The 70,924-nt window shown below is 49.2% G+C and overlaps 1 protein-coding gene and 2 long non-coding RNA genes across 7 annotated transcripts in view; 2 read left to right on the forward strand and 1 right to left on the reverse strand.

Annotated features, from left to right (window-relative positions):
* Positions 1-338: 338 nt before the first annotated feature.
* Positions 339-60,663, reverse strand: ST6GAL2 (ST6 beta-galactoside alpha-2,6-sialyltransferase 2). 5 transcript variants are annotated; one of them, XR_004324770.1, is made up of 7 exons: positions 59,465-59,683; positions 32,104-33,087; positions 23,574-23,671; positions 22,516-22,617; positions 19,683-19,857; positions 10,142-13,165; positions 339-348 (listed from the first exon to the last, which is right to left on the reverse strand). XR_004324770.1 is itself a non-coding variant. In XM_032493654.1 (6 exons), exons 2-6 carry the CDS (start codon positions 33,029-33,031, stop codon positions 12,912-12,914), a joined length of 1,557 nt encoding a protein of 518 aa, XP_032349545.1. In that variant the 5' UTR covers positions 33,032-33,087; positions 60,373-60,663; the 3' UTR covers positions 8,466-12,911. The 5 variants fall into 5 exon arrangements, 4 of the variants coding, with proteins under 4 accessions (XP_032349545.1, XP_032349544.1, XP_032349543.1 ...); XM_032493654.1 differs by lacking the exons at positions 339-348; positions 59,465-59,683 and adding an exon at positions 60,373-60,663 and having other exon boundaries at positions 8,466-13,165; XM_032493653.1 differs by lacking the exons at positions 339-348; positions 59,465-59,683 and adding an exon at positions 59,961-60,281 and having other exon boundaries at positions 8,466-13,165.
* Positions 13,056-17,774, forward strand: LOC116667747. Its single transcript, XR_004324771.1, has 3 exons — positions 13,056-13,187; positions 15,629-15,717; positions 16,592-17,774. It is a non-coding gene; the product is annotated as an uncharacterized LOC116667747 (long non-coding RNA).
* Positions 60,664-69,455: 8,792 nt separating the features above from the next.
* Positions 69,456-70,924, forward strand: part of LOC116667812 — a 2,101-nt gene continuing 632 nt past the window's right edge. Inside the window, exons 1-2 of the long non-coding RNA XR_004324890.1 lie at positions 69,456-69,594; positions 70,890-70,924. The exon at positions 70,890-70,924 is cut by the window's right edge and continues 38 nt beyond it. This is a non-coding gene — a long non-coding RNA (uncharacterized LOC116667812). The remainder of the gene's footprint in view (positions 69,595-70,889) is intronic.

Consider the following 70,924-nt stretch of genomic DNA (forward strand, 5'->3'; position numbering starts at 1 on the left):
ACGGCGGGGCGGCCGGCTCAGGTCCCGAGGGCTCGGGCGGGCGGGGAGGGTGCTTCTGAGCCTGCGGGACAGAATCTGGGCCTTTCCAAAGAGAATGGGAGTCAGAGAGGAATGACAGCCAGATCACCTGTCCTGAGCGGGTGCGAACACGTCCGCAGAGCACACCGCCGCTGAGTAGATCGCTGTGACCTCGGAAGCAGGAGGCGGCCAGTGAGAACGCAATCTCTGTTTTCCTGGAGTCTGCAGAAGTGTCAACGGCTAGTGAACTTTTAAGTAATGCTTATGTTTCTTAGAGGAAATGGGGCCTGTTTTTACTGTGAATGAAAACACATTATCTGCTTTCCCTCCCTGGGCTTTGCGTTTAGTGTTGTAGCTAAAGGTCTTTGCCAAGTCCGAGGTCACCCACGTGCTTTTCTAGGAGTCGTATCATTTTGCATTTTTATTTCGACCTGTGATCCTCTTTGAGTTAAATTCTGTGAAAGGTGTAAGGTCTGTATCTAGAATTATTTTATTATTAGGTTTTTGATCCGTGGATGTCCGGTTGCCCCAGCACATTTGTGGAGAAGACCCCTTCCTCTGTTCCTTTGCCTTTGCTTCTGGTCAAGGGTCAGCTGACTACTGACTGTCTCTGGGCCAGGGTCCCGGCTCCCTGTTCTGTCCCATCCATCTGCCCATCTTGTTCACCAGCACACAACTGCTTTGACTATGTGGCTTCACGGTAAGTCGTGAGGCCGGGTCCCGTTGGTCCTTTATTCCTTGTGTGTAGCTCTTATTTCATTCTTTAAAAAAATCTGAGATGGCCACAGGGTGCTTGGTGCAGCCTCTTTCTTCTTAGTTTATTTTCTACTTTTTATTCCGTAATAAATTCCTAGCAGATACATTGTTGAAATTTTAAAGGCGAGCCTGTCCCCCACCTTTCTTGTATGGTTATCTCCTCATGTTGAGGTAGGAAGGCTTAAGCATTGTCAGAATGGACATGTCAGAATAATCTTGGACGGCCTCAAACAATTTCCTGTATTTGCAAAGGGCAGCTTGAAAGTGGCCATTTACCATAACCAAGTGTAAATCGGCCGGTTTCCGCAGGTCAGCTACACTGTACACTATTTCCTCTTGGATGGTTGTATTTCACAAATATGTGATACTAGTATTATTTAAATGCCATTGTGCATGTTCAGAAAATACTATTATATACCTAATGTTAATGCAGACAAAAACCAATGATGCATTAAAACCTTAAAGGGGTGGGACATGGATATAATTTCTGGGGCAGTGACAAGGTGGGTTGATGAAAAGTTCCCATGACGGCATCACTTCATTGAAATACTCCATATTACTCAGAGTAAGTCCTGCAGCATCTGACATGCAGATGCAGGTGCTAGACAAGACCTGCTGAGATTTGCATTTTAATATCTCCCAGAGACTCAAGCACCTCCAGCCAGAGGGGCAGGAGGAGACTTCCGTTTGAGCTGTGATTTATCGGATGAGCTATGGGCCTCTGGTGTTGATAATTGTTTTAAGTCCCGCTGTTCTCGCCGATGCTGCCTTTTAATCAGCATCTTACAGCTGCATCACCACAGCCATCCATCTACCGTTCTCTTAGCTTGGAACATTTCAGCCTCTTTCTATTTTATTTTTTAGAGTTGGCTTTGTGTTTGCAGTGTCACGTCTACATTTTAAAGAGACAGGCAGGGAAAGGAGAGAAAGTAAAACCCGGATTCTCAGAGACCGCTCATTTTCTTCGTGATGAATTTCACAGTGGAAAGCATGTCGGGCACTGGTCCTTTTCACTTGCGGAAGAGTTCAAAGGCCTGATTTTACAATATCCTGTTTTTCTTATATTCTTCCCCCACCTTTTTTGTACGTATATATATTTTTTATTGAAGTATAGTCAGTTTACAATGTTGTGTCAGTTTCTGGTGTACAGCACAATGCTTCAGTGATACATGAACATACGTGTATTCATTTTCATATTCTTTTTCAGCATAAGTTACTACAAGATATTGAATACACGGCATGAACTTGTTATTTATCCTTTTTTTTTTTTAAACATGAAAGCAGTCTGACAGTGGGTTAATTATTTGTCTCTGCCAAGTAAACGTTCAGAGCCAACGCCTGGCTAACATGCTGCAGGACATCTTAAGCCCTCTGTATTTCAGTCCATCAGGGTGACCAGGTATGCTTTGCTGAATGCTGGTGATGCTTCTGAGGAATGCCATTCATATCACTGACAGCATGGATTCTTATTTTTATGACAAGAGTTTTCCAGCTGGTGGAGGTTGTGTCTTGTCTTTATAAAATTAATTTGTCATGAAAAATTTCCAATGATGGGAATAAAGTGTCTCACAGAAGGGGCATCTGTTTTTTAACTTAAATCGACTAAGGGGATGATTCTGTTTACCAAGGTGAGGCTCCCTGGAGGCAGAACACATTTGTAAAAGAGTTCTTGGGTCTAGTTTTTGATCTGTTAAAGCTGTACAGTGGCAAAGCCAAGAAGGCAATTGAATATATTGAGTGTATTGAATAAGGCAAAAAGGGGTTTAGGCTAGAGATGAAGACAGGAAGAAATACCCCCGAGACAATGGCGATGATGTGGGAGTGGGTAAAATCACCCAGGTACGGAGTGTGGAGTTGCGAGAGAAGTCCAGCATTAGAGGAATCCGGTGTTAAAACAGAGACATGGAGGAACCAGCCAGCAGACTAAGGAGGGGCAACCAGACAGTCAGGAAGGAAGGTGCAGCCCTGTGATTCCAGAAGCCAGGGGAAGAGAGAGCTTCCAGAAGGAAGGAGGCATCGTGAGTGTGAAAGTCGCTGAGCATACAGCTTGGATGAGACTGGCAAAGGGTCCCCGGGATTCAGGAGCAGTGGTGAAAGTCAAGATGCAATGGCGTGGGGAGTGACTGCATGGTGACAAGTGGGAACTCTTGGGGGCACGCAGCTGCAGAAGGAAGGAGAGTGAAGGGCAGTGACCGAAGGAGACAGGGTGTCAAGGGAATGTCTTTTAAGTGATGAGTAAGATATAAGTGGGTATTGGGAGAGACCCCTTCCTGGGTCTGTTTCTCACACCTTGCAAGAGGAGGCGTGGACGGCCATTGCTCTGGACTGTCTGGTGGTGAACGCCTCTGCAAGGTGCAAGGTTTCCCTCTGAGCCAAGCACGGATTTGTCCACATCCAGCAAACAAGATAATGCCTCCCTCGGGGGCAAAGCTCAGCCGGGTTCACGCCCAACATCAAGGATCTGGATCCCGGAATGCACCTGTGTCCCCGGAATGCACCTGTTCCGAGCGCAGGTATTTCCTGGGCTACCTCTGCCCGAGTCCCTCCCCAGAAGGACAGGCAGGCGGTCCTGCCCCCTCTCTACCGGCCTGTGTCCTCAGTGCTTCCCTTAAACAGGTCAGAGCCCTCTAACACAGTCTGTGGCCTTTATCGAGTTTCATGGTGTGGAATTTTGCTGTGTTACTAAAAATCCATTTCCAATTTATAAGAGCCAGAGATGAAACAGCTGTTACTCAGCCTTTCTTTATTGAAGGAGGAAGCTAAAAAAAAAAGCCTTCAGAAAACAGAGGAGAAATGGAGGAAACTGCATGAATTCCTCAAACTGTATGTTGCCGGTCCCCGCAGGGAAACCCCTTTCCCCTCTCTGTTTCCCAAGCACTTGGTGGCTGGTTTGGGACGTGAGGTTTGCTCTGTTTGACTCAGATGTTCCAGGTGGGCTGAGCGGCTGATTTATGCTCGGGAGAACATGAAAAAGACCTCAAGTAGCTCATTTCATTCCTTCTCCGAAAAAACCCAGCCGTTAATTAGAACGGGCTGGCGACTTTGATGCGAGGCTGGGAAATCTGAAGGCGTTCGGGGCTTTTCAAGACAGAATTTTTCAGCATGAGATCTAGTTAGCAGCTGTGTTGTCAGTGAGTCTGAACAGCAAAATTAGCTGCACCATCAGGGCGCTGGGTCAGAGAAGTGCAGAATTAGATGCGGACGTGCCCGAGTTCTCACCCCTGGGCCCCTCCATCTCCAAACTCCTCACCTGCACCGTCAGGGCCAGACTGTGGCCAGGGCAGGCCAGCAGTGGGGACAGGCCAGCAGCTAGGGCAGGACAGAGCACAGGGGCCGGGCTTCAGCCGGGGACCCCTGGATGAGAGCCCACAGGTGGGATCTGTTCTAGCTCTTCTGGGCCTGGAGGGCTGGAGGGGCGACCGAGGAGCCTGGGTCCCAGGTGGGGGCTTCTCCCCCAGGGGCTGGAATAACCTGAAATGTAGGGGGTAAAGGAGTGACAGCAACGAGACAACAAAGAGTAACAGGAGTAGTCAAGGGGGTGTGATTAGGTCAAAAGGGAAATTTCTCGAGCTAAGACGCATGGTTTTTTAAATTTAAAGAATTTATTTCATAAAATGCAGGAGAGAATAGTCATATGTCAAAACAAAGCAAAAACACAAAGACATGGAAACTGTGAGCAAAAAGGTAGGTGACTGGAAGGACCTGGCTGGAAGTCTGACGCGAGGACGTGAGCGTTCCAGGAGAGGAAAGGGAGATTTGGGTCTGCATGTGGAGAGGGCTTAGCAAGTCCCAGGAAGGATGAATTTCTTTGGGAAATCCTGAATCGCAAAGAAAAGTCTTACGAAAGCAAGCTCTGGACACAAAGACGTCTCCTACAGGGAAATGGCTGTAGGGAGGCACCTGCTGGACCAGAAGCCGACGGTGGTGGGTTCACACCTGCAGGCGTCACCCCCCTGCCCTGACGGGCGTGGAAAGGGCGGATGTGAAAGGGTTCCAAGAGCATCTCACGCCCTAGTTACCTCAGGAATACATTTCGGAAGGTATGTGAATCATACCAACTCACTATCTCAGATTGATGAGAAACTAGAAATTATGAAGGGTGTGAGTTTAAACTAGCAATAGGAAGTAAACGAATTGAAAATCGCTAGAAACGCCTGTTGATCAGTTAAAGGGAAACAAAGTGGAAAATTCAGGACTGTGCTGAGACTTTTTACAGCCTCTTCCGTTGAGGTGTCCTACCTGAGTCAGCGGGGCCACTTCTTGGGATGCTCAGACGAGAATGCCTGGGACCCCCTGTGCCAGGTGTTCAAACAGGAAAAAAGAGCTCATCCCCTGTCCCTCCAGCCCGAGGGGGGACAGAACCCTGGCTTGCCTTACTAGCCACTCTTCAGGCTCTCAGTCCTTTTACCTCCTGCGTAACTGCTGCATTGAGTTCAGTTCCTCCCCGTCAATAACCCAGAGTGGCTTCTGTCTTCCGGGTTGACCCCTGGCTGACTCACCTGTGTGGTCTCCTCTCCCCTCCCCCTCCATTCAGATGTACTTCCCTCTCTGCTCACTGGCAGGTGACCTGCCATCATGCTGCAATACTGAGTTTAGCAGCAGCTATGGGCCCAGTAGAAGGGGGGTGGATGAGGGACCGACTAAGAGACTGGACTTCAGAAGAAGGGACTTCCCCAACCCTGTTTGATATTCCACATAGTGGCTCGAGACCGTGTCCCCAAACAATGTCTGGAGTGTCCCCAGTGAAAGTCTCCTCCTGAAGACACAGCACTGCCCCTTCTGGCTGCTGGCCCAGGCAGTCTGGATTGGTAGGGAATGTTCTAAATTAAAAGAGCTAATGAAAATCTAGAATGTGCTGGGGAAAAGGACTTATTTTTCCTGTAATTGACCCCGATTTCACAACTTCTTGGAGGAATGACAGAGCAGTGGGGACCGCGGTGCCTGCTCAAAACTGGAAACAGACTTCTCCCCTGTCTCCCTCCTCTACCCCCTCCACTCACTCCATCACAGCTGGAAAGCTTCCGAGTGGCTCAGGGATTGGCCGAGACGGTCTTTGAGTCCATCTGGAGACTTTCACTCTGGGTAAGGCCACAGAAAGGATGATAACCTCCTTCTGGTATCTTCTTTGCTTCTCGGTCTCCACCGGCTTCCCATTGTGTGAAGACAACCTTTTAGTGCGCTCTGAGGCACGTCGAATTTTAGCCAGTAACGGATAGAACTGTGGTTTCTAAACCTCTCTCGTCTCTGAGGGATGAAGTTGGCAATGCCCGCTGACTTTTGTTTTGGGACACTGAGTAGTTCTGGCCACCTCAGCTTTGAGAACAATCACTCTTACCTGTAAATCCTCTTTTAACGTGATTGTTCTCCACACAAGAGTCAGTTTTTTGTTTTTCGTTTTAGGAAGAGCATTTCTCACTTAATCGAACTTTCCTTTTCACACTCATCCCCCCCACCCCTTTTACGATTGTTTTTAATTGAAGTATAGTCGGTTTACGACGCTGTGTCAATTTCTATTTCACACTCATTTTGGTAAATTCCTTTGGGATTTAGAGCCAGTTCCCTTTGGGAATTTGAATCTGTGGGGAGCAGCCTGTAAGAGCAGCTGCCACTTTCTCTCTTCTGTTCTTTTTCTCCTTGTTGACTGAACATTAAAATATTGACCTATATCATCAGCTGTTTTGAAATGCTACCTAAATGCAGGAATCCTTAACTTGAAGGAAAAAGAAAGGAAGAAAACAAAGAATACATGTACTTCCTCTGGTCTCTGAATAAACAAACCTGTCCCAGGTGAATAATTTCTATTTCTTTCTTGACTGAGGAATCCAACTGGTTCTCTATGTCACGCAGTGACTTTGTTGTCTTCGTGACTCCAGGCATTTTTGTCTATCTCTGCATCATATTAACTCACGGAATCTGCTTCGTGCTGTGCTTTTGTTAGAAGAACAGGCTGTCTTTCTGAGCAGGTGTTAGACTGGTCCTTCTTTCATGTTGTTGCTTTGTGAAGGTGTTAAAAATGCCACTGTAAAAGGCTGGGCTGGAAATTGTTTGGTTAAACTGTGTGCGGCGGATGCCTGTGCAATTTTCACACCCCTGACAGTTTCCCCGTTAAGTGCCGTCACCCTGAAGAGATTACACTTTAGAAGTTTGAGGTGTTTATCCAAGATGATGCAGCAACGTTCTGTGGTACACTTGGAAACATCCTCCCATCACCCCCGGCAACGGCTCGTGGAGAATGACCACATGCTTCCCGCACCCCCTGGCTGATCCGCCCCTCCTGCCCAAGGACTAGACGTGGGGTTTGAGGGACACAGTCTTTATTCAGGTCTAGACACTGAATGAGTGTCACAGAGCCACTGATTAATGGTCACTCCACTTTGTGTGCAGGGATATTAAATATTGTTGAGAGGAAATAAGTATTTAAGAGCAAACCCCTAAGGCAGCTGGCCTTCCTCCTGTGAGTCTGATCCCGTCTGGGTGGTCTCCTGGGGGCAGAGCCTTGTCCTCCTCAGACAGAAGAAATGAACAAACAAAACCCAAAACACCCTCGGTGCTCTGCAGACCCTTTCTGTAAGGGACTGGGTAAGAGACAGTTCAGGCGTGGTGGGCTATAATCTCTCTGTCGCAAATTCTCCACTTTCACACGTTGTAGCATGGACAGGATGTAGACAAATGAGTGTGCCTGAGGGCCAATAAAACTTTACTGACAAAAGCAGGCTGTGAGCTGCAGTTGGCCACCCCCTGCTCTGATGAAGGGGCAGCAGATCTTTGGTGCCGGAGGGCCGTCCTCCTGCTGGATTCTGTGTACCTGGGGTTTCGTGAGCACAGCACGGAGTGCCCAGGGCTGCCCCTCCGTGTGCCTCCAGTCCTCACGAGTCCCGTCTCCCCTGTTCTTCGCCCACCTTCTCCCTCACTCCTGCTTCTCCCTGGGTACGCACCTGGGTTCCCAGCAGCCACATCCCAGCATCCTTCGAGGGCTCCACCCCTGGTCCTTCCAAATCAGGGCCCTGAGAACCAGGCGTGCATTTTAATTGTCTGGAAGCAGGCAGTCATCTTGCAGGGAAAGGAAAACCATGGCCAAGGTGTGCGAGCCCCGTCTGATTCAGCACAACCGTCAAAGGGGACCACGTCCTCAGCCACCCACACCAGTCCTGACATCAAACTTGGACGCTGCCCTTCGAGGACCCCTTCACATTCTAACCAGAAAGTACACACGTTTGGAAGTTTCTTTCCAGGACCCTAATTGACTTCCCCTGACGTGGTCAGTATGGAAACACCATGCTAACGTGAGCTGGCCGTGGGTGAGGTGGATTCCCTGTCCCCAGGCTCCTCTCTGATTACTTACTTGTGTTCTCCAAGACTGAAAGCACTGTCACACTGGAAGTACCCCCCAAGGAATCAGCTAATAAAAGCGCTGGGCTGCTGAGCCAGCACCAGGACCTGGAGCCTAAATATGTCTTTCCTGTTGGATTTCAGCCAGGCCGCTCCCCTGCGTCCGACGGCCCCCGAGTGCGGAACACCGACCCCATCTCTGTTCCAGGCCCCGTGTGTCCACATCAGCGTCTGAAGGAGTCACTCCTTCTGCAGCTTCCATTAGATCTCAGCTTTGCACCAGGTTTTTCCAGGAAAGACTCATTATTACGCCCCAGGCTGCTTTGTTTGTGCAAATTCTACACATTCAGAGAAACTTCTAGACAAATGAAAACATGTTTTATTTACAGGAAAAAAAAATCTGTACACTGTGTACACATAAAAATATACAAAACCAAAATAGAAAAGGTCAAAGTGTTAAAATGTGTACAAACACTTTTAAAAGGTGACTTCTGGAAAACCTCAAGCCATAATTTATTTGACGCGTAGACACTGCATTTTAAAAACTAGCATACAAAAAAATTCCCAAAGCTGTTAAAAAAGTTCACTGGTTTCCACTGGAAAAATTTCATAAGTATTTTATCAAGAGTGAAACAGGACAGTGTGGGATCGTAAGCATTAGGCTTTACCAGTTCCAACGCAGGTAATTTGTGTGAAATCTACCTACTAAGAAGACTATCTCCCATAGAACCAAATAAATGTTTCTTTCCCTAATCTTGCAAAAGCTGTGAGGTCTAGGATAACTTCCCCCCAAAGTTCAGAGTTCAGTCAGGCTTCTGATGAGGATACGATCTTCATGTAGTGTTTCCACGCTCCGAGTGTCTTGTAAATATTTCCGACATACTTTCTAAGGTAGCCAGAATGTGTGAAATATGTGTGTGTGGGAAGACTAGATTTATTTTTTTTGTAACAGAAGGACATATAACATTTGCTTACTTCTCTGGAAAAAATCGGTGTTTGCATAATTAAAACAAACTTTATTGTAAAGTTTTCAGAAGTAAAGTTTGTTGAAAAAAGACACTATAAAAGCAGCCATGTGTGTAGATACGTATATATACACAGAACTATATCTACATGCACGCTTTAGAGCAAGAGTAAGAATTCTATCAATACCTTTAAGTCTTTAGATTCCATTAGCCCAAGCTTGTAGAGAAACTGATAGATTTTTTTCTTCTTACTAAAAGGCTTCATTCATCTAATAAAACAAGAACCAGAACTTAACAATTTATTTCCTTGACAGAGAAATACCCTTCATGAACCACTGGTGTAAATACTGTCTGAGAGACAGAAACATGGGACAATTTCACAAAATACCCAGAGCATCAACAGCAAGTCTGAACTCAGGCACAACTGGCCCAAGCACTGAACTTCTAAATGCAGCTGTGGAACCGCTCTTGTCCTCCGTCTCTTGTCCTTCTGCTGCTTAGCTGTGGGACCAGGTCACTTTGGCCACCAGTCTCGACCCCGCCCTGTGCGTTGATCTCTGAGAAAAAAGGCTGAAGAGAGAGCTTTAGTCGTGTCATCTGTGCAGTGAGAGTCTTACATCACCGACCATTACTCACAAGAGCCTGACTCCACCTCATGCAGCCAAACAGACCCAGTCAATTCAGTAGCTCTCAGCATCCCTGTCCGGAAGGGTCAGCCCACAGCATCAGATATTAATCTGTCCCACCAGAATGGACTGGCTCGTGAACCTGCCACAGGATGACCTGTGGCAGCTTTAAACAGTTAATTTTATTTCTCAGTTTTGAAAATGCTAACAATTGCTTCGGCCTGGCTTTGTCCAGATGCTTCAATGGCAGGAGAGGACTGGAGAGTCCAGAACTGATGAAGTGTCTGGCTGACCGGCCGAGGGCCTGGGACACGTGGGGTGGGCTGTGACTGAGAGTTTTGAGCTCTGCGTCCAGCAGATGAGGACAGTCCCCCTGAACCTGAAAGGGGGAAAAAGTCGCTTGCTCACCCATCTCGGTTCTCAGCCCTGAAGTTGCACGAGGCTTACACACAGCTCTGAGCTGCCCCCTGTAAGGACGCAGGGGAGGTGAGACACGGGGCCAGCACTAGTGTTCCCCGGGGACCGTGAGGACCTGTCAGACCTCACCCTGTACCTGGTGGAAGGAGCTGGGGAACCGAGCTGGATGAACCTGGTTGCAGGTGAGTTGTCACTCCTGGTCAACACTGTTGTATTGTAACAACAACAACAGCAAGAAAAGATGAAGTGACGTTATCTTGAGATGTAAAGCAATGTGACCTCTGTCCGTCCTGAGAGTGAAAAAAGGGACACTGAATAGCTTCAGTTTACGAGCATCTGGTCCCGGAACAGGGTGGAGGGTTTGGAAGGGGCGGAGCTGGGAAGAATGCAGTGGGCACCGCTTTCTGTTAACATCTCTGCGCAAGGGCTGTGTGTTTATTCAGCAAACATAGCATCTGAGGATTTAGTCGACATCTGGCAAAACTCTGCCACATAGGACCTACCTGACTCAAACTAGAAGCGGTCATCATGTCCACTACATCTGCCTGCTACTTCTGAGCAGCTGAACAATGGAAACTTTCAAACAGAAGCACACCCAGCCCACACGAATATTAATGTGTACCACATTTTCCTCAATGTTTAACAGACCCCGATTCCCAAGAGTCTTTAAGGCTGTGATAAATCCAAAAGTTTTCATTAAATTTTCTTTAAGCTTTTCAGTCTTTCTTATAACGTCAATGAGACTGAAAGTCCTTTCTAAAAGTCCATGTGTTACAACAAAGTGTATTTTAAAATCCTTGAAATATTTTCTAGGGCTTTTGAACTTGAATATTTACATCGACCCCCGGCACATTTTCCTCTACTCACAGTTCTCATGAGGGGGCTGTCCTGGAAATAAGGACGCAGGGAGAGAAATCCAGAAGGAGGCTACTAAAGAAACATCAGTGACATGGGCATCTGAAGGTCAGAGCTTGGAGGCTCTGGGGAGGAACAGAGCGGCTGGAGGACTGCTCACCCCACAGCAATGCTGCTGAACTCATTACTCACTCAGCACTGGAAGAGATTATGTTCTTTCAGGGAATTAGGAAGAAAAGTGTCTTGGCCACGTCTGCTCAGACATAAGCCAATGTGCTAGACAAAATTACCCATCCCTTCTCACAGATCTGGAAGCAAAACTCTCAAAGTGGGATACTGTCACGATGGAAACTCTTCATTCTTCCCACATCACTCTTCCAAGAAGCCACAGGAGATGCCTGTGACCCGACCCTATTTCTGTGGAGTAGACTAACGGTACAGAAGCTGCCAGTTTCTGTAAACCATCCTTGCTCAGGAAAAGAAACCAATCCTGGAACAAAAAACTAAACTCTCCTGACGTTCACACCCTTGCAAAGGAGAACACATTTAATTAAGTTGCTATTGTCACTGCCAAGAAGTCTTCACTATACCACTGAGATACGTTTTGATTTTGATTATAGATTGAAGTTGCCTGTTTAACGAAGGTATTCCAAAACGTTTCTGTTTCGCTGCATTCATGGCAAAAACATTTTGTTTTCACTGTATCAGTGACAAGGCTGAGATTACAACAGAACAAACTGAATGTAGCTCACTCACTGCCACGACCGTCTTCCCTCCCACTGCCTTTCCCTCTGAAGCACGTGTTATTTTCCTTGCTGTTCAAGGGCGATACTTTCACACAACTATACCTAATCATATGGCTTTGTCAAGTTGCTCATGTAAAACACATCTGTGAAAACAAGGGCGGGGGTCCGAAACATCCGCCCGTAGGAAGAATTAGTGAAAATCGGTGCATCACTGTCAGGATCCCAATAGCTGACACTAACCAGAAAGACACATGAAAGACACAGGTGTGCACCCTCGGAATCACAAGGTGCCAGCCCCCCAGTCTCCCTTCTAGACTGGAAGGAGCCCTCCCCCAGGGGGATGTCCTAATTGTCGGCGCCTATGGCTTCCGGGCTGTGGGGAGGGCTGGCGGGCGAGGAGGTACAGACCAGAAGGGCCGGCGTGGAGGACGGTCTGTCCAGGGCCGCCTGCAGACCCCGGGTCTGCATTCACCTGCCGGGGAAGTTCCTGTTGGCCAGGGATTCCTGGTCAAGTAAGGAAATAGTGCAGGAAAACAAAGTGCATCGTCTGTACTGCTACCCTGGGTGGGCTTTTTCTTGGACTGCTCAGGGGGGATGCTTTGTGGCCTGACCCACGAAGACCAAAGCATTTGGCGGGCAACAGGGACCAGAGAGGGGGCTGCCCGCGGCTGGAAACACCTCATAGGATATGGGGGGGGGGTTGCTGTCGCCATAGACACGTCTGGGGGATAATCCAGACGTTCGTCATCGACTCTGGGATGCTTCACGATCAGTGCACAGTCAAGGGACTCACCGGCTGTGACGGGTACTGCCCCTCCGCGTGAGCGCTCCCAGCTATAAGCCACGCCCTCCTGGCAGGTGTACCTCGGAGCCCTGTGGCTGGAACCCTCCCTGACTGATGGGGGGCGGGGTAAAGAAAAGACGTTTTGGAGGTATTGACCATTTGATATACATTTTTTTTCCTCGCTATCCTTTTAAAAATTGTTTCTTGCATCTTTCTTGGTTTTTGTTTTTTCCCCCTTTGAATTCCATTTCTATATTCAAAGCCGTCGTGAGTTCCCAGAGGCTTAGGAGGGGAAGAACTCTCCGGCCGAGGCTGAGTTACCGGTGGCGGCGGTCGCCCCGCCCCGCCCCCTGGGGCCAGCGCCCCGCCCCCCCCGGGACCAGCGCCCCGCCCCCGGGACCAGCGCCCCGGGGCCTCAGGCGCGCGGCGGGCAGCGCGCGGCGCGGAGCCCGGGCAGCACCACCTTGCCCTTGCGGCGCAGGTCGCCGCGCGCGCCCGTGTTCAGCCGCTGCACCAGCAGCTTCTCGTAGAGCAGCGGGTGGTAGGCGCCCAGCGTGCAGGCCGCGTCGCGGTACAGCTCGTGGTAGTGGCACAGCTCCGTCTGCCGCACCGACGGGATGTACTCGTACACGTGCACCTCGCGGCAGAGCGTCATCATGAGCAGGATGCCTGCGCGACAGAAGACCGAGCGGTGAGCGACGCGGACGGGGGTGGGGAGGCCCCGGCGCTGCTCCCCCTTCCTGTCCTCTGTACTCTGCGGCTTCCAGTGAGGGGCGTGTGTGCGGCCTGGGGGTGCGGGGGCGTGTCGGACCTGACGCGATTGTACACGCATTCTTTCGGTCCACTCCTGAGAAGACAAAGCGCTCGAACTCAGGAGAGGACAGTTGGTGACAGACTGCATCCCCAAGTTTGACTGTCACTCACCCAGGTCTACACACGGGCGCACCCGGTCTACACGCAGGTGCCCCTATCTACACGCAGGTCCACTCCGTTCTACACACGGGTCCACTGGATTTGCAACAGGACTGTGATGTCCCCATGAAACGCATGTAAATAGCAGCTTAAAAGGAAAGAGATGGAGACACAGAGTCTCAGGTTCATTTTCAAATTATTTTTCTCCAGGGAGGGTATAGCTCAGTGGTTTAGCTTGTGCTGCAAGAGGTCCTGGGTTCAATCCCCAGTACCTCCAATCAGTCAATCAATCAAATTACTTCCCCCACCCCAAAATTATTTTCCTCACTGGAACTATCAACATTAAAGTTGCTTTAATTCCTCATTTTTTTTCCCTCTCTCCTCATACCAGGGTGATTGTGGCTTTCCCTAGGAATTTTCTGCACCCCTGTCATTAATAGATGTGATTGTCATTTCAAGTAAAGGACGAGAAAGTAAATCATTTGGTGCTTCGATTCATTAGTAACAAATCACTGCAGAGCCTCATACTATTCTTTTTAAATGATAAGTTGTGAAAATTTGGCAAGAAAGTCCACTTCTAAGAATGTAAATAAAATGTAAGCCCACAGTAAAAAATTTCCAACTGAAATGCTTGTCAGCATAATACAATTCCATCTTGCCTTTCTGAAGCCATTGTTGACAATCTTGGGCTTATTTATAATTTCTCAGCAATGCTAGACTCAAGGTTCATAATCTATTATTTGTTTGGTGGTAATTCCTCATTTAAAAAGTGTTTATATAAATCTTATTGAAGTATAGTTGATTTACAATATTGTGTAAGTTTCAGATGTACAGCAAAGTGATTCAGGTATATGCATATGTTATGTGTAAATATATATACATATAATAGATATAATATTATATATATATAATACACCTTTCTAGATTCTTTTTCAATTATAGGTTATTACAAGACATTGAATATAGTTCCCTGTGCTATACAGTAAATTCTTGTTTTTTAAGTCTGTTTTATATATGGTAGTATGTATCTGTTCATCCCATACTCCTAGTGTATCCTTTCCTCCACCCTGCCCTTTCTTCTTTGGTAACCATATGTTTGTTTTCTATGTCTCTGAGTCTGCTTCTGGTTTATAAATAAGTTCATTTGTGTCTCTCTCTCTCTCTTTTTTTTTTTTTGGTTTAGATTCCACATATGAGTGACATCATACAGTTTTTTTTTTTCTCTTTCTGGCTTACTTCACTTAGTATGATAAATTCTAGGTCCATCTGTGTTGCTGCAAATGGCAATGTTTCATTATTTTTTATGGCTGAGTAGTATTCCATTGTACATATACACCACATCTTCTTTATCCATTCATCTGGTGATGGACATTTAGGTTGCTTCCATGTCTTGGCTATTGTAAACAGTACTGCTGTGAACATTGGGGTGCATGTATCTTTTCAAATTAGGGCTTCCTCTGGATATATGTGCAGGAGTGGGATTGCTGGATCATATGGTAACTCTGTTTTTAGTTTTTAAGGAACCATACTGTTCTCCATAGTGGATGCACCAATTTACATTCCCACCAGCAGTGCAGGAGGGCTCCCTTTTCTCCACACCCTCTCCAGCATTTATCATTTGTGGACTTTTTGATGATGGCCATTCTGATCGGTATGAGGTGATTTAAAAATAACTTCTAGAGCTTCAGAAATACAAAAGCTTGCCACGGAGTTCATGACAGTCCCAACTGAAGGCCAACAGAGGTTCGGGAAGTGTGGTCCTTATCTTGAATTATCTGCATAATTCCTCCTGTTTTCTGCATTTCGTTTCGTGTTCCCTTATGAACTTGTGGGTTCTGCAATCATGAGCCTTGGCCTGGCACATCCCAAAATCTCAGTTAGAGCCAAATCTACTCTAAGCGTTTAAATGACAGCCAGCTGTCGTTTGGATATCGAACTGGTGCCGCAGCGCTTTCAAACGGATGGAAAATCAATGTACAACTCGTCGGAGACGTGTGAAAAGTGGACAAGATTTGTGAAACCAAATGTGGAGAATATTTTATTATTTTAAATTTTTTCTGACAGCATGGTCGTTTCCTTTGGCATCTGTACACTCTGCTTTTTAATTTGTTAAGGCTGATATACATATATTTGCATTTAGATTTACACCCTGTCATATAATAAACACTGAAAATCATTATAATTAAACGTGGTTAAATCTACATGTCAGTTTTCCTACAGGTTCACAGTATGGAGCCATACACAAAATCCCGAAGGTGGAATTTCTTCACGGGCTGCACACAGGAACCAGTGGACGTCAGTGTCTGCAGGTGTGTAACGGCTCCCACGCGGTTGGGAGTGTGCATTAGAGAATGGGATGTGGGGAGTATATCCCGCAGGGAGGCAGGGTTGGAGCAGAGCTGGGACAGACCAAGAGCCTTCAAGTCCTCTTGGAGGCCTCTTCACTTAAATGCAACGTGTCTTGAACAGGATACAGTTCTGATTGACTGGGGATTTAGGGAAAATTTCTCTAAGGAAAAAAAGTACGTTAAACGAAAGAACTAAGCTTGAAACGTAAAAATGGGGGCCAAGCCCACAAGCTGCAATCTTAGGATGATGTGAGGAAGGCATGTTTAACGACTGGACTGAGAAAAAGGTTTGAGCCCTGCCGCTGGCATCTCCTCTGAAGCGCTGTGACGCTGAGCCCCGCCAGCCACAAACAGCGCAAACGCCAACCACACATTTCTCAGATGCTCTGTGAATCATACTGACAAGGTACTGGGTCCCCAGCCTACCTCTGGGTTTGATGATTTGCCAGAAGGACCCATGGGACCCAACATATAGTCAATGATACAGCAAAAGGGTACGAGGCAGAGTCAGCAAAGGGAAAAGCACACAGGGTGAAGCCCAGGGGAGACGGGCATAAACTTCCAGAACCTTCTCCCCGTGGGCTAATTCCTCCAGCAACACACTGTGATTCACCGTCAGGGGAGCTCTGCAGAGACTCTGGGAGCCAACTCTTGATGGGGAGCCCAGACTCTCAGATGCCAGCCTTCCTAATCAGCCGTCCGCACAGACACGACACACGTGTAAACTCACAATATTCCAGTCCTTCCTCAACACTTCCCTAAGCCCCGGCCGACGGGGAGTTCACATCTGGTTATGCTAAAACTGTTTTGTTTCTTTTTTCATTTCCTTTCTTAGGACTACTCAGGATTATCTAAAAACAAAAAGAATACAAAGCATCGAATGCCCTGGTATTCAGTAAAATAATTTGTAAAAGAAATCACTGAAGAAACTTTTATGTTACGTAATTTTGTTTATGGACTACTGAAAAGTAACTGCTTTCATCACTAAGAAAATTTTCTGCTTTCAACATGGAGCCAGCCTTTTTGAAAGGCAGATCAATATTTAGACACTTTGTAATATATTTCTCCAGCCAGTCAAAGGGCATGTGGCCAGGTTTTAAAAATCTTTGACTATAACTCAATTAATGGTAAGTTTTTTTGGCCAGTTTTTACAAATGAGTATCTACTAGGGAGTCATTTGAAGGGAAAAAAAGTGCAAAGTTTTCTGGGAAAATATGACCCAAGAGGCATTCATTTGCCAAATTTCACGTTTTAAATATTGTATAATTCAGTATCATTATCAAACCAATTCAAAAGCATTCCCACTGGATCTTAATAAAACGACGCGTTACACAGCTCAGCATTAACAAGAACCATCTACGCTTATTTGCCCAAAACCTGGATGAAAAGCAAGCCTCAACCCTTGATCAGATCATCGCAAACCCGGAATGAATGAGGCTCCCCTGTAAAACGCTACTTTGCACACGCAGGTGTGTGTTGGAGGCCAGCAGAGGGTAATCATTTAGCCTTTACTTTCATTGTGATTACACTAGAATTGTCTTAACTTTTCACCTGGCAAAATATTTAAAGTGGGATCAAAATCATTAATAATAACAGAATTTTCTCCGTGATGAGCACACCCTCTCCACATGTGGCAGTAAGGTATGGACATAAACAGAACAAGATGCGAGTGACAGAAAACACCAGCTTTCGTCAGTTCCAGGTCACACTTGAACTCAAGCCACACGTGAGGTCTATCAGACGTTTATGAGAACCACCACAGAACTCTGCGGACACGTGTCTGACCGAGGGGGGCGGGCAGCAGGCTGGGGAACACGCTGCACCAGGGAAACCTAGCAGCTCTTGTGCGGGGGCCCCATAAATTCATCGTGAGATGCAAAATTATGAGAACTACACTTAAGATTACTTAAGGAGCAAAAACGACTTATAAAGTGATATTTCCAGAAAATATGTGCAATTCAAAGGTGATTTGGAAATGTATATTTCATGTAAGAAAATAATAATTTTTATAATTATAATAATGCGTCTTAGCATTTATTATATTAAATAAAATCATATAAATCAAGAATGATTACCATATGGTAATCTAAATCTAATAATCTAATAATAATCTAAAAAAAAGTCAAGTGAACTTATTTAGAAACCAGACTGACAGACCCAGAAAACAAACACATGGTTACCAAAGGGGAAGGGAGGTGGGAAGGGATAAATGGGAAGTTTGAGATTTGCAGATACTAACTACTATATGCAAAATAGAGGAACAACAACTTCCTACTGTAGAGCGCAGGGAACTATATTCAACCTCTTGTAATAACCTAGAATGAAAAAGAATATGAAAAGAACATAGATGTAACAGAATTACTATGCTGTGCACCAGAAACTAACACAACATTGTAAATCGACTATGCTTCAATTTTAAAAAGATAAACAAACAAAAAACACATGGGGAAACATCATTCTCCAGCGATGACTATGTAAGTGGAAAATTTCAAACTGCTTGTTGACAGCAAGCACACCTGAGGCCCCCGCCCTTGGGCCCCCAAACTTGAGCTCTAATCAGATATTAGCCTCATGAATTCACAGGGAGGCACCCACACGGAAAATGCTTGATAGGACTTCTGGTCGTAGCATCATTCCATCCTCCTGACCCTTTGCTCACACACTAGATTCCACTTTCTTCCCTAAGTCAACAGGATTCTGTGACTCTGTACAAAAGATACAGGACTGAGGATTTCAAAAAGTGACTCGGAAACAAAGAATGTCAAAGGCATGGCTTTAAAAGGGGTGGAGGGAGCTATGCTTAAGGGAAATAACCTGCAGCCTCGGAAATTTTGGCTCGAATTCTGTGTAAAATGTTTGACGCTGTTAAAGTACACCAAACCCGCTTCAAAACCCACAAGCCTCAATCCAGATCCTCCTGCGCCCTGCACCCCTCACCCAAACCAGCATCAGCTTCCCCAAATGCTCTTTTGTTCACGGGGACCTACTGTGCAGCCCGAGCTAAGGTGCAGGGTTGCAAATTCATTGAAATTAGGGTCGAGAACATTATCAATGTTTTATGGACAAAATTAATATCCTTTGTTTCTACTGCAGCCTTCACATCGCCAAGGGCACTTAAAATACTCTGCAATATTATCCTACTCAGATAAAATCAAGAAAAAATGGGGCAATAAGCTGAAACAGAGGTGAAGAAATGAGGTAAGACCACAGACTCTGAGGATCAAAGCCTGGCCGCAAAAACCACACTATGCCAGGTGTCAGGCCCTCGTTACGTGGAGTCCATTTTTGGGTTGGAGCCAGTCACCTCTGGAGCAGAGAGCACAACACGGCCCTAGAATTTGACTCCTGAAAGCCCAGAGGTACCAGTAAGCTTGCAACCCGCGGCGTGGTCCTGTGGCCACAAAGCCCACTCCTCGGCCCCGCCCCACGTCCGCACCGTGCACTCGGGTGGGTGGTGGTTCATGGGTGGCCCTGGGGTCTCCACCCCTCGAATCTGGCGGGTCTTTGACCCACAGAAAGTCCCCGGGCCTCAGCCCTGAGAAACTGCACCTTCTACTTCCTGTGATTGGAACACGTCCAGGAGCCCTGAGCTTCCACTGAGAGTCCACATAGCGCGAGGCCACCCCAGGGGGCAGCTGAATACCAGCCAGTGACCCCGTGATGCCTGTGGAACGAAGGTCACCCAGCCAAGCACGTCCTGACCCCCTCCCCATCACCAGAGGAAATACAACAGTTCTCAAAATTCGGGGGTAGTTTGTTACGTGCCCCTAGGTAGCTGGAACACTGTGTTTCTATCTCTTCCAGTTAATCCCCCTCCAAAGCCGCCTTGAATGGCTCTAACTATATAACACGAACGTGTGTTTATTAAGCATTAAGCCCCACCCTGCCCGCCTGCCCAGGGACCCCGGAGCCTCACATTCACCCACCGATGAAGCCAGACGACGGGGGGTTGGGCTGGATCTTCTCCTCCGTGTTCTCCTGGATGATGTCCCAGAGCTGCCAGATGAACTTGGGGTGGAGAATGTAAAACGGCTGGTCCGGGTTTCTCCGCCGGTACTGCACGTACGGCGTGAACAGGTTGTAGTCTGGCTTCTTGTACCACTAGGAGAAGAGGAGCAGAATGCCGCCGTCAGGGACGGAGGGCCGCGCTGCGGGAGGGAAGCAGGGCGCACCCAGGCCAGGGGGCACCTGGAGGCCGAGGGGCCGGGCCGGGCTGGCAGGGTGCGGGCACCACCCCGCAGGCGCCGCCTCGCTGGAGGAGGGGCCGGGGGGCAGAGCCGGTCTAGCCTGCGGCCGATGCTTTACTCCCGGGTTACACGCGGGGAGAAGGGCCCAGGGCGGGTCAGCGGACTTTCCTGTAAAGGGCCGATGGCAAACACAGAAAGCTCTGGGGACCAGAGAGGCGCTGCTGCCACCGCTGGGCTCTGCTGTGGGCCTGGAAACAGCGGGGACGGGACGAGTGTGCGTGGCTGTGTTCCTGTAAAACTTTATCTGCACACACACGGGGCCAGACTTGGGCCACGGCTGCAGCCTGCTGACCCCCGGGGCAATCACTGTACTTCAAAAATACCTTCTCCAAATCTATTGTTTAGAAAGTTCTCAGTCAGTGCCTGGGTTTGGGGGTGGGTCTGGGAAGACAGATGAGGGGGCCCAAGGGAGCTCTCAGCAGCGATGGGAAGATTCTATTTCCTTTTTTTTCTAATCAAAAACATTTTTTTTAAAGTTTATTTATTTATTTATTTTTAATGGCAGTACCAGGGACTGAACCTAGGACCCCGTGCAAGTTAAGCTAGCACACGCTCCACCCTGAGCGCTATCCTTCTCCCCCAGTTCTGTCTTTTCATTGTGGTGGGGGCTATGTGGCTTCTACACGTGTTAACATCCATCAAATGGGCACACACTGATTATGCATAAATCATGGTAAGGAAAACATGAACAATAAGGTTGATTTTTTTTTTTAAAGTCTTCATAAGTGTCTGAGGTGCGGCCAAGAAACGGGATTTGGAGGTGTTGGGGGAGGGGCTCTGACGGTCCCTGCAAACAGATACCTCGGGCAGAGTGGGTGTCCATTAAGATCCCACAGAACAGTCCATGGTTGAATGTGGTCTGTGCCTTTAAAAATTCTGAGGACTGGCCAGAGCATCTTCAGTGAACTGTGCCCCCAAACTCCAAGGTGGTGAGAGGAAGGCAAGAGAACATGGGGGTCTTTTATTCCCCACCTCCCCTGGAGCCTCATATGAGACCCACAGAAAGCAGCCCACAGCCTTTGGCTTGGACAGCTCTGTGCCCTGGGCTGGGATGCTCCCAACACAAGCAGAAACAAGGCCCGACAGCTGGAGGCTCTCGTTGGTCCACAAACAGCAAGAAAACTGCCAGAACTTCAACTACAGAACCTCAGGCTGGAAGGAAGCTGACAAGTTCGAACGTCCATTGGAAGCTGATTCTCACTAGACGGCGTGTCTGAGAATCGACCAGACAGCGTCTCAGAAATGCACATCGAGGCTGTATGTGCCCAGATCCCTGGGAACAGGGCTTTGACAGGTACACCTGAAAACCATTCCAGGTGACTCTGCGGTGCGCTCCTGGTGGGGCACCAGTCACAGCTGTGCTTGGTACCCGTCCAGCCTCAGTCTCAGGGTCAGTGGGGACAGAACGCTCCTTCCAGAGGGACCACCAACCTTGGGCGGCTCTCTTAGAAAGTCGCCCCTTGGTGGTAAGACCTGTTTCATCTTAGGAAGCCGGCAGAGCAAGTCCCGAGACTCTGGTACAGCTGCTGACAGCATTGCTCACGAGGCTAAATTATAACCTATCTTCCCAGCCCTCTTTAAGAACAAGTTCACTGACTCACAGACATAGAAAACAAACTTAACGGTTATTGGTGGAAACGGAGTGGGGAAGGATAAATTGGGAGTTCAGGACTTGCAGATACAAACTACTACATATAAAACAGATAAACAACAAGGTCCTACTGTACAGCACAGGGCACTATATTCAATATCTTGTAGTAACCTACAATGATAACGAATATGAAAACCAATATATATGCATACAGAATCACTATGCTGTACACCAGAGACTAACGCAACATATTATGTCGACTATATTTCAATTAAAAACAGTGAAGTGTCCTTACAGCTCAAAAAAACCCAAAAAAGAAAAAACACAAGTACATTGACTCTTCATGCCAGATTTCACCAAAAGTAAATCGGCCATGAATGTAACTTACTTGTATTTTGGTGGTTAGTAATAATCTTGTTTATACTAAATCATATCAGATTAAAAATACTTGGGGGCAGAAGCCAAGGCATGGCACACTCAAGGAAAGCTTGTAACAGATTCCATTTAAATAACAATGTGCTGTTGATTCACAAAGTTTAAACTGCCCTGCCAAGAACTTCCGATTTATTTCCAAAGATCTTATAACTACTTGGATGGTGATGTAACCCTCTCACAATGGAAAAGTTCTGAGTTTAATCAGCCCAGCCTCTGGAGTAACTAGGCATTTGTCGACATTTAGACATTTGTTTTTGTGTTTTAAATCCTTCAGGACAAAAACACTTCAGCACTAGATGGATTACGCTCACCACAAATGCTACTGAAACTGGGACTCAAACGGTGGGAACGTACATGAATTAAGTCAGCACCCAGGATTGGTTTCACTCTGCCTGTCGCAGTTTAATCCCTGACTAGCTTCTGTTATTTATCAGTCAAAGGCACTGTCTGACCCAGCAGGGCAGGGACACCAAAGGCAACACTTACCAGGTTAAGGTTTGCAGAATAAGGAGCTGGGTCCCAGGCCACCAGGATGACGTCTTTATACAACGAACTGTCAATGAAGTGATGGCTGGGGTTGGTCAGAATCTGCAGATACACAGAAAAATACTCAAACAAGTGATGGGTTCTTCAGGAGACCTGGGCCTGCCGGTGTGACTGTCCTCCCCCTGTGGGCTCGCTGGTCCTGGGTGAGTCCCTCAATCTCACCTGCCAATCATCTTTTTAAAGTACAGTTTGGGGAGAAAATGATGCCCTGATTTGCCTCAGTTTTAAGGTGTAATTTTCCCGCAGTGTTTAAGATGCACTTTTTTCCTTCACATGTTAATATTTATGAAGTCAGGACAGATCTCACAAATGACATGAGTTTTAATTGGCTGGGACTTAGCTCTTCCTCTCTGAGAAACTGTCATCAGACCGAGGAGGAATCTTCAATCATCAGCGTCTCTGAATTCAGGAAACAGGGGCCGGTTTTTTACCTGTCTGCAGGCTGCAAGCCTTGGGACCTAGGATAATGCTAATATTTGTTCTGCAAGAAACCCCCATACATCGCTCATCACCCCATTTTTCCGATATAGTTTGAAATTATAGAAATTGTTTTGGTTTGTTCTGAGAACCACTTGGCTATGAATTTTGGAAAATACTCTTATTAGGAACAACTGAGAAGATATATTTTCATTTTAAAAATTTTCAAAGTTCCTGAGGTGCCTTGCTGACCCTTGAATTTTTGTTCCTTTGTTTTTCTCCCCTTCACCCCATGATTTCCTCCAACTTTCTTCTCTTCAGGTCACAAAATGCGGTACACTACATAGGTATTTGCCCACATCTACCCCGACTTTTCCTTTTGATCTTATGTACTTATTTTTCTACTCACACGCATCACCCATGTTTCTCTGCATTTTTCCTCGTTAATTCTTTATAACTGCAAGACCCATAGAAATAAGCAAGTTCATGGTCATGGAAAACTGGGTGATTCCTCTTCATGCAGCCAGTTAAACTACTTCCCCATAAAACGTACACCCTTGAAAACCCTCCGTCCATCTCACCTGGGAATTAATGATGCGGACGGTGGTTTTATTTCCAACATCCTTCTCATAACCACGCGTAGGAGCAGAGTTAAATCTCAAAACTGCGTCGTGGGAATCTAAGGGCACATAAGTGAAAAATTCAAAATTTTTTTTTCTCTGCAGAATCAGCATAATCTAGGAACACACCTTAAAGCAGATCTCTGGACACCTGAAGCTAACTGGGCGCCCATGAAGTTCAAATACCATACATATGTTTTTCTGTTCACTGTTTATTTAGAATGAGATCTTGGCTAGGGGGCAAACAAGCTTGAAAACATATACATCCGTTACAAGTGGTCCTGTATCGCCTAAGGGACATGTAGATACTTGGCTCACATTCTTTAAAGCATCCGTTAGATGCAGCCTTTCTCCGGAAGGTTCTATCTGGAAGGTGGAATCTATGGGAACTGGGCTGGCTGCTGCTCGTTCCCCTGTGCCGAGCATGGGGGCGCTCATGGTGCGTGTAAAGCCACCACCTGCCCCAAGATCCGGTGTGTCTCATTCAATGGGATCAACAGCCTTCAGCGCAGCTTTACCCCTTCTGGGTGCTGGTTTGTGCCTAAGATGAAACCAGCCCTGATTTCTGTGCACTGTTACATTCTGCTAAGCCAAGAAGACCCTGCATCTCAGCAATGTCAAGGTCTGACCACCTGCAGCAGCCCTGGAGCGGGGCAGGGCCACCGATGGCGCGGGCTCCCAGTAAGGGCCCTCGAGGTTCACCAAGCTGCAGCTACAACAGGCGTCTGCGTCTCTCGTCATCTGACTTGATGGTCAGACCCATGTTCTCTCAGCTCCCGGGGGAAAGCCAGCCTCCCATTTCACGGAGACAAAGAGGACAGGTGGAGGACAGCGGGCTTGTGATTAAGGGGTGGGGTGGGGACACACTCCCTTTCCACAAAGCAGTCGAGACACATACATATGTTCCGAAATTTCTAGAGCCACCTCATGTGTTTCCCAAACCCTGGCTGAAACCAGAGTTAACCAGCAATAGGGAATTTCTATGGGCTTTCTTTAGCTTCAAAAATCCCACGCACATTTCTAGTTTAACTTGGAGCAACCACAGTGCCTGTTTGTGAGAGACTGAGGGGTGAGATCAGGTATTTCTGACTTGCCAAACAGCCTGCAGGTGCTGTGACCATACCCCACACAAGCCCCAGAGCAGCTGGCCTTCCTCCCATGAGTCTGATCCCCTCTGGGTGGTCTCCTGGGGACAGAGCCTCATCCTCCCCAGACAGCAGAAACTCAGTGTGCGCGCCATCACGAAAACCACGTTACCAAACAGTGTGCCTTTCTCCAAAGCCCAGAACTCAGAAGATTAAATTGAATTTTTAATTTTTAATTTTTTTTTGTGGGGAGGAGGTAACTAGGTTTATTTACTTACTTTTTAATGGAGGCACTGGGGAGTGAACCTAGGACTTTGTGCATGCTAAGCACGCGCTCTGCCACTAAGCTGTGCCCTCCTCCCCAGAAGGATTTGGATTCCAGTTTTGAGCACTCACATTACTACACTTTTGGAAGACAGCGCATAAAGGGTGCCTGGCTATACCATCTGGAAACCCTACAGTGTTCTTTTAGGGGAAACTTTGCAGGAGCCGGCAAGCTACAGTGTGTTTTAGGGAGCAACCCTGCACCCCCGCAGCGCAGACTCACCCCTGCATTAATCTGTCGTCTGTAACAGCAGAGCTGAGTTGTGACGGAGGCCCTGAGGCTCACGCTGCCTAAAATATTTACTACCCGGCTCTTAAAAAGAAAGTTTGCCAATCCCCAGATTTTAGGTGATCTATGCTTTGTGTAAATGATGCCCCAAACTCAAACGTTTACAATTTTCTTTCCTTCACAATTTAGGCACTCTTTTGCATTTTTGGGGTGTAACTATTTGCCATATGATTTATTATTATTGAAGAGTGTTTCATCATAAAATTTCAAGTGATATTTGAGCTAGAAAAATCAGACCTCCCAAAACAGTGGTTCTTATTTCTTGATCTCAGGGTCCCTTTACATCCTTGGAAATAACTGACAACCCAGGGACCTTTCGTTTGTTTAGATTCTATCTTTCAAGATAAATCACATTAGTAAGTAAAAAAAAGAAAGAAAAATTTAAAATATTTATCATTATACAATATTATCTTTAAAATAACCCATTTTAGTAAAAAAAAATGCTTCAAAAATCAGGGAGCAGATTGGCACTGTTTTAAGTGTTCCCAAATCTCCTTAACGCCTGGCTCTTTGGAAGACAGTGGGTTTCACGAATCTGCTTCTGCACTTAATCTGCTACAATATATTGCTTTAGTTGAAATAAATGGAGATGCAGAGACATCACTGAAAATGGAGGGAATGTCGGAAGAGTCTTTCCAGGTTACTGGGAAAATTTTCCTCTGATGCATCACCAAAACTCGACAAGAGTTTCTGAGAGGTTGGTGGCAATGTGGCATGTGACACGATGTCAATGACCTTTCACGCCCTGCTGCGTTAAAAATCCGTTTATTAGTCTCGCTCTTAAAATGGGTGATTCACTCATGAATATTTACATAACACCGCACAGCAGTCATTTGGAAACTATCAGTTCAATAAGTTGATCTTCAAGTACTGATGTATTTCATTATGAAGTGTCCAATGTCCTCAGTATCGCCACAGAGCTCATCACTCGTTGCGCCTGGGAAGCTTCCAAGCTCGTGGTTGAAAGCTTTAACCTGATCACTGGCTACAGACTCTTAGTTATTTCCCTAAAAGTGACAGGCTGGCTTCCTTCCTTTTTGAGAAAATGTCTGTCAAATATTCAAGTCTAAACAAAGTATGTCTGTTGGCCATTTGTTTCAAGTATAGTTGTGTCTCGTGACAAAAGCGGCTAGTTCCACTCACAACGCAGTCACACAAGCGCGTTTCCATGTGGGCTGGCCCCATGGACAAGCTCTCATGTTATTTCACACTTCGTCTTAAAAGCACATGCACTCAAAGACTGAAATCTAATAAAACTGACCGCGTTTACTGCCTCCTCAAGGACATCCTTACAAGGAACTGGAACCTTTCCTTCCACTGCGAAGCTTGGCAGCAAGATGCTCCCTCAGGACTAGTGAAGCTGGGTACCATTGCCCTGATCTACTCTAAGACGCGGTTTTATCCACAATGGCTTCTGCATCATCAGTTCAGATGCCAACAGTTAAAGACCTCTGGGTACTAGTGGAAAAACAGTTCTCACCTCATGAACCCCCCGAAAGGGTCTGGAGGGCCCTTGGGGGAGTGTACCATGTGAGCTGCTGGCCTGGGGCAACCCTCCCACGGGCAGGGAGTGAGGGGGGCTCAGATGATGGGGTGGCCTCCAGGCACTCAGAGGGAATCAGGACCACTCCAGGGCAGGAGGCGTGATGCTGGCTCTGCTGGACCAGTCCTACCACCAAGCACGCTGCCCTGGGACACAGCCTCCGTCTGGAGGCAACGTGAACAAACCAAGGATGCTAGGTAGCGGGTGCATTTCTAATCAGTTATGTAGAAACTCCAAATTACGTACAGTCTTCTAAATGCCAGTGTTCTACACTGAGGTGTGTTTTAAGCCTTAGAACAACTTCACAAGGCACAGGGCGCAGAAAGGTAACCTAGCTTCACTCCTTTGGAAGTGGTAGGAAGCTGGAGAGTTAAAAGGCCAATTTCCTGGAGGAGGCAGAGAGGTGGGGCTGCCATGAATGGAGCGGAATGGACCAGGGTGGGAGGACCAGCTGCGTGTGTCCGTCACTCAGACGTGTTTGTAAATGTGAGCTTGGCTGGGCCTCCCCAGATGACGTGCCTTCAAAATGAAGCTGTCCATTCATATTCAGAGAAGAAGGAACGGATCAGACAGTAAGCGCGGGGAAGAAAGTCAGGCGTCGTTTCTGCAGCCATTTCACGTTGACCTTGAGAACAGAGCCGGGCTAAGTGCATCCACTGAGGAAGATTAAAAGCCCGCCAGGAGCTCCCAGACAGGAGGGGCATTGGCACCAGATCCATGGCCAGCCCAGGGCCCCACTTCCCACCCCCGCCCTCCTTTCCCGAGCTCAGCCAGAAAGCGGAATCCACACCAGCAAGGGACCCAAATCCTCCAGCGTTTGGGGGAGTAGCTGCCAAGGAGATGCCCCTTTCCCCTCCTGAATCCACTGCCCTGGTGCCCCCGGCCTCTCCCGGGGACGCTTGCAATCTGCCTGATTCCCCGGTGCCCTCCAGTTTGGCTCTGGAGCAACCTTTCCAGAATGAAAGTGGATCCAACACTCCTCTACTTCGAAGATTTCCATGCCTCTGCACCACGAGACCCAGGGGCCAGAGCTGGGGCTTCTGAGACCCAGACTGTGATTTGAGTCCGGCTCCGCCCTCGGGGTCCCTGGGTGCCGGGCTTCCTTATCGTAAAACAGGAATAAGCATCTCCACCCGTCAGCACCGGATGGCTTGAAACAGTCAACACATAAAAGCCTTTAGGACGGGACCGTCTCTGCAGTAAACACCCTACAAGTGGTCGCTGTTATGAGAGTCATTACGTAAGGTCTGATTTCTAGGGAGTGACACCCTAGAGCTCGGAGGAGGGGGCTGGCCTCCTGCCCAGCCGTCCAGCTCATCTGTCTTCTCTCTGAGCCCCGGCCCCGGGGCCACCCCAGCCCTCGTCACCCGCATACTGCACTGTTCCTCATCTCCCTGCGATGCTTGACCTGGACCTCTCTTCTCAGTGGTCTTTGCTAACCTCCGCTCTCTGCCCAGACATCAGCCCTCGCAGTGGGGTGGGAGTCGGGTGTCACCCCTGCCCTGTCAGTCCACGTCTCTCTTTGTCCTTCTCCTAATCATGAGATTGCAATGGTCTGTTTACAGTCTGCCTTTCCCATGAGACAGCAGAGCATTTGAGGGTCTGTGCCTTATCCACCCTGCTGTCACTAGGGTAAGTGCAGTGTCTAGTGCAGAGCTGGGGAATCCATGCTTGTTGAATGACTATATGATCTACTTTCTTGCTTTTTTAAAGTAAGGTTGATTTGTTTGTTTTGGGGGGAGTACTTAGGTCTACTTATTTATGTATTTATCATGGAGGGACTGGGGACTGACCCCAGGACCTCTTGCATGCTAAGTACGTGCTCTACCACTGAGCCATACCCCCCCCCCCACTTGAGGTAAGGTAACAGGACAGTCCAAATGCCCAGCTCTCCCTGGGAGTGCCGTACACCCCACTCCCACATGGCCTCCTCCCCTTTCCCACAGGCTTCCCAGAATCTGTTTCAAGTCACAGACCCTGATCTCCCGTTCAAGGCCACTGCCGTTAGTTCAGAGCAGACCTGCTCAGTCTGGAGTGTGTTTCCACAGGCCTGTTGGCGGTGATCTCACTGCGAGATTATTATTTACAGGAATGGGTGGAAAGAAAGAGCATCTCATGACTCTAGAAAAGATTGTCGCTTGTTTCCAAAACAGTTCAGTCTGCTTTTCGATAACATATTCAAAGTGGAGGTGTTTACAGCTGCTACACTGTTCTTTTCAAAAACAATGGCCAGGTGTGACTCAGTCTGAGGGAGCTGGGGAAACGGGGGTGGGGGGGCACTGCCCGCAGAGCAGCCGGCAGAGAGTGCTGGGGGCGGTGGACGCGCAGCCTGGGGCCTCCCTGGTCCCCTTCCTGGGAGAGGGGCGGGGCTGAGCCCCCCCGCAGGTTGCTTTTCTAGCTCTGTGCTCAGTTTTTCACACGCCCACCACCTCGTGCAAGTCCTCTCCTCTTAGCCAGTTTCCAAGTTAACGTTTAAGGGCCAAGATGAATTCTGCGAAATAGTTCAGCACGCCCACCTCCCCAAATTTCCCTGAAGGAATCTTCAGGAAATCTAACAGCTGTGTCGATAAGCACGGGCTCACTCAGGTGAGTGGGAAGGGGACACGCAGCACCTGGCTTGCACAAGGGCTGATGCTGAGATGCCGGCTTACAAAAACGAAAGACCTTTTGTCTTTACAAACGGAATTATGCTGCCGTTATGTATTCTTAAACTGCTAGATACAAAACTGCATTCAAAGGGATCAAGGCAAAACAGAAAATCAAAAAAAAATTCTGAGTATGTTTGTTCTTCAGTTACCTCTGTACAAGTTTAATCACAATGCTTCACACGAGTGTGTGTGTTCACAGCAGCACTGCTTACAACAGCCAAGACACGGAAACCACCTGGATGCCCATGGATAGAGGACTGGATAAAGAAGCCATGGTAATAGTTATACAGTGGAATCCACTCAACCATAAAAAAGAATAAAACAATGCCATTTGCGGCAACATGGATGGAACTAGAGATTGTCATTCTAAGTGAAGTAAGCCAAAAAGAGAAAGAAAAATACCATATGATATATCATTCATATGTGTAATCTAAAAAAAGAAAGAAAAAAGACACCAATGAACCTATTTACAAAACAGAAACAGACTCACAGACATAGAGAACAAACTTATGGTTACCAGGGGGTGGGAAGGGATAAATCGAGAGTTTGAGATTTGCAGATACTAACTACTCTATTTAAAACAGATAAACAACAAGGTCCTACTGTACAGCACAGGGAACTATATTCAATACCTTGTAAGAGCCTGTAATGAAAAAGAATATGAGAAGGAATATATGTGTGCATATGTATGACTGAGACATGACGCTGTAGACCAGAAATTGACACAACATTGTAAACTGACTAGACTTCTATTTAAAAAAAGGGGAAAAAATGCGAACACTATACAATGAATGTGAAAGCTAGAAACTAACAAAGATGTGACTGACATGTCACGTTTCTGGGAAATGTGTAACTGCCAGTGTCTTTCAGACTCTCCTCCAAATTCTGAATAGAGGAGAGTGGACAGGACTCTGATCGGGGATATTCAAGCCAGAATAAAGAGCAAGGAGCCGCTCTCTGCCAGGCAGGAGCAACCCAAAGGCGCAGCTACTGATGCAGCAGTGCTTATAACAAAGCCCAGCCAAACCAGGAGCAAGTCACTGCCTGCTTTAAAGCATGCTGCTTAAATTCCTTCCTCCATTATTAATAACGGTCCTTGGAAAGGAGGGAGGAGTGTGGCTTTACTTCACCACGGGGGCCTCCACACCACGGCTCCCTCCTGATGGGTTACAGCCGGCCAGCTCTGGCTTTGGCTGCAAGTCCAAGTGACACATGGACAGTGTTACTGTGAGCCTGTTTAATGTCAGCACAGGGACCCTGGGACCCCAGGCCTCAAGCCCAGACTTGGGCTTTGTTTCTTCAGCTTCTCAAAAATTCCACATTCGGCCTCATTCCCAAGAGCCTGTGAGAGGAGGTCTGGGTGGGGCAGCCCGATTTTAACAGAAAGCATCACCCTCTTTCAAGACAGCTCTGGAATCTCGGCTACTCTTCAAGGACACGGAACATTGACGACGCCCCAGGAACCACGGTGATTCCTTTCTAACAAGTGGGCAGGGTCCCTGAAAGTCACACCCAGGTTGGCTACGAGTTAATGCCTTCTACCTGAGAACGTGTGGCAGCATTGGCTTACATCGGGGCCTGAGGCCGAGCCTGCATCTGGTCCACACTTGTCTTCCTGGCACCCCGGACAGAAGCCGGCAGAGTAGGGGCTCCGTGGGTGTTTGCGAAATGAGCGAATGAGCCTAAAGGGCGCAGCACAGGGACCGGCACCAGGGGAGTTGGAGGCCTTAGACTGGACTGAAGTTTCCAGATGCAGAAACCCTCCTGAGTTGCCTGCCTGCCCACCTGCCCTGCAGGTTCCAGACTTATCTGTACCCGCCCACCACAGCGGGAATAAGGTCTTAAAATATATCTTTCTCCATCAATATCCCACTGGTCCCTTTCTCTGGAGAGGCCAGAGTAACAGAGGAACCACCACCCGGAGGTGCTCCAGGGCTCGACGTGGATTGGAAGGCAGTTCAGCAGGGAAGATGGAAGCCCAGGATGTGGTGGGTTATTCACCGTCCGGGAGAAGGTCCCTGGGAGGTGCCGGGGCCAGGGCCCAGAGCCTGGACACGCACCAACCCTGGGAGGTCAGGACTCGGGTTCCCGCAGGGACAATGTTGGCAGCAGTGGTCCAGCTCCCAGCAGGGCCCAGGGATCGGGCTTCAGTCTCTGACAGAGTTAAAACTATCATCATACAAACCTCTCCCTGGAGCTGACCCTTAGGGTCGCTGCTCCGTGCGGGTCCCCTGCTGTCCTTTCTGTTCCCTGTTCCCTCATAATCCCACTACCTTTCTGGTTCATCAGGCGTGCACCCCCGCTGGGAGCCCATCCGTGCAGAACGGGGCTTCTACAGGAGACGAGCCGTGAGACCGGCAGCCAGACGGGCCACTGGCCTCCCCTACCCCCGGCCCCCGGCTCTGGGGAGAACGCCTCGGCTTGAAAATCACCCCAAAGGAGATCTCTGAGGGAATCCCAACCAGACTCATTCCGTCCCAGCGAAGGAAAAAGACCTAAGACTCTCCAAAAACAGCAGGACCACACCAGCCACCCTGCGTGGAGGGGATCCAGGGCCTCGGGCGCTCGGGGCGCAGGATCTGGAGACCCGCGGGGGACCCACCTATCTCCTCTCCCAGCGAGGAATTGAGGATGGCGCCAGCCGACGTGACCACGGCGCAGCTCCGGAGCCCGCGCGGGTGCAGCTGGCCGAGCGGCACGGCGGGGACCAAGGCGCGCCAGCCCAGCGCCGAGAAGGGCGGCTCGGTGCCATCCAGGGTGCGCACCCGCACGCGGCCCCGCAGCGCGCACAGCAGCTCCGCGCGGCTCCGCCCGGCCGCCCGCCGCCCGCGGAAGCGCACGCCGTGCTTGTTGGCGCTCAGGTAGGCGCGCATGGCCTTCTGCAGGCGCGGGTGCAGCATCCGGGGGGACGCGTCGCCCTTCCAGAGCCGGCGCAGGAAGGCGCTGGACATGGACGAGGACAGCCGGTCACCGTCCTCGCCCTCCTCCGGTGCGGTGCTCCTTCCCAGCCTCCGGGGCCGTCTCTGCGCCCGCCTCCCCGGGGCCTGGTGCGCCGGCTCAGCCCCCACCGGCGGGCCTGGGTCTCCGGGGGACAGAGGCCCAGACGGGCCCGGAGCGCGGCTGTGCGCCCCTGGCCGGCCAGCGGCGTCCTCCCGGGGCAAAGTGCTTTGAGATTTTCTCCCCGTCTGAGGTGAAAAGAACTCTTCTTCACTTTGCAACCCATCTTGGGCCCATGTCTGCAGGTCACCCGGCCCCGCGTGCAGAGGGCCGGGCGGGGGTACCCCGGGCAGCCGCCCGGGTGCGTCCGCGCCCTCGGGCAGGGCGGGCTCCTCCTGCACAGCGCCCATGATGGCCCTCTGCCTCCCCTGCACCGGCAGAAGCCTCCTGGTCTCCAGGAAGGAGAAGGAGCTGGGCGCGGGCTCAGCAGGGTTGCTGTCGGTGAAGTAGACGAAAATCGCCACGAAGAGGAGCCCCCACGCAAATATCCCGCAGAGCATGCCTTGTCTCAATTGCTTCAAGTGCGGTTTCATGGCAGGTCTGCGGGGTCAGCACCTTGTGTCCCAAGGCGGCGGGAGGCGGGATGGACCTGAAAAACAGTGGGGTGTTACAGTTAGCCACATAGGACGCTGTGGGACAGTGCTGGGGACAGTCTGTCTTGAGAGGGTCCCTGGGGAGGGTGAGAAGACGCATCAGAAACCAGGATCATAGGAGCTTCGGCTAAATTCAGGGGTCATATCCACCCGCCCGTGACGTCTGTGATACAAGGGGTCCCACCACCTCAGCTGAGAATCCTGGCAGAGGGGAAGTGCAGTGGGTGTAAGGGAGACTTTCTAGAGGCACCTCAACGAGGCGGCTGCCTCCCCACCTGAGGGCTGTTCCATCCGGGCCCCTCCCAGCAACCTGTCCCTGCAGCTGGTTACAGAATTCCGACCTGGTGAAGCCAGGCAGGAGGGCTTGGCAGAGGTTCCCCTCCCTCACTTGCTCAGCAGACCCTAAAGGCTCAAAGCTCAGCAACTGCACAGCAGCTCTGCTCTGCGTTTCCCAGGGAAACTGCCGGGGACCTGCCAGAAGTGCACAGATGGTCCCCAGGAAGCGATGGCTCCGTGACTGGGGCTCCGGGGGACGGTTATGCCGGGATGTCTGTGGAGCTCAAAACAGCCCTCAGGCAACCCCCTCACGCCCCTGATGGAATAAGATGGGCAAGGACGTATGCCAGAATTTTAAACAAGGGGGGAGATAAGAAGCAAGATTGACTCTAGGTGAGCCTCCAGCAGACAGAGGGCGAGGGAGGAGGCAGAGAGGAGGGTCCAAGACACAATGTGGGAGCAAAGGACCCTGCCTGGCCATCGGTGTCCCAGCCCACGTTTATGGCCACGTTGCTACTCGGGGAGCCCAGTGCTTGGTACTAAGGGCAACAACATGACATTGATAAATGCACCTGAGCTTCAGGGATGTAAGCAAAGTCCCAGAGAGGGGGAAGCACAGGCGTGCGAAGTAAGCCTGTGTGTGTGTGTGTGTGTGTGCATGGGTGTGCATGTATGTATGCACACGTTACGTGTTTGTGCATGTGTTCATGCACGTGTGCATGTATGTGTGTGCATGTGTGTGTGTTGGGAGTGGGAGCTGTGTGTCTGCAGGTGTGCACAGCTGTGTGTATGGTGATGGGGTTGGAAGAGGCAGGGAGACCATTTGGGGGAAACTGAGCTGGGAAGCTGCCCCATTCAGTCCTGGGATGGGGGGCCTGGGGGCCTACTTGGAGGTCTGGGTCACGTCTGTGGTAGGAACGGGAGGTCTCTGACAAGGGGTAAGATGCTGGTTGCAGAGGCTTTCAGGGCAGGTGAGGCGGGGGGAGAGGAGGGCCTCAGGAGGAGTCGGACTCTCAGGAAGCCAGCCTGCTGGGCGGAGCTCGCAGAGGGAGCTCCCCCCCCCCCCAGTGCGGGCTGACAGGCCTCCAGGAAGACAGGCGGGGGCGGGGGGCGTGTGAGCAGAGGCCGTGATGCGGGGACTGGGCTTTACTCAGGTGAGACCTGAACTCCGAGTGGGTGAGACCCACATCTGTGGAGTCACCTGGGGAAGCCGTACCCTGTCTCTGGTGGAAAAGTAGGTGTGTAAGGTGAGAAGCCACATGCTTTGTGGCCCTGTAGCTGGTTACAGATGGACACAGATCTTTTGGCCTTTTCCCCCCGGGTGGGGTCGGTCCCAGTCTCCCCTCTCCCCTTCTGACCAGTTAGCAGGCCCACATCCAGTAGCTTCCACGTCCTGCCTTTAAAAGACTCGCGCTGGGGGAAGTAGCCACCAGCAAAGACGTCTCTCTAGCCCGAGTCCACCACGCAGCGCGGCCAGCCACGTGGAAAGCCCACGTGAGCTGAGATGCCCAGATCAGCCCGGGCTGTCCAGCTGTTCCTGGCCTCGGCACCATCTTGGACTCCAGCCCAGTGGAGTGTTCATATGGTTCCAGCCCTGGCCAACCTCTGGCTGTAGCCGCAGGTAAGACCCCAAAGGAGAACCCAGCCGAGCCCTGTCAACCAACAGAACCAGGAATGAAAATGACAGATTGTTGTTGTGAGCCACCAAGTTTCTGGATGACTCGTTACACCAGAAGTGATCGTTGGAACAGGCTCTGATAGAAACGCCAAATGAGAAATGCCCAGCGTGGTTCCAACAGCTGCGCGTCCTTGAGACGAGGGTCTAGCCTCTCAGAGAGATTACGGGAAAAGCAGCGTTCACTGCTGCTGCTTCTGTAAGCTGTGGCTTCTTAAAAAGTGCTTCTTTATCTTGCCTTCACCTGGAAGCAGGGCTTTAGATTCCCTTGAAAGTCGTGTGTCGAACACACGTAACGAGCCTGCGCCCACCAAGCTGGAAACACTGATGCTGAGAAAGGAACCTACAGAACACAATGCTGGCAGCCGACCCGCGGTGGGCCAGACCCTGTGCTGCCCCGCGCTTCCCTTGGATGATCCCATTTGGTCTCCCCAGCACCTAATAAGGTAGGAAACACGGCTTCATCCATTCCACAAGTCAGAAAGTTGAAGCCCAGAGAGGTTAAGTAACTTGCCCGAAGCCACAGAGATAGCAGGCAGCAGACAGCATATAAAAACCCATCTGCTCACACTTTTAGCACTAAGTTCTGATTCCAACTGATCATAAGAATCTGATTCTTACACTGTCTGTGGGGAAGGATCATCTTCCCCCAATGTTGCTACAATCTGAATACTTTCGTATTTCCGTTCCAGAATGTCTGGGCAGTGTCCCCAGGCTGTCAAAGCTCACTGCCAAGCTCCGAGCACAGCTCATCAGAACAGCTCACTGGGCAGTGTGCAGACGTGCACGTGTGTCTGGGCGACGGCGCTTTGAGAACAATCTTTCTAAACCTGTGCACTCAGCCCCTCTGTCAAGCTCACCTCAGAGGATGCTCTAAAAACGGGTCCATTTTATTGCATGTACTTTATACTGCAAAGAATTTGATTTTGAAAATAGACAAAATGGAAAAAAAAGATAACATTGCTTTTCAGGGACTAAAAAAAAAATAGGACCACTCAGGAGCAAGGGCTTTACTCTGTCATCAGCCTGCAGATCTGGAAGCTGTTTCCAGGATTTCAGCACTTCTATCAGAAATCACAAAATCACCGTTAATAACAGTTATTCTGTGTCTGCCCTAACTGAGTGCAGTGCATATGGCTCTGACACTAACCAGCACGGTGGCCTGGCCCCCGCCAGGCGAGGACACCATCCCACAAGCCCGTCCCCACGCCAGACGCCAGCCTTAAGTCAGGTCCCCAGGCCACCTGCACTTCTGACCATTTGACTACCAATCTTGGGGGGGTTCCCACGACACCCCTCAGGCTGAAGGATTTGCTAAAATGATGAGCAGAACTCAGGAAAGCACTGGACCAATGACCACAGGCTCCTGTGAGGGACACACAGAGTTCCAGGTCGGGGGTGTGTCCCAAGTGCAGAGATTCCGTGCCGTCCTTGCCGTGGTGTCAGGAAATGTCACCCTCTTGGGACAGGGATGTGTTCACCAGCCACAAAGCTCCACTGAGCTGTGGCCTCCACAACTTTGTTGAGGTTTCATTGATTGAATCACTGACCGTGGCGCTGGGAGGTGGAAATGGCAGGGTTTGCGAGGCCTCTGGGCCCTGAGAAAGGGGAGTGGCAGGAGCACAGGGGGACCCCTCACCCTCCTCCCGGCCCCGCTGAGCGGCAGCACCAGGGAGGCGCGGGCTCCCCGCCTCTGCTCACGGGGAGGCTTCAACTGCTAACAATCCGAAGCCTTCCCCACACCCCATCACTGCCACCCTCTGTTGCCAATAAAGGGAACGTTCTCCAAAATGATGAAATCTCAAGGCGGCGCAAATCCTCTGCTGGCGAAATGCTACAGAAAGCACTGCACGGATGGTGGCCGCAGTCATCAGCATATCTGCAAAAATCCAGGACGCGGAGATGAAGGAGACCCCTGTCTACGTCATAGCCATGGACCATTCTTTTCCTTAAAATAACCGTCCAGCTGCTTGGGAAGAAATGTTGGACAGGAGAAAACCACATTCTCCCTCTGCGCGGCACAGCTGAAACGGGGCTGTGCTGGTGCAGCTCAAACAGGCGGCATCTGCAGCCCTCCCTGCTCTGTCCCCTCACTAGTGGGGACCTAGATCACATCAGAGAGACAGAAACAGAGGCTCCTCGGGCAGAGCATTGGTTCCCAGGTGATGGTGGAAAGAGGCTTCCAGCTCACAGGTTCCTGCGAGCCTCGGTGGGATGGCTTCTGTGACGGAGGCTGTCACTCCCAGGCTCCTGGGAGGAGGACTTCCCCCCTGGGTCCTGCAAGGTCGTCGGGAGGACTGGCAAGGTTAGAAGCATCATTTGTGCCCTGTGGCTTTGTTTTCTTTCCCACAACGATTGATTCCAACATCACCACCTGGCCGCGCTAGAAATAATTCTGATCATTCTACCCACTCAGGAATTCCAGTTCCCCTTGTCTTAGGAACTAATTCTCAAAGGAATGAGTCCCCCTTCTGCAGGGATGTTCAGAAGAGAACGGAAGAGTACTTACATGCTACTTCAAAAGCCACTCAGAAAGAAAGCGCCTTATCCAGAAGGCAGTTTATGACAAGGTGCCCAGTGGAATTACAAAATGTAAGGACCACCGCAGGCAGACGTAACGATGCAGCAGAGGGTTGTCAGTACCTTCTTACATTGTCCAAAGGTAAAGAGAGGGTCCCTCTGGGCTCTGCCACTGGAAAGATGCCCTTCCCACACCTGCGGTGGGCGCGCGTGAGCAGCGGTGTTCGTGAACGAGAATTTTTAAGCACACACTGATCGCTGCGTCTGCTGTGACTCCCTTCTGGCCAGCTTTCCTCGTGCCTTTTTGTGTGTAGAAGTTGTCTAGATGTTCCAAAATCTAAGTACTTGTTTTAACACTGAAATAATAATAAAGAAGACGCAGCGTGTGAACAGCCGTGAGACACTCGTGCATCTTCATAGCCTTCGGGAGTCATCATCTTTCAAGGATCATTTTTCTAAAATTAGCTCTTGTCACAGAGCCGAGAAAACATTCATTCTGCACGGCCCAGGAGGGTGCCAGCCCGGTTGGAATCCTGCCTCTTCACAACCTCAGGGGCTCCTTTACAAAGGACCCAGGTTCTTTCCTTGTCTTTGTTTTATGTTTTATAAATGGAAGGAATCCTCAAGGCCACTGAGGGTCCCCTCCCTGATCCATGCCCTCTCCATCCCAGCCCATTCTTAAGCTAATGCCCAGAAGCACAGAAAGGGAAAGGTTAGCGGGTGGAGCAGGGCAGAGCGCCCTGGTGGGAGGGCAGCCTCTTCCCTGCCTCCTCTCTGCCCCTGCAGACCTGCAGTGCATCTTCCAGAAGCTCAGCTGCATGGCCCGCAGCTTCTGGCCAGTCTCCTGGTAACCCCAGGCCCCGGGATGGAGGGATGGAGGATGCTGTGTGGGCTGGCCCACTCGGGGGAGCTCGCTTGGCAAAGGCGTAAGTTATGAAAACGAGTGCCCCCGCTCCAGTTCAAAGCATGGGTGCTTGAGCAGCGTCAGTGTGGAGGAGCCAGACCTACCTGAAGTCACGCGGGTGGGCGGCTCCCAGCAAAGGTAACCAGTGTCATCACCCAGTCAGGTTAGGTCAGGTCGGGGTGCGTTGGTGTTATGAACGCAGGAGTCAAGCTGATGACAGACCAGCATCAGATGCCGCCTCCCCCAGCTGCCCGCATAGCATAGCAGGCGCAGCACATCCACACCTTCCTTATAATTCTTTGTTCTCAGTTTAATCTTTACAGCAAACTTCCTACAAACATCATTATTCTCGTTCAGCATATAAAGGAGCTGGAAGACTGAGTGGTTCCCTTCCTGTACTGTGGTTCCCAAACCCGTCTTTTGCACCACAACTCGAAGCGGGGGATGTTGCACCATGTTTAAAATCTGAATGAGATTTCTCTTTTCTCTCTGTCACAAAGGACCGCGATGGATTTCAGCCTAGCTACCCGCCCTGACGGGACACGGGGCCCCCAGCATCGCGTCTTCTCTAACATCCCTGTTCATGTTCCTGGAGACGCTGGCCTCCCAGGTCGGCTCAGAAGCCACACGGCTCCTTGCCGGCATTCCTCCGAGAGGGCGTGGCCTGGCCCACCGCCAAGGGGATCTGCCCCGTCCGTGCGGGAGGCCGGTTCACTGCCATTTCCAGGGAGGCCCAGGCGTGAAGGCCCGTCATCTCCGGGGGCTTGCTATCTAGGTGGGAAGACGAAATGATTCTGACTGCTTTCTCTGTCCCACGATGGGTGGATGCACCAAGGAGAGACAAGGACTGAAGTCACCCTGGCTGCTTCCAGGAGGAAGGAGCAGAGGAGGACACGGAAGGACAGGGCAGTTACGGGCGGAGTCAGGCAGCTCCAGTTGGGGTGCCGGGACCCGCACATGCCGGGTGCACGGACAAGGAGGTGCCCCCTCGCTAAGGCCAGAGGACCACCCTTCTGGGCCGATGGATCCAGCAGCACAGGGTTTTCCCTCGTGTGGCAGGGCGGGCAGGCAATGGTGTCAAAGGCAAAGACATGACAGGCGAGCGACTCCGGCAGCTTTCAGTTCTCAGGACCTTCTGCAGTGAGGCGGCAGGTGCCGTCGGGCGGGGGGAGGCGGGAAGGGCTGCAGATGCCCGTTACTGGCTGCGTAGACGCTACACAAGCTGCCCGCCAGCTGGGGTCTCTGGCTGCCTGAAACGCGCCCGTCTGCTCCGGACACAGTGGTCTGTTTGTTTTGTGATAATTAACTTTCAAATATTTACACTTGATACCAGCGATGTGCCAAGGCTCACGGCTAAAGCTGGAAATTAGCTTCACCCTCGTGTTTACCAGTCACGATGGAGGAGGGTTCATACCTGCCACTGGGATTTAAAGCTCTTCTCTGATTCCTCAAATGTACGTGGGTTTGGTGGTGAAAGTGTAGGTGGCCGGCAGGTGGTTCTTACAAGGAGGCCTCTGTACTGGCTGGAGACCCCCTCCCTGGGGAAAGCAGGCCTCCTGTCCTCATGAGTTCTCCACTGACGGCACGCGCTGGGGCGAGGACAGCAGCCCGCTATGATTGCAGGCGGTCAAAAGGCGGACCGCGATAACGCTCTCTCCTTACTTCCCAGGCTGGTTGAAAATAGCCAAGAAGGAAAATGCAATTGTAAGGGCATTTTAAATTTAGACGCCCTACGACTTCTTTCAGTTTTCATGATAGGAGGAATTGTCAATATTTAAATTTAATTATTACGTCAAAGCCATATTATTCGATTTTGTCTTTCATAAAATAAGTGTAAATGAAAAGATGATTCTGGTATACACAAAAATCACCTTGGCCGGTGCAGAGGTGCAGTGAAAACTGGAGACGGGGGAGTGGTTTTCTGGGCCAAGGAAGATAGCAGTTTGCTTTAAAAGGCCATTCATTGGCTGCAAGGGTCCTGAGGTTTGCGGTTAAGGATGGACCTTTTGAAACCTGTTTAGGAGAAAATGCCAATTGCTCTCTGATCGAGCACTGCACTCCTTACGACAGAACACACCTTCCATAGGAGTGACAGGATAGCCAGCCACACGCTCCCAGGTGGTGGCTGTCATGGAAGACTGGGGCTGGGAGAAACATTAATTTAAATTTAATTTAATTTAAATTTAATTTTAACTAAAAACGTTTTTATATAGTTATAGAGGTTTTTTTCAATGGAGGTACCAGTGCACGCTAAGCACTTGCTGTACCTCTGAGCTACACCCTCCTCCCACTTTTTACTTTAAAACACATATATACACCCGTACCATGGAGTCAAATACAAAACCAACCTGAAGATTTTAAGATAAAGATTTAAGATAAAACATGAGACTTCAAAGACCTTTCTCAGTGTGGCGCTTTCAACTCTGACACCTGAGCTTCAAAGCTGGAAGTTCTCCATCCTCAGAGCTCAGAGCTCCCCTCCGCAGAGGTCGGGAGCCTCGGGGCTGGGACTCGAGGACACGGCCCCCAGCAGACGGAAGAATCACCCAGACGTAGTTCACTTCATTTCTCTCTAGCCTGCTTCTCCAGCTTTCAGTTTTCAAAACCAGTAAAAAGTTTCCAGATGACGAAACCATCTCTGAAGTTTAATATCTGCTAATTCCCAACCACCCCTGGTCCCCGCTGCCTAGTCACGTTCCCACGTGAACAGCAGGTGCACGTGCACGTACAAGCAGGGCACGAACCTTCCTTCACTTTATTCAATCATAAATTCCACAGATACCTGGACACCTGCCATGGGCTGGATTCCAGGTACACGATGCTGAGCAGATCAAAGATACCCCACCTGCCCACCGAGCCTAAAGCGATTTGAGAAAGGCAGGCATAAAGCACACAAATCTTGCAGGAAATTGTGCATTCTGACGTTTTCCACATTCCTTCTCCCCCTGTGGCTTCCCTCCCTTCACAGCGACAAACAGGAGGGCCCCCCACGCCCAGGGACACCTATCACAGAGGAACCAGGAACTTTTAAAAGTTCAAAAGCTGTATTTCAAGGGGCGAGAAGGGAGGACAAACGTTTGGAAGACTGGCTGAATCCGTTTTCCCTTGCCCGAAGGGAGATCAAAACTACGTCTGACCTGATGGACAAGGGCACAGGGGACTGAAACAGGAGAGTGAGATGCCCCAGAATATGGCTGAATTCAGGTAACACCGCGTTTCTCCAGCACCTGCGGGTGTGGACTGTAGACGGTACCCACCCTGCGTGACCGTGCGGCTGTGGGTGTGCCGTGTCTTGGGCTGCAGTCCTCCTGCACTCCTCTCCACAGCCCTGGCTTCTCCCCTGAACTGCAGATCCTTGTGTGACGGCTCCAGGGGCTTCAACTTTGCAAGTCCAGACAGCCCGGGTTACCCTCTTTTCCTCCCTGAGTCTTTCCCAGTAAACGCATTCACCCAGCCGCCCAGGTCACGGGCCTTGGTGCAGTTCCTGGTGCTTCTTTCCATGTAAACCAACTCCAGCCCCAACCACCAGCAGACCTTGACGGCCCCAAATGAAAACACATTCCGACTTGCAGAACTGATCACCTCGTCCGCTGCTCACTGAGTCCCAGGCCCCTCACCTGCTTCCCTCCTGCCTCCTCCTGCCAGGACTGACCACCTTGTCTGCTGCCCACTGGGTCCCAGGCCCCTTCACCTGCTTCCTTCCTGCAGATGCTCCGGGAACAGAGGAACTTCAGGTAGAGAATCAGCGGAGCCGGTTGCTTGCTCCCAACCCTCCTTTCTTCTTTCCTCCATGAGACACATGCGGTCCTGGCCTCCACGAGGTACCGACCGTGCATGTCTCTCTGACTTCACTTCCCGCCACTGCCCCCTGGTCCCTGAGGCTCTGGTCACACTGGGTCCCCGTGGCCCTTCCTCTGCCTGGAACTGCCCCCTCCAGGCCCTGCCTGGACTCCTGGTGCACCAAGGTCTCAGCTCTGCTCCCAGAGGCATCCCCGCATCCTCTGGTCCCTGCTGCCCCCTCAGCGGGCCCCGCTTGTCACTGTTGGTGCTTTCACACCTGAGACATTCATGTCTTCTCCCGTGGGCCGGGCCCTGAGCTCCGGGAGGGAGACCTGTCCTGCCTCCACGCACGTGGTGAGAACTCAGACCCTCCGGGAAGGAGGTGGGGACGGAGGGGAGTGAGGGACTTGAGACAGAAGCTTCAGGGCATGACTCAGACCAGGGACCTTGGGGTGGGCATGTGCAGGCAGTGAGATTCTAGCCCAGAACAAGTGGACGATGAGGACCTGGTACTTGGTGGCAGGTGTGCTACAGAAGAGGAGCCTGCACACTGAGTCGTGACGTTTGGGTAAGTGCGTGGGTATCTGACAGACACTCCAGAAAGTCCAAAGCACTTGTCACTTAGTCTGCACACACATCGTGATGTGGACACACTGGCTTCTGTGACATATATTAACAAGAACTGTGTGAGAAAGACTGTCATTTTAGTGTCTTCATCACATCTAAGGACATTAATAAAATGCAGTGGGTTTCAGCCTCCCCGTCAGAGCTCAGTAAAAACCTTCCCTCATAGATAGTTTTGACTAAAACTGAGTCATGTACAACTGAGACGGGGGAACTTACAAGTATGGCTTCTGGAAGTTCCTTTTGTCAAGGAGGACGAGAGAAAAGTGACAGTGGTAATACATCCACAGCCACCAGCCTGGGCTGACTGCACAGAAGTTGTGCAGGGCTTCAGCGGGACAGGGCGCTGACAGTTATAACTCTAGGGAGGCACCAGACCCGCCCAGCTCCTGAAAGGTCACGGGCCGAAACTCAAGGTGGACTAGACGGCCAAGACCACGGCCGTGACCAAGTCACCAGAATCTGAACGGAGAAGCCGACCAGGACGAGAGGAAAGCAGTGCATCACGGGAGATGAAGGATGCTGTCTGAAGCTGTGCGCCTCCGAGGAGACTCCCTGCATCGTGTGAATCCTGGTTCGGTATCTACACTAAACAGGTGATCTGGGTATCTCCCCACCCTGGCCCATCCCAGCCCCCCTCCTGCTGCTGCCATTCCTCTCTGTCCTGCAGAAGCTCCTTCTTCCAATTTGTAAATAAGTCGTGGCATATGAGCTGCCCCCACATCCCACGGGAATTCACACACACATACACACACACACACACACACACACACACACACACACGCTCACACACATGGTACAAGCATTTATTATACGTCCAGGCACTGTGCTATATGGCAGGGGTAAAGAGGACAATATAACACAGTCTTATCCTTCATAATTCTAGAATGTAGTGAGAATAACTGCTAATGTCGCCCTCATGGTACCTGTGTCAGGCAAGAATATCCCATTATTGAGTGGAACTGATGTTCAGTTGTTCTTTCTCACTCTTATGTAAATACATAAACAATGTTACAATGAGGGTGTCTGTTCTAATTTCCACACTGAGTACATGAATGTTCTGGAGCAGAAAAAAAAATCACTGCTCCATCATTTATTCACTCATCAAACATCTCTCGTAAGAAGCACTTGGACATAAAACTATTAGCGGCATACGATATTAGTATATGTGGCATAAACAAGATGTCAACACCACTGGCCCAGAGTAATAAAGATGCTCCAATCTTCAGATACGACCTAGTCTGGACAGGACAGATAAACAAGGTCCCACTGTACAGCACAGGGAACTATAGTCAGTGGCTTGTAGTAGCCTGTAATGAAAAACATGAAAAGGAATCTATGTATGTATATGTATATCTGAATCACTGCTGTTCACCAGAAATTTATATCACGTTATAAATCAACCATACTCCAATAAAAAAAGGGGAAAAAAAGAAAAAAAACCCACAACAGCTCCAATCTTTGTTGCCTCTCACTCCTGAACGCATTTGCTCTTTTCATTACTGCTCTCAGCAAGAGGTAAATAAAGGCGTTTTTCCTTTGCTCTGCAAACGTCTGCAGCAGCTCTTACATTTACTCAACACGGCATTAACTCCAGCACAAATACACGCGCCCAGACGGCTTTTTGAGCAAGGGAAATGTTTTTGATCTTTATCACAGAAACCCTGAATTCATCAGCCTACAATTTATTCACAATGTCAGATGAGCTTGATGAAAATCTGTATCTGGATTTCATTTCCGAGCAGTGTGGAGGGACTACTCTGAATTCAAGGGGAAAGAGTACACCCTAGAGTAGGGTCCGACCCTCTCAGGATGTCAGGCGCAAGGTGGGCACGCGGGGCTCCTGTGGATCCACTCCGTATTATGTGCTAAAAAAACCACTTCTTACTTGGTTGCCCTTCCCCTTTTAGTATAAATTTGTGGTCCAGTTCTACAATGAGGTAAAATATCAGTTACGTACAGTTGTACAGAGTAAATGATAATCTTTTGAAAATATCCCAGGCTGCAATAATAAAAGTCAGTTAAGGGGTGGGCATGGCTCAGAGATAGAGCACGTGCTCAGCATGCACAAGGTCCTGGTTCAATCCCCAGTCCCTCCAACAAAAATAAATTAACCTAATTACGCCCCCACAAAATTTTGATTAAAAAAAGTCAATTAAAATGATCTCTAAAAAGAAAGAAAAAAAAGAACCCATCGGCCATCACGAGGGCCGGCCTCATGGGCACAGTCAAATGGCCGTGCTTGGTTCCATGCACTCCGCTCACCGTCCTGACATTCTTAATAGTCGTGTCTCTGAGTTTGGGTTTTCTGAGTGAGGTCTGACGGGGAGCAGGACCACGGAACAGCTGCTCCAGCAGAACAGACCCGCACAACATGTGCGGACCACGCGTGCCCGGCAGCCCTGGCCTCCCGCCCTCCTGCAGCCACCGGGGCGTCCCGCGCACGGATCCCAGCGAGCCCACCGTGCGTGCAGGTCGGCAGGACTGCAGTGAGCACGCGGTGAGCTGGGTTCCTCTGTAAGGACGGGGGGCCCCACAGCCCCAGAGGCCACACTTCCTGTCAGAACCAAAGCCAGCTTCAAAGGCAGAAAGAGGCCAGTGTTCTAAGAAACACAATAGACCGAGGGCCCCATCACGCCGTCTGATTTCCCCTGGGGCCCCTTGGCCAGACCAGCTGTCACAGGGCTCAAGGCGGCGGAGTCAGCACGTGAGCCCAGGCTGATGTCACGTCTCCTTCACTCTTGCACCGTCTTCTCCAGCCTCCCGGGAAGAGCAACAGGGTTCAGACTGTTCCGGAAAATTTTTGTCATTATTCCACCATTAGCCATCTGCACATCTGACTGTTACGTGTTTATTCTCTTTGACTTTTCTTTCTCCTTTTTTTCCTCATTCTCACTGAATCGTTTGAGCTGTATTTTCTCCATTCACTGAGCGAGTAGCCACTCTGACCCAGGAACATACATCTGTGACCCGATGGAGAGTCAGCGAAGTGGACACTTTCAGAGAAACGGGCGGCCAAGACATTTCTAAGAATCTTACTAAACACAACCAGATGATGAGGGGCCTCAATGCCAGGAATCTCCACTGCACGCATGGCCTCTGAGTCCCAAAGACCCCCAACCACCCGGCAGGCTGTGAGTTCGATCATTCATAAGTTACATCCCAGGACGAGGTGTTATGGAAGACGGTAATGCAACAGCAAGACAAAAACAAACCCGAGTCTTCAGGAGGGCTGCGTAAACGAGGGCCAAAAGGCATTTGCCAGTCTGGCAGCCAGTTCCCCTCGACCACTGTCCCGAGACTGTGTTCTGATCAAAACAGATGCCACCCTGGGGCCCAGAGCAGACGTGCTGATTGACATGGAAAACCACCGTTGGTCAAAAAAGACCCAGATCATGTTTCACAGAGGAGGACACCGAAGCCCAGAATCCAGTTAACTTTTTCCTGCTTTGTTATAACAAAAAGTAGAAGAAATCACAGGCAAAAATGTAAAACACAGCACGGGAAGACTCCTAGGAGATAAGACGGGAGAGAACCTGGATGACCTTGGGTGTGATGGTGACATTTTAGATATAACCCCCGAGGTACCGTCATGAAAGGACTCACTGATATGCTCTGGACTTCATTAAAGTCAAAACCCCCTGCTCTGTGAAAGCAATGTCAAGAGGACGAGAAAGCAAGTCACAGACGGGGAGAACCTGTTTGTCAAAGACACAGCCGATCAAGGCCTGTTCTTGAAGCCGTATGAAGACGTCTTAAAGTTCAACAGTGAGAAAATAAGCAACCTGATTAAAAAAATGGGCCAAAGACCTTAACAGACACACAGCTGGCAGACGCGCACACGAAGAGATCCTCCACATCACAGTCATCAGGGAGGCGCAAAGTGAAACAACAGGAGACACCACCGCACACCGACTAGAAGGGCCAAAACCCGGAACACTGACATCACCAAGTGCCGGCGAGGATGTGGAGCAACGGGAACTCCCGTCGCTGCTGGTGGGAAGGCAGAACGGTGCGGCCCCTTTGGAAGATGGCGTGGGGACTTCCTTCAAAACTAAACAGATGCTTATGTAAGACCCAGCAACCACGCTCCTCAGTGTTTACCCGAAGGAGTTGAAAACTTACGTCCATACAAAAACCCGCACATGGATGTTTTTGGCAGATTTGGCAGCTTTATTCAGAACTGCCCAAACTTGGAAGCAAACAAGACAGCCTTCAGTAGGTGCATGGATAAGTAAGCTGCGGTAACAACGAGATGATGGAATATTATTCAGAGCTAAAAAGAAACAAACTATCAAGCAATGAAAAGACGTGGAGGAAACATAAATGCATGTGACTAAGTGACAGAAGCCGGACTGAGGAGATTCACCAGCCCAGGATTCCAGCTCTAGCACATTCTGGAAAATGGGGACCGATGGAGACAGTAAGAGGTCAGTGGCTGCAGGAGCAGGTGGCTGGGGGTGGGGGGTGAAGGGCCAGAGCACGGAGGGTTTTTACTGAAACTACTGCATGCGATGCTGATGACACATGATGGATACATGTCATTATACGTCTGTCCAAACTCACAGGATGTACGAGCCCACGAGAGAACCCGAATGTCAACCGTGGGCTTTGAGAGATCACGATGTGTCAGTGCAGGTTTATCAGTTGCAACCAATGTACCACCACTTCGGGGGGAGGCTGTGCATGGGGGGCAGGGGGTACGTGGGAAATCTTTGTACGTTCTGCTCAACTCTGCTGAGAACCTTAAGCTGCTCTAAGAGTCTTAAGAAAAAAGTAGAAAAGAAAGAAGAAAATTAAAAAGAATGACACCCCCAAATGCCCCCAATACTTGGAGTCCCTGGAATCTGAGACTCAGTCTGTTGTCCCTTGCGGGTGGCCCTCCACCCTCTACGGTTTATAAAGAGCTCCCACATACTGTGCAGTGCAGTGCCACATGGGTTTACAGATTAAATGTCCAATTCTGACCTCAGTTGCAGACTGCAAATAAACTTTTCACAGGTCATAAATTTTTAGAACCTGCCATAATAAACTAAGTATCTTGTGTCCAAGTCCCACAGCAAAGACAGGTGACCTGGAGTCCCCCAGCGGGGTTTGCCGTCCACGTGGATGCGCTGACCTGACTGACCAGAGAGCGCTGGGGACGGAGGCTGAGGAAAGACAGACAGAGCCCAGGACGAAAAAAACGTCATCCACCCACCATCAGTGTAGAGTCTGGGGGCTTCAGAGACAACTACAAGAAGCCAACTTGTTTCTCTTCTCAAGAAGGAAACTTCTAACCTCAGAATGTACGTGTTCCCACGAACGTTAATTACAGCATGAACTGGGGAGTGAGTGCAATAAAGAACCCCGTCAAGTGCTGATCCCTTGAGGGGGCGCAATCCAGTTCGTTCAGCCATCCCTTAGCAGCGAGGTAAAAAGTCCTGGGAGGGGCTCCAGGGCCCGGCTGCCCGTGTCTGCCATGAAAGACGTGTCCTTTATTCAGCAAATATCTAGGGAGGAATTTTCGAGCCCCCGGCGACACCGAGATAAATTAGATAAATTCCCATATAGAAGAATCTTCGGTGGGGGTGGGTGCTGGAGAGGATTTAGGGGTGGCAGGCAGCCAGATACATAAGTCCCAAGGTGTGAGCAGAACGGAGGCAGTCCTGGGGAGGGACCCCTGACAGACTCCCTGGGATTCTCGATCTGGGTCCAGATCTGGGTCTGGGTCCGGGTCCGGATCTGGGTCTGGGTCCGGATAGGGTCTGGATCTTGGTCAGGGTCTGGCAGGGGCGGCCAGGAAGCCAGGGCAGGGCGTGCTGTGTCTCCGGCGGCTGCTGGGCACAGAGCTTCCCCCTCCACTCAAGATGTTCTGGGAACTAGCAGGCGAGGGCCACTGTTAATTTCCGTCGGCAAACAGAAAACACATTTCGTCTCATCTTTTCGTCTTTCCCTCCAGAAGCCCCCAAACCCTTGGACTCCTTGATAACCCATTCCTGTCGCAGGAAGGCTGCTGGGATGGGGGCCAGAGTGACCCCTCCACCTGTTTTCTAGGTCAGGGAGAGAGAAGCTGGTGTTTACACAGAGCAGAACCCCTCCCGCGGTCTCCCCTTCCCAGCAGAGTGGGGCTTCAGAGCTGTCAGTCAGACCCTTCCAGAACACGCGAGAACCCGGGGGAGGGAGGAAAGGATCTGACTGCTTCTAAGACCTTCTCATCAACATCACTGATAGCGGAGGCCTCGCACTCAGCAGTGCAGGGGTCCAGGTGGAAGCTGAGGTACCCCGAGCTCCAAGGGGACCCCTCCCTGCATGCCTGCACTCCACCCCTTCCCTGCACGAAGCAGGGCTGAACAGAGGGCGCAGCCCAGGGGGCACCCGGCCCCTGAGCCTGGGAGACAGATCCCTGTTGGTGTCGCTATTGTCGGGCCACCTCTGGGTTGAGCCACATTCAGCTCTGCCTGGGGTGGCCCCCGTGCCTGGGGTGACTGCCAGGAGGCCCACCTGCAACATGGCCAGTGGCAGGGGGCAGGGAGAGCCACCTGCATGGGTGGTCACCTGGGGGGCGGGGCCTGCACTCAGCCCATCGCCCCCCAGTGAGATCTCCCCACCTCTCCCTTGGCAGAGAGCTGAAGTCGAGGTGCATACGGTCCTAGCAAGGATGCACCTCCTCCCTTCCCAGGACAAGGAGGGCCCTTCTTTCAAAAAAAAAAGAAAAGACATGATTGTTTTGGTGAGCATGCTGATGCTTCATGGCAGCCCACTAAGAGGGGGCCACAGAGGCTGAAACTCCCACTCACTCAAGACGTTCATGAAGCCTAAACCAAGGGAAGGCAGGACGGAATTATTCCTCTGAATGATTACATCCAAATTATTCATCACCAGTTTCTAGAAAGCCACAAAATCATGTTTAGGTTGAGGCTCCCTGCCAGAGAGTAAACTTTCTCAAGGAGCCTGAAGCAGCTGGAAAAAGAAAACCAAACCAGTCAACAAGCAAAAACATCAGCCAGTACGAAGGCCAAGGCCAAGGTCACCCCCTCACCCAAAAGCTTGGGATGAACTGGAATCCAGTTTCAATATCCATCGATTCTGAGTTCCCAGAAGACTGTGCATAAGCCGGGTTGGTATCAGAGGGTCAGGCCTTCCTGGCTGGCACCGGAATTCCAGAACACAGTAACAAATTTTCTCACCATGCCCAGTTATCCAAAATCTCGTCCAGCACAACAACATAATTAAAAAGTGCAGAGAAACCAACCGGTGATGCAAACCTTATTAAGCCGGCACAGCATGACTCACAAGGAAAATTAAAAGGGCTTGCTTGAGGGTACACAGAGAGCTAAGGTCCTTAAGAAAAATGAAATAATTTGCACAGATTTTCAAATTTTAATGTATTACTTTAAATGACAGCAAGATCAGCACGCTTTGGGACGCAGCCCAGACCTCTAACAGTAGACGGAGCTTTCCTACCAAGAGCCTCCTTTGCCGGATGTGTGACTCTGGGACAGACCTGAGTTGGTGCCAGACCCCCGGGGGGGGGTGGGGTCACTGGACGGAACTGCCTGGGTACCACAGTCTGCAGCAGGACCGCTAACAGCCAGCACACATGCAGACATTAAAATTCCACTTAACTAGATGATGAAAGTAATTTAAAATTATTTCCATGGTTGAAAGGAAGTCCACACTAAGGTTCCTCTCTCTTTATTTGCAAATGGTCCCTTATATCCGAAGCATACGGAAATGGAGCAAGGAAACACTTTATTTAAATGCCCTGTGTGTGTGTGTGTGTGTGTGTGTGTGTGTGTGTTTTAACTCCATGTGCTTTGATTAAATTCCTGTAATGTTCTATTTACCACTGAGAATTACTTGAAGTTCCTAAGTTCAAACCATGAGCAGCCTTTTTAACTTTAATTCTAGTATGGGTTCAGAGTAAGGGAGAGTCCCTTTAATTAACTGACTCACCCAGGCATGCCCCAGACGCTACCTAGACCTTTAGAGAGAGAAATGCACTGTCCTTAGTGCACGGAGGGTGTGAGTCGGGAAGATGCTTTGAAAATACATGAAGTTCCACATAAACTCTAATGACCTCAAATGCATGCTGACCCTCTGTGCAGAGAAGGCACCCTCAGCCCAGGTAGCTGTCTCCTGCCAGGATCGTTGGCAGAACAAGGTCATGGCCACATCAGACACATATGGCCAGGTGTGTTAGTGCCATTCCCTGGCTTCCAAGTAAAGGTGTGTGTTAACTTCCTGACCTGCATGTGGTTGGACTGAACTTAGGGTCAAGGCATTGCATTTACAATTCTTTGCAGACAGCTGATTTTTTATACCTTCCCTGGTCTAGAGGTACCTTTTCCTAATTTTAATAGCTGTTCCCAAATGATTTGTGGGCAGGCAGAAGATGCAGCCCCGTCACAGACCCTGCTGAGCCCCTTCCCTGGGGAGCAGCCTTAATCATCACCCCAGGTGCTGAGAATGTAAGTTGCTCTAATGCGCTCATACACTGACGACTCCGAGACAGAGTGCCTTTATAAACTCTCCTTGAGCAGATCCTGCTCAAATTATTTACTAACGTCTGACCAACGGCATGTGTCCCTCACTTCTGATGCTTCCTTAAAGAAAGAAACATCGTTTGTCAAGATGATGAAAAGAAAGGTGAATTTCAGGTTTTCTCTGCGAGAGTCAAAGAAGTGTAAAAATGAAAAGGTTGAATGTTTTAACTTTGACTTCCTAACATTGCAAGGAAATGTGTTTCTCCAAAGTGATGACCTGCAGCCCTAGAGAGAAGGTTTGTACAGACTGGTCCACCTGACCTATGGTCCCTCATCCTTGGAACATCCTGTTCACAGATCCGGGCGACATATATACACCGGATTCAACTGGGAAAAAAGGCAAAAGATCCCACCCTTTCCCCTCTGTTTTCAGAAATCATGTTCAGGGAGCAGATGGTAGTCCTTTCAGTCAAGCAGTATTTTAGCTCCACTCACTCCACGTGGGTTGAGCATCCGAGATCAGTCCTGGGGGGTGTGTTTAGCAGCTGGGACACTGCCTGCAGGGCTGCCTGCAAGGACCTTGCAGTTCAGCAGGGGTGAGAGCGGAGTAAACAGTCACTGTAACACAGGGAGGAGTCAGTGCAGCAGCAGACGGGACCATCCACCGTGCATGTGTGCAGGTGTATGTTTATATGCATGTGTGTGCGAGCGTGCGCGCGTGCGTGTGCGTGACGGAGGCGGGCGAGTGGAGACCACAAGCAGGGGGCCAGTCCAGAAGCCCATGATGTTCTAAGCATCCCAGACCGTGTCCCCAAGGAGAGGGCAAGGTCACATGACCAAGCCTCGGGTTTGGCAAGATGACCCTCCGCATTCTGGACACCGGCCGGCGTGCACGAGGTGCGCCGGAGCGGGTGGAGGCACCCGTGGAACCATCTCCCGACGGAAATGTGCCTCCAGCTACGGCCCGGGCGGGCGCGCCCCCACTCCTCTGCAAGGAATATGACGAAGTCCAGGAGCTGGAGCCGCAGACACACTGTCCTCCGGAAACTGTGTCACCGTCTCCCTCAGGGGAGAGACTCTGGGCGGGAACGCGAAGCACAGCCGCGTATTTGAAGCCAGTTTCGCTGCACCCGCCCCAGGGCGCCCGGAGGAGGGAGGCGGGGAGAGGCAGCTCCCTCTTCGTGGGACAGAAGCCAAGTCCAGGCTGCCCGCCCACCTGGCTCCACCGGCATCCGGCCCTGTGTTGAACCCCACCTCCTCCGCTTGAGGAAAACCCCGAATTTATACAGTATAATCTGAGTACATCATATCTTTATTGTGCAATCTGCCTGGTATGCTTTTTACTTGAAAAGTCGTATCTCAGTTTCTTATTCCCTTCCTTTCTACAGATTTTACGATGCCATTCTACCTTGTCTTTATAGCCTTTTGAACTTTAGTTTTCCATGGAGTGAAAACCTCCCTCGAAGTTCGTCAGGGCGCCCCAAGCACAGCCCAGGCCACTGGTATATTGGACTGAGGTTTCAGATTTCTTTAGTTTTCATATTTTTCTTTATTATTTCCAAATGGCAATGTAGGATCTCTGTGAAGGCAAAAACTTTGCATAATTTATATGACTTTAATCTTCCATGGCCTGCTGAAATTTTCTGTAAGCTGGTTCCTTAAAAATGTCTCCTAAGTGAGTCTAATGGCATTGTGCAAAGCATTTCATAGGACAATCCGTCTGTGTCTACTTGCAAAATTAAAGTGTCCAAATTCACAATTAAAAGGCTACAAGTTGCTAAATGAAATAAAATTCAGTTAATAAAGAAAACTTCGTGTTTTTTCCATATAAATGTTATATATTCACTTTCATTTTAATAAATTGAAATGTGGTAAAATATGTCTTCAAGATTTGAGCGTAACGCACTCACCAGCTTTTAGTACATTTTAAAATTTACATTCGACCTTGTGGTTGAGACGAATGGAAAGGAAGATCTCTAGCACCCAGCAAATGGCCAGTCCAAGCTCGGACGTTACCAGCAGCCGAATGCACGTCACACAGCAAGGGACTCTCTGTGCAGCTGGACTCTCAGATGTCTGACTTCCTGCCTTAACAGCACCACCACCATTTCATTCCCGGCTACCTCTCTGCCTTAACTCTAGAAACATACTGAATTGTTAAAGGCTACCCTGTTCAAACTTGAATGCAAGCGGGTAACATACAGATAATCAATACTGTTAGAAATCAGGACGGTGGTGACCTCCTTGGGAGGGGGAACGAGGCGGCTTCTGAGATGCCGGTAACACATGCTCCTTGATCTAGCTGGCTACACAGGTGTATTCGGTTTATGAAACTCATCAAACTTTATACTTATGATCTGTGCGTGCACAGCTGGCCTTGACAAAGGGTTTAATAAATAACTTTTCTCTGTGGCAATCCTCTGGTTAGAGATGTAACTGGAGAAACAGGAGTAAAACTGACCATTGGAGAAATGACACACGCTTTCTTCCTACAATACAGATGGACGCAGGAAGCCCAGGAGTGAAGAACGAAAGAGTTCTGAACTCTCGGGAGGGAAAAAGCAAGGGAAGCTAGGGAAGGGGGCAGGAGGTGAGGATGTCATGTCTTTATTTACCTCTTCTCCCAAATCCCACTGCCGCTCTGAGGACCAGCGAGGAAAGAGGTGTGACTCGTGCACGAAATGGGGGTGTCTCCTCCAGGCCGGTATGCAAGGGGGATCACTAAGCTTGCTTCCCCGTATCCTTCCAGGATCCCAGGGGGTGGCTGGGGGCTTAGTTCCTCCTCTATCTTTTGCACCTGAGGTTGACAAAATCTGATACGTGAGCATACATGGAGCTGAAAAGAATAATATCCTGTGAGAGTAAAGACAGTTTTGTGAATTAAAAAAAGAAAGTTGAAAAAAGAAAGACAAGCCCTGGACCTGCTGTGTTCGAGGGTGTCACTGTGACCGCAGCACCTGGGTTCAACAGTCGCTTGGGGCACCGAGGGTCTTGAGGTGAACCTTCCCACCCGTCCCCCATTCCACTGACACGGGCAGGGGGACTCATGACAGTGGCTGCTGCTTCCTGTCCACCTACAACCCGCGGGCACCAAGGGAAGGGGCTTCATCGTGAAATTTCACAGGTGAAGGAATGTTCCAAGGCACCTGACTTTATCTCCATAAAAATGTCCTTGGCAGGTACACAGAGGAAACACGGGCAACGCTTAAATACCTAACCGTCACCACAACCCTCCTTTCACCCAGTGAAAGTGTAACAGAGCAGTATAAAGCCAACACACGCACACATGACCGTCCTGATAAAGTCCTGTTCTGTCTGCCTCTCCCCACGTACAGAACTTGAATTTTTCACTCGAGAGAAGAGTATGTGGGCTTATGGGAAATACATACCCTGCAAAGCACGCTCATCAAACCATGTATGCCTTGTGGTTCGACAGGGAGTGGTTTTAAGGTGCACCAAAAGATAGTCCCCCCCCCCGCCTTTTTTTGTATTGGTATTTCTCAGGTGACAGTTTTCTCAGTTGTACAATGTAATTTACATGGTAAGCTCCCTCTTCTAACAGTAAAAACAAATTCATTCATTTAATCATGTACTTAGAGTTTCACATTGTCATTAGATGAACTGTATCATTTGGAAGGCAAATCCTGTATTAATTGTACTTTTTTCGACCCATTTGTAGCCAGAGGTACAAATACAGGTTTTTAACACATCATAAACTTATATACACTTATATCACTATGCTTTCGAGGAAGCGACTATTCACATTTATTTCTGAATAATGAGCGCTATTGGATTATCTAAGGGATTTACCCTTTCCCTAATTTAATTTAAAGCTAAGTCATTTTAGAAACCACAACAATTACCCACATGCAAGGACCTTTATTTGAAAAATAATTTGAACATGGAAAACCAATTGTTCTAAATTTAATAAAGCATCTTCCTCTCAGGCCCAAACCTTAGAAGCAGCCCAGAGTAACACTTAATGTGTGAATTATAAACTTCTGAAAACAGAGGCTTATAATCAAGGCAGTCGCAGGAGTTTTCTTTACAGTGTATTTTCCAATATATTTCTAAATGTCCCAAGAGACCACTTTCTAAGCTTTGCTCTCTTCACCAACCCCGTAACTCAAAGCATGGAGGTAATGTTCTCGAATCTTAGCTTAAATTTTTCCTTGGAAATTTCACTTCTGTGACAACCTGTGAGCCTGAATTTCATTCTAACATCATCCACTTGAATATTCCAAATGGCAGGGGCCACTGTTAAGTGTCAGCTCAGTTCTCCTTCTCCCTCTGAGTTCTGGTGAAGGCGTGGGGTCCCCGCCATCTGCTTTCATCCTGGCACAGCCCTCCTGAGCCAGCAAGCCCAGCTGTGGTTGGAGACGTGGATGCTTACAGCCAGTCCTCCTCTGGTCTCACAACAAGGAGAGGAGTCCTCCCCTTCCCCTGGGGAGCGGGACCTCATCTCACACAAACCCAGCCTCCAATCCCAGCTCTGCCACGTCCTTGCTAAGCGACTTTTGAGGCAGACACGTCCTCTTTCTGGGCTCAGTATCCTCACCTGGAAAACGGGGGTGATGATAATACATCCCAGCTGCGGCCAGGGTGCCCCTCCACACCCTGTGCAGACCGAGCAGCAGGGCGGGATGCTAGTGAACCGTCGAAGCAGTCGCTGTCATCATCCTTTGAATCTCTGCTCTCCCCAGGCTACGCAGTGTTTGAAGGGATGTGTCCACCATGTGAACTAAAGGTTCATTCTCTTCAGAGCAGGGGAATCAGCTGCGCGGGATCCCAGAATACACGGTGATTAGTTCCGAGGAATGCCAGCATCAGAAGACACCTTGGAGAGGATTTAACCTGCGTCTTCATTTGACAGCCCTGGAAACTGGTCACTGCAGGGGTGGCAGCCCTAGGACTCGGGTCGGGGCCGCCAGCCAAGAGCTCTCCCTGCCACTGGGCTCTCTGAAAAAGTCCAGTGCAAAACTGCAACCACAGCCCTCACAAGTTTTAGAAACCATGCCGGCCTGGAACTGGAGGTTCTTTCCTAGAGAGGACGACAGGGGGCAGCAGAAACCAGGAGGGGCATGGACAGCTCTGTGCAGACAGAACTTCCTGGCGGTGGGCAGCATTGCTCTGACGTCATCTCCATCCACAGAGCAGTTCCTCCCCCAAAGCAAGAGGGACAAGACAGCCCGGAACCTGCCTGTGGACAAGCCAAGACTGTCTTAGTAGCCAGACCACTGCTGGGACCCAGCTGTACCAAGCGGCAGGTCAAGGACGGATGCAAGTGTTGGCCCAAACCACCAGCTCAGGACCGCTCCGGCCACACCCCACACCCTTCACCCTGTGGCCGCCACACCACCCACAGGCCAGGCGGGTTCCAGGTGTTCTGAAGTGCAGCTGTTCTCCATCAGTTCTGGAGGAGGGGCTTGGAATTTCAGATCAGGATGGGATTTGGTAAGGAGCTTAATAAATCCTTGTTTCTGCCTATACCCTGTGTATTTAATAATGTTTACAAACACATCTCTCAAAAGTAGGAAGGAAGGCTTTCAGAAAAAATGGCAGATGCATTGACTGGAAAAGTCCAACATTGATACCCTAACAGTAGCTGGTCATCTTCTGTAGGACACGCAGGGCTTGGCCTTGGCACCAACCTGCTAAGAACACTGAAAACTGCTGGGTGAATACTACCTTCCTGGTCCAGATCCCCCAGTTAACATCGAAATCCATGTACTTATTTCTCTTACCATCAGTCGTGAATTTCATACCATAGTTCTTTTTTATGAAGAAGCTTTCAGTGCTTAAAATCTCAAAATTTAACATATCTCTACCTTGAAGGCACTATCTTTTGCTAAGACATTTAAGCAAGTCGAATAAAGTACTTCACTTAATTTAAAAATTAAAATTTAAGATTATGTAAGAGAGGATCCAGGAGGGGTAAAAACACTGTCTACTTAAAGAAAGGTGAATATTAAAGAAAAAAAAACTGCCCCAATTACCAATGCCTAAGATGTTTTTATTCAAAAAAAAAAAAAAATCAAGAATAAGACACCAAATCTGAAAATTAAAAGTTTCTCAAAGGGCAAAGATCCCCAAGTTTCTGGAAAGGAACCACCATTTGTTTACCTAAGTGGTAGGTACAGAAGCCTAGAAATGAGTTTGTCATTATAGGGAAAATGGGAGCACTTGAGAAATACTTGGATAAATTCTAGAGCTAGAGTATAAAATTTCAGTATAAGCAACAGATCAGAGACTCATACTTAAATCATCTCGGAAAGAGGAGAGTCTCAGAAAAAGAGCTGCAGATACAAACATGTACAGGAATGTCGCAGCAACGACTTCACTATTTAACATATCCCTGGACCCAGCTTAAGTCTTCAGCCCATGAGTAAACCCATTCCCTGTTAATTATCCTCATCAGAGACTGAGCACAGTTGATTGCCTTTCTCTGCATAATAAAACCGTTCACATATTTTCAAATATTAAATCATCTCAGCCTTGAACCCTCCAGGCTAAATGCTCTCATTTCTTCATCTTTGCTTCCCGGATCGCGTGCAGCACAGAATACACTCACCTCTGCTGGTCTCCACGCTGAATGCCCTCCCCAACCATCTCCCCCCTCCCAAGTGGTGGGGCTCAGAACCCCACTAAAAGTGAGGCTCACACCACAGCCTTGACAGAGATTTAGCTCAAAGCTCCAGCAGCTTCAACTGCACCAAACAAAAAGGTGAAACGCTACAGTTTACCTCACTCACAACAAAAATTGGATCAGGAATTCCAGCATGTTTGAGTGACTTTTTTTAACCTAGCTGTGAAATCCAAGGCGATTCACCCCCTGTTTTAAGCCGCTCCTATTCTGATCACAATATCCATCTCCTACTGTCAACAGTTTTCCTGATGCATTAGTGGAAAACGCAAGCCGTCCAGTGTTGTAAATTTTGGTTGCCAGTTTCAGAAAAATAATGGGTTAAAGAGAGTGGGTAGAAGTAAGTTCAAGATCATGCATCATTTTTTCCTCTTAAGAGCCATATTAACTCCAAGTTTGCAACAACAGGATGACATACAGCTCTTCAATGTTAGAAATTCCTTATTAGCCACAAATTTTATTTCAATGTGGCAAAGTATGTTGACCCAAATTTCCAAAAATGTAAATATCAACTAACTGGCCTGAGACTTTTAAAAAGTGCAGAAAGTACTTAAAACGCGTCCTGAGTCCGCCAGTAATGTCCTCACCAGCAGACAGCTAGCCGCGTGGAGGACCCGCCGGCCCCTTCACGTTAGAACCGCACAGAAAGCAAAGCTTTCGACCAAATACGGTTTACCTCTCCTCAAATTTTTACCATGACCACTAAAAATACGTTCACCAAACAATCTAGCCAGGCATTTCTTTTCTCAAGTGCTTCTCAGATTATAAAAGAGCTCTCAAAGTTCAGCCTGACAAAACAAAGATGGTACCAGGAGGAGAGACCTGGAAGGCGATCACAAAAAGTCTCATTTAAATTCCTGGAAAGCACGGCTTCTCCAAACAGCTATTCGGATCGCTCTGCAAAGCGTCACTCGCTTCCAGCCCTGAGTTTAACTCCACGCCGTCCCCCAGCCTTGCAAAATCCGAACAAGAGAGGGATGTTACATTCCGTACCCCCAAGATGCATCCAAAAGCCTCTGTGCACACGGTGGAAAGTAAACCACCCCAAAGCAGGAGTTTTCCTGACCCAAGTGCGCCAAGAATTAACACCGGGTATTCAGGATTCTAAAGATCCTTCCTGCCCCTAATCGTTCCAGCCACAGAACACTGGAAATCAATGGAACGCACTTGAAGCTTTAAGAAGTGCAGTTTTGCATGGGGGTGGAGTGGAGAAAGACGATTAAAAACCTCGATTCCCTTCCAGAGCCAAAATACAAGCCACCTGGGCACAGCCGTGTCCGCGCGTCCCCAAAGCGCCAGCCCTCCGGTGGGCTCACCTCTGGAAGAATTTCCTGCTTCTCTCCCGAAAACCACCCTTAACGTCCCCCAAGCAGGTCTGGCGCCAGGACGCCGAGTCTAACTCGGCGCTGAGCGGGGCCAGGGCCGCGGAGACCCCGCGGCGGCCGCCTCCGCCCCGCCCGACCCCGCGCCTTAGGTCGCCCACCTTCTCTGGACGACGCGCCTCCCAGGGCCCGATCCGGCGGCACTCGCGTCGGAGACGAGCGTGTCACATCTTCGCCTCCGGCAGCCGCTCGGGCGCGCGCCACGCGCTCCCACACTCGCCCCGACTGGAGCGGAGACCCGGGGCCCGGGCGCCCGACGCGCGCGCGGCTCAGAGGCTCCCGCGGCGACCGCCCGGCTCCACCTCCCAGCCCCGGCGACCCGCGCTCGCGTCCCGGGCGGCCGGCGGGGTCGCGTCCGGGCCAGAGCGCTCGGCGCAGGGCAGCAGCGGCAGGCGCGCGGGGCTCGGCCTCCGGGCCGGCGCGAGGCTGCGCTCAGCCCGCGCCGCGCGCCTCATTGTTCCCGGCGGCGCGGCGGCGGCTCCCGGCCCTCGCGCCGAGCCTGCGCTGCGCCGCGCCCCGCCCCGAGCCCGCGCGCCCCTGCGTCCGCCCCGGCCCCTCCGCGGCCGCCTGCGGCCTCCCCCTCCCGGCCCCTCTCACCTAGCGGCCGGGCGCCGGCCCCGAGAAGTTCCCAGTCCGCTCCCCGCGCCCCGGCCCCGCTGCCTGGCCGCGGCGGCGCAGGGGGTGCACGGCGGGGCGCTCCCCGGCTGCGCGCCCAGCCCTGCTTCTGGCAGAGAGTGATTGCAGACTTGGGAGGCGCGGCGGCGCGGCAGCCCGGAAAGGCACGCCTGTCCCCGGCCGCCGCCTCCAGCCAGCCCCGATCCTCCGGGGGTCACCTGCACAGGCTCCACCCGGCACCGCTCGGCACTCGGGGCCCGCCGGCGGCCGGGGTGCAGGAATGAGGACGGGCAGTGAGTGGCGGGGAGGGGGTCGGGGCGCCTGGCCCCGCGGAAGTGAGTCTTTGTGTTCCCGGCTCCAACACACCCTCCCGCGGCGCCGAAGGCCGGGCTACCTGCGCGCGAGGCAGCGCCCGAGAGCGGGCCGGGTGGGGCGCAGGGGAGCGTAGCATCCTCCCGGCCCGCGGCTCCCTTTGTTCCGCCTGCTCCGCCGGGTTCCGCGCCGCCGCCTGGCCCTCGCTCCCGGGAGCTTCTTCGAGACGCCCGGGGTCGGGGCTGGGCCGGGAGCGGGCCACCTGCCGCTGGGAGTCCCCTAGAGATCCATCTGCCCGGCCCTCCCCACCGCCGGCGCCAGGCCCCGCGAGGGCCGGCAAAGTTCTCGGGACGGCGGCCCTGGGGCTGCTGGCCTGGCGCTCCGAGAACCAGATCGGGTGTCCGTCTGCTTGTGTGCGGAATGCCCATTTGTCGCCGCGACCCTCTTGCCCTTCCAAGGCGGCCGCAGCTGGTCCCGGGACCGAGACCACGCCGCCCTTTGTTTGCTGGTTAACATGTGCCTTTGAACTTCAACGCAGTCCCCGCTTGCGCGCGGGAGGCCGTGGGCCGCTCCCTCCCCGGGGTCCTCTTGCGGACCCAGAGCGCGGTTCCAGGGTGGGTAGGCGAGCCCCCAGGCCGAGCAAGGTTCAGTTGAATGATGCTACCAGGTAGTGTCCATCTCAGAGGGACGAGTTACCCCTACCCCTCCATCCCAAGTCCCGGCGGGAGACACAAATCCTTCACTAAATACATTATTTGAAAATGTGTATGTACGTTCATTGTCCTAATTGAGGATTTTGGGAAAAAAACAATTAACTACACATCCAGTTCATTCAGTGTTTATTAAGTGCCTGCTATGTGCTGGGGACTCTTGGAGGGGCGATAGACTTGGGAAGGTGAGCAGAATCTCTTTCCTACCCTCAAGAAGCTTGCAGAAATTGAAGCCATCACAGGAGTTCCACTAAAACCTTCTGGGCAAAATGCACTGTACTCAAAAAGTGCAGGCCGAAAGCGCTTACTCAGCATTTCCCCGATTACGGTGATGGCTTCCGACACCTGGAATTTGGAGGAACTGCATGGAGGAAAAATGTGTTGCATGGACTGAAAGAAAACAAGAGTGTTTCATAAATGTGAAATACGTACAATAGGGCTACAAAGGAAAAGTGTCAGTGTCAGAGTCCTGGGGCCAGTGGGGGTGGGAGTAATGCAGAAAAATCCACCCCTGTCCCCTGAGGGCTCCGGGGCAGGTCTCATCCTCTGAGGGCCTTGGTTTTCCCTTCTGTGTAACGCAGGTAAGAGGTCCTACCTTCAATGTTAGTCCTAAGAGGGTAAAGATCAAGTGCTGAAATGTCTCCCTCATGCCTGGAATACGATACATAATGAGCTGTAATAATTAATAAACAATAGTAGCCATTATGAAAACACTTTGACCATGAGATAGAAAAGTAATTCATACATTCTTCTTGTAGTGTCTATGCATTTAAATGCTGCAGAAGTTGCTGTCTTGAGTAGCTTAAGGAATTTTTAATGAGACATTAAATAAGAGTGGCCAAATACCAATTAACTTCATGCTTGTAGATTACCACCTGAAGGTAAATATGCAAATCCTTGTTGTAAAATTTTAAGTAGATGGAGCTTACTATTTATGGTTGGGGTACTCAGTGAAGTGGGGCTAAATTGACTTAATCTATTGCTTCCTGAAGAAATCAGAAAGTTAGCTGACATACATCCAGCTGTCGACTGGTGATTGTGTCTGTCAAAATAGTGTACGGCAAAGAAAATACTCTGACATCTTTTACTTTTATTGCTTGGAGGCACCCCAAATAGGAGCAGATTATTTAACTTTTTTTTTTTTTATTAGTCTACAGATCTGTGAGAAATTCCAGGGCTCTCTGGCACTTGAATATTCCTTTCCTTAAACAAAACCAAAAAGCAGAACAACTTATTCCTAAGCACCAGAAACCTGCTTGGTGTTATCCGTGCACTCTTAATAACCTGCATTTCCTTTTCTGTTTTTAAACTCAGGGTCCACCCCTGTCCTTTCTCACCCACTGCCGGCTGATAATGGGCTGTGTTCATAGGGAATATGCCTTCTGTTTTGGGGGAGCTTGTGTTTGGTGAGCAGTCATGTCAGGAAGCTCCGTGAGCCTCCTAGCTGAGAAGCATCTGGGTTTGAGTGGGAAGTGAAAAGTGAAGATTTTCTAGCTATACCATTGCTGAATCTGGGGTATTTGTTAACTACTGTTCACAGAAAACACTTCTCTCCTATTATTCTGCCATTCAACTCTCACCATAAACCCACAGATTACAGACAGGGGAAACTGAAGCTGGCAGTTTTATGTACATGTATATATGACTGTTTTCTCAAAGCATAGGGTCTGCAGGTCCTGATTTGCCTGAGAGTGCCATTCTGTAAGTGAAATTAGTGTTTCAGGGAGGAAAATCGCTTATAGATTTCTTCCTCACACTTAATCTGTGAAACAAATTTGTCTGTGGTCACTGCAAACATGAATTGTGGATGCTCACTTATTTGGAGCCCATTAAACAATGCTAAGATGAGGAAGAAACATTTTTTTTTCCCTAGGCAACCCATTTTTAAAAATTGTCATTTAGTCTATAGAAATGTTAGTAGGGAGACGACCATTATTGGGAAGAACCCGCCTCAGAATTTTGGATGCTTGTAGGGAGGGACCAGAATCCTGGGCCTGTGGAGTGAACACACACGTGTTCCTTCTGTGTTTTCAGATGGAGAGAAAAAGATCTTTTTTAGCATCCTATAGAAGAAAAGATACCGTTCCAGCATCAGAGGGAGAGGAGAAGACACTGAAATGTGATTTGCGCCCGCAGGAGCATCCAGACCACGCCTTCCGAATGCCCCAGCTCCCTGGGGAAGCCAGGCCTCAGGAGGGGTCAGGGGTCACAAGCACACCTGCAGGACTGAGCCAGGTGAAAACAAGTCTGGTTGTGAGAGAAATCCCCTCTCCTGAACTCTCCCTTCTGGTCCACCAACTAATGTCAAAAGGACAGGACTGAAGCCTGGGGAGTCTGGGATGTCCCCTGACCCTGTCACCTTAGTGAAGCTGCCTGAGTTTCCTGCACCCCAACCACGCTGTCGGCAATACAGACGAAACCCAGTTTACAGTCACCTCCCAAGCTCACAATAGTCACAGGGCATCTGCACTTCACAGTTTATGTAGAGGCTTTCCCTCCTCAACTCTGAATAAGGGAGGGAAGACATGAGCAGATGAAAGGCCATCTAGAGGTGGCCCTACCACTTCTGCACTGGATGGCAGTAATAATATATTGATATTACTGACATATTAAGACATATTTTAAAGGCTATGTTCTAGGCCCTTTATAAATATTAGTTCATTTAATACTTATAACAAGAGTGGGTTTTTTTTTTTTGAGTGTGAAGGTAATTTTTATTAAATAATTATCTAGAAAAAAAGAAACAGGATTTTGATATTTATTCTTTTTTTATGTCGCCACAGCAGTCTCTCCACATCACTCATTATTTGATGACCCTAGTGTCACTTCAAATAAAAGCCTGTGGTCATCGGAATGAATAGATACAAACCGCTTATTGAAATAGGTGGCTCTTCAAAGTTCTTGTGTGTCAGTGTACCAGAAGACAAGGGTGGCTTTTTAACCTTTTTTATTTTGGAGGAATTTCAGACTCACAGCAAAAGTGGGTGACTAATACCTTCCCCCGGATTCTGCAAACACCGGCCCCGGCCTGGGTCGGTTTGCTGCCCCTCACTGTCCGCCCTGAACTGCTGGAGGACACAGAACTGCTTTCTTCACATTCTTTCCCCCCTAAACGCAGGGATCCCCCACTTTCCATAGATTCACTTGAAGCTATTCACTTTTAGGGAAAACCTACATTAGTACCTGTTTTCGCTAACAAAAAGACGATTTTTCACTTTTACAAAAAAAAAAAAAAAGGTGAAAAGGGAAAGTTGCATTCAGTGTGGTTTTTGCACACGCGGTTGGTTATCGAGGCGGCAGGCGGGGCCCTGCCCAGCTCCCTCTGGGTCCACACTCAGCATCTCAGCACCTCGGCGTCCAGAGCCGTGAACCATGTGTGCGAGCACCTGGGCTTCCGCATCCTGGGTTCTCTGCACCCTTTAGCAGCGCAGGTCTTGAGGTAACTCCTTCACTTTACATCGTTTCAGCTACAAAAGCTTTCTTGGGAATGGTCTGCTCGCAGACAGTCGGGGGGAACCTGTGCTTTGCTTTATTTTCCTAGTACTGGGACACGGTCTTACGTAACTAGGGAAATGATACTGTGATAGTATTATGTAATCTGGGACTTTCAGATTTCACCAACTGTCCCAGTAAAGACCTTCAGAGCAAACAGTAACACAAAGCGAGGCCCAGGACCCAGTCCGGACTGATCTGCTTATTTAGTTGTCTCTTTAACCAGGAAGGGTGCTTCTTTAACTTGCACACTTTTACGGACTTCAGACTACTTAATTTGTTGCGTGCCCTCCATTTGCATTTGTCAGCTGTTTCCTCACAATTCAGTTCAGACTGTGCTGTTTTCTTTTCTTCTCTTTGGCTAGAAGTTCTGCAGTGCTGTGTCCTTCTGAGAGCATCGCCTCAGAATTGTGCACTGTGTTCGTTTGTTCCAGCACCGAGGAGCTGGGCCTTCGTTGCTTGGTTGAGGCGGCGTCTGCCAGCTCTCTCCACAGTGAAGTTACTATTCCTTCCATTGCAATTAAAAGTCTTTTGTGTGTGGGGGCTAAAAAAAAAAGATGATAGAAATTCTATTTACAAACCAAAAACAGACTCATGGACATAGAAAACAAACCATGGTTATCCAAGGGAAAGGATATAAAACACACACACACACATTTATATATACTATATATAAAACAGATAAACAAAAAGGATCTACTGTGTAGCACAGTGAACTATATTCAATACCTTGTAATAACCTATAATGGAAAAGAATCTGAAAAGAAACAATATATATGTATGTATGTGCTCAACTCAATCACTGTGCTAACAATGAAACTGACATTGTAAATCAACTACACTTCAATAAAAAATAAGATTTAAAAGAAGTCATTTGTGTGAAGATGCTTGGAGCCTATGTAAATAGTCTGTTTCCCCTCAAACTGTTCTCACTGGAAGGGGTTAAACTCTCCTTCGTGTACGAAAGTAACCTTCTCTGTGCCTCAGTCCTTGATGGGTTCTGTCTGCATCTCAGGAGTTGGTGCCCCTGTGGGTGCAGGGCTGGCACCGCAGTTTCAGGGCACTGGTACCCAAGTGCACAAAGAAACACCACGGCAGCATTTTTCATTTCTCTTGAGACGTCCTCTTTGAATAATAGATGATTTAGTAGTGTGTCGCAAACATCTAGGTTTTGATAATATCTCGGTTATATGTCTTACTGATTTCTAGTTTGATAGAATTATTTTAAATTTGTTGCTCTTGGTTTCACAGCCCAGGATCGGGTCTTGGTCTGTGTTCCCGGGGTGCTTGAAAATAATCTGCTTCTGTTGTTAGGGAAAGTGTCCTATACGGGTCAACTTGACTCTGTTGGTTGATGGAGTAGAGCCGTTCTTTTCTGGTGTGTTAAAAATGATAGACCCAAAAGTAGTTCTCTGTCAACAATCAACTCATGAGCCAAGAGGGCAGCTATGTCTTTAGACCAGATAACTATTCTGCCTGGGTCTTTCTTGGGAGAATGAGAGAGCGCTATGAACAGAGGGAGCCTTTGTCAATGCAGAGCCAGCAACCGTTAGGCAGAGGAGAGGCTCTGCTTACAGATAACTTTGCCAAGTGTTTTAGTTTGGTTTCCCCAGAAGCAGACCTCGAGACAAGTGCAAGTTTTTGGAGGTGATCCCAGGAAACAGCAGTGGGAGGGGGGTTGGGGAAGGAAGGCCAGTAAGTGGAGGCAGCCAATAAAAAGCACATTGTGAAGCAAATAAGCATTGTGGGCGCCCAGAACTCAGTCCTGCGGGGCTTCCGTGGGTACCAGCATTGCACACAGCTCGGAGCATGATGCAGCAGGGGTTTTATGCATCAGTTCCTATCAGTCTCTGTTCAAGGGTGCGTGGGGGGTGGGGGGGGGTTGGGAGGGGGTGTTAATTCTTTGATGCTGGCTGAGAAGAATCCAGCTGCCAGAGAAAGTCTCCAGGCACAGAGGTGGAGTGATCACAGCTGGAAGCAAGCCTGGTGCGCTGCTCTGGTCAAGCCTGATGGACCATGAACAGAGCACGCAGCATCAGCACCACCTGCCAAGCAGGTACCTAGAAGTCCCTACGATGCCCCACTGGCACATTCTGGCACAATCTAAAATCCCCAAGAAAAGAAATTCTTCTTTTAGCTGGAGCCCTGGCTCCGTGACTTTTCCTTCTATGGATTTGCAGGAACACTGTTCGGGAGGGTGCTTGTCTTCCCTCGGTCTTGTTTCAGCATCTTCACTGCCCTTTTTGAGAGCTTTCCCTGTTCCCATCTTCCTCAAAAACAGGTCCCAGTGCTCTCAGGGGACTCTACACCTCATCTCAGATGGTTTCAGACAAGCCCATGAGGAGACGTCAGCACTCCAGGCTGACTTACCTTCTGCGAGGGGAAGGAGTGAGTGTCTAAAGGCAATTCCAGGCTCCTGAGCCTCTGGGAGCAGCCACCCACTGCCAGACGCGAAGGGAAAACCAGCATCCATCTCCTCTGGCCTCGTCACACACGCCAGCCAGCAATTACAGGTGGGTCACCTCCTATGGCTGCTCTGGATCCACCCTACTCTGGCTTCAGCCAAAGGACTGACAGCATGCCTCTGAAGATTTGGTTGGGCATGTCAGCCACGTGGACGAGTGAATTAACATTAGGTCCCGGTGTTCTAATGCAGACACCTGGGAGGTGGAGGTCCATCCTTTCCTGAGACAGTTCCTCAGAATGCTTTGGGGGGAAATAATTTAACACCTCGGCTGGCTCCTCATCTGCCAAAACAATGGAAATAATATTGAGCTACCACACTGGGGCATTGTAAGAGTCTAGTGAAAATATAATTGTTTAATTTCCCCCATAATCACACAGGATGCTTTCCTGGCTGGGAACCACACGATGCATTATAAGAGGGAGGTAACATTTCTGCTCCTGAAAGGCTGGAAGCCTTAGAAAAATGTAAAAATATAAAGAAACCAATTTAAATGTGTGGAGGAGGCGGTGTCCCCTAGTCCCTGAAAGCCAATAGCAATTGTACCCCTTTTCCATGTTTTATCTTGGCCTGAAATATAAGAAGATGGAAGCAAACAATGAAAATGCTTCTATTTTTATTTATTTATGTATTTTCTTTTATTTTTTGTTATTGGTTTAAGTTTTAAAGTTTGTTTTTGTTGAAGTATCTTTGGTTTACAATGTTGTGTTAATTTCAGGTGTACAGAATAGTGATGCAGCCATACGTACATATGTTCATATTCTTTTTCATCATAGGCTATTCCAAGCTACTGAATACAGTTCTCTGTGCTATACAGTGGGACCTTGTTTATTTTATACATAGTAGTTTGTATCTGCAAATCCTGAACTCTCAATTTATCCCTCCACACACTTTCCCCACTGGTAACCATAAATTTGGTTCCTATGTCTGAGAACCCATTTCTGTTTTGTAAAGAAGTTTGTTTGTGTCATTTGAGCACAGTTTTTAAATGCCTTAAGTCTATCTGGCAAAATACTTGCATGGTTAGAGACCCCATCGTCAGAAACCCTGAAATTCATTTGCGTAAGAAGAAAATTTAAATGATCTTCCTCTGCCATTTCTAGTGACTGTCAAAAATGACATTGCTTTTGATTTAAGAAATAGGATTCAAAGCCAGTCTGTGAAACCAGGCCAAGACTTTCCCCAAATCTGGCTGAGCTTGAAGGAAACTAATTTTGGATAAGCACCAAGCATTTTGTTTAATATTCTTTTAATGTCAGACCAAGCGTTAATAAAAACAAGAAGTTGGTTTTAGGTATATACCTCCAATAGCCAAGATTCTGAATGATTCAGCAAACTATGTCCTTCATTTAGCATCTATATTGGTTGCCTGGGTCTGCTGTAACGAAGGACCACAAACATGGGGACTTAACACCAGCAGAAATTTACTCTTTCCCAGTTCTGGGGACCAGAGGTCCGGAGTCAAGGTTTTGGTAGGGCCTCCCCCCCGAAGGCTCCCCTCCTCTCCTCTTTCAGCTTCTGGTGTCTCCAAGGGATCCTTCTAGTGGCTGTGTCTCTCTGGTCTCTGTCTTCACATGGCTGCCTGCTCTGTGTCCCTCATCTCTGATCCTGGTCTTTGGACTTAGGACCCATCCAGATAACCCAGGATGGCCTCACCTTGCAATCTCTAACTAAGTTGCATCTGCACAGGCCTTTTTTCCAAATAAGGTGACATTCATCAGTCCCAGGGGATTGAGACTTGGACCACCATTCAGTCCATTCTCACATCTCTCTCTCTCTCTCTTGAATGTGTTTCTCTGGATTAAAACTGTAGTAAAAATTAAAACTATATCAGAAAAGCAAACATCTTTTCATCCTTTATTCACATTTTCCCTTCCCAGCATTTCCACTCTTTGAGGAGGTGATGTAACTCAAAGGCTTACACATCCCTGCAAATGCCTGTATTCTCTGCTTGAATGAGAGGCGTCCTCCAAGAGGCAAGGTGAATGTGTTTCTGCCCATTTCTACAGCAACTACCGGTAAGAGGACTGGAAGAGAACTATAGTTGTAGAGTGCAAAACTATGCCACACCTGATAGGCGACACTGCAGAAATTCTAGATGGCCTTAGGTTTGGTGAAGACTTTTTAAGACACAAAACCAAAAGCATGATCCATGAAAGAGAAAAAAATTATTAAGTTGGATTTCATTAAGTTTTTTTTAATTAGCTTTGCAAAAGACACTCTAAAGAGAGTGTCAAGACCCCCTGGGGGGAGATCGGAGCAAAGCACGGATCTGAGAAAGAACCGGTGTCCCAGGAACCCAACAGACTTTTCAAATGTAACAAGAAGAAAACAAAGATTCCAAATGAAAAATGAGCCAAAGTTTTGGATTCATCATTGGTGGTGGTGAGTCTCTAAAAAGGTTTTCTTCTTTATTAAAAAGTGGTGCAACTCCTTTGAGAGACCATTCTCTCTCTCCCAGGTCTTGGATTTTGCTGGATGAAGATGGGGAACTCAGACCCACTTCAGCCTTCCTGCAGCCCTGGGCGCACAAGCATGAGGGTAAAAGGAAACCAAATGGCAAAACAGACAGTGGAAAGAACATGGGTCTTCAGGGAAGTTGCTGTGACTCTCAGTTTTCCAAGCATCAAACCATTTGGTACCTGATTTCTCATTATGTGGCACAATAATTCCATTTATTGTTGAAATCAAACAGTTCAAAACATCCTAATTTGAACCATTTTAAAAATTGCTTGTGTTGTTTTGGTTTTAACAATTTAATAACTTTTTTAACAGTTAAGTTAGAAACCCAGCAGCATCATGCACTAGCGGGTTCAGAGCTGTTAAAGGTCAGGGTGGCTGCTGGCCTGGGTGTCGCTTCCAATCCCTTCTCTACTTGGAGGGGTGACCTTGGGCACCCCTCCCTTGTTATCCTACTTTCTTTACAAATGAGGAGGTCAGATAATAGTCTTAGAGTTCCATAATTCTTTTTTTTTTAATTGAAGTATACTCAGTTACAATGTGTCAATTTCCAGCATACAGCATAATGTTTCAGTCATACATATACATACATACATTCCTTTTCATATTCTTTTTCATTATAGGTTCCTGCAGAATATTGAGTATAGTTCCCTGTGCAATACAGAAGAAATTTGTTTTATCTTTTTTTATACATAGTAGTTAATATTTGCAAATCTCGAACTCCCAGTTTATCCCTTCCCACCCACTTTCCCCCAGTAACCATAACTATGTCTGAGAGTCTGTTTCTGTTTTGTAGATGAGTTCATTAGTGTCTTCTTTTTTTCTTTTTTAAGATTCTACATATGATTGATCTCATATGGCATTTTTCTTTTTCTTTCTGGCTTACTTCAGTTAGAATGACAATCTCCAAGTCCATCCATGTTGCTGTAAATGGCATTATTTCATTCATTTTTATGGCTGAGTAGTATTCCATTGAATAAATATACCACAGCTTCTTTATCCAGTCATCTGTCGATGGACATTTACGTTGTTTCCATGTCTTGGCTATCGTAAATGGTGCTGCTTTGAACACTGGGGTGCATGTGTCTTTTCAAATTAGAGTTCCCTCCAGATATAGACCCAGGAGTGGGATTACTGGAACATAGGGTAAGCCTATTTTTAATTTTTTGAGGAATCTCCATACTGTTTTCCATAATAACTGCACCAAACTACACTCCCACCAGCAGTATAGGAGGGTTCCCTTTTCTTCACACCCTCTCCAGCATTTATTGTTTGTGGACTTTTTAATGATGGCCATTCTGACTGGTGTGAGATGAGACCTCATGGTGGTTTTGATTTGCATTTCTCTGATAATTAGTGATACTGAGCATTTTTTATGTGTCTATTGGCCATTTGTATGTGTTCATTGGAGAGTTCCATGTTTCTAATCAGAGTTCTTCTCTGGCCCTGCCTTTGTTGTCTGACTGGCTACAGGACGCTGGAACTCCACCGTCTCCAGGTCAGTGAGC

The sequence above is a fragment of the Camelus ferus genome, chromosome 12 (assembly GCF_009834535.1).
Source record: "Camelus ferus isolate YT-003-E chromosome 12, BCGSAC_Cfer_1.0, whole genome shotgun sequence".
Classification (NCBI taxonomy): Eukaryota; Metazoa; Chordata; class Mammalia; order Artiodactyla; family Camelidae; genus Camelus; species Camelus ferus.

Bases quoted from the DNA above. Each gene is read 5' to 3' on its own strand.
- ST6GAL2 (XM_032493654.1), bottom strand. From the start codon at position 33,031: ATGAAACCGCACTTGAAGCAATTGAGACAAGGCATGCTCTGCGGGATA. The intron at 23,672-32,103 runs GTGGGTCCCCCG...ATGTGCCCTTAG, and splicing joins CTCGCTGGGAGAGGAGATAG to ATTCCCACGACGCAGTTTTG. The intron at 22,618-23,573 runs GTGAGATGGACG...GTGTATCTGCAG, and splicing joins TCCGCATCATTAATTCCCAG to ATTCTGACCAACCCCAGCCA.